The following is a 72,089-nucleotide window of genomic DNA, read 5'->3' on the forward strand; positions in this document are numbered from 1 at the left end:
CTGGAATTGAGGAGCATTTCTGGAGTGAGGGAGAAACCTAGTGCAATAGAAACTTCATGGAATCTATGGGGGTGACAGTAGCGAAGAGACCCAGTAATGGGGGACATGGAGACTGAACTGGCTATCATTTGTAACCAGGCAAGTCCTCAAGTGGAGGGACTGGGACACTACTACAGCAACAAAATCTCCAACCTAGTTTGTCATACCTGGAGAATGTGCTGGGACCAGAGCCTAGAATAATCATTATCAGATAGACCAGAGAGACTTCATTCAGCAAACAGTGGGACCAGATGCAGAGTCCCACAGTCAAATTTTAGGCAGAGCTTGGGGAGTCCTGAGAAGGAGGGTAGAAATGATTGGAGGAGCCAAAGGTATCAAGGATACCACAAGAATCAACTGACAAAGACTCAAGTGGGCTCACAGAGATCAGGAAGCCTGTACAGGGTTGACCTAGGTCCTCTGCATGTATGTTATGCGCGTGTAAGTCTGTGTTCTTATGAGATTCCTAACAGTGGGAGCAGTGGCTGTTTCTGACTCTTTTTCATGCCTTTGGGAGCCATTTCCTCCTATTGGGCTGCCTCATCCAGTCTTGATATGAGAATATGTGTTTGGTCTTAAGTTATGCCATATTTGGTTGATGTCCATGGAAGGCTTGGTCTTTTCTAAGGGGAGGCAAATGGGGTAATTCTGGAAGAAAGAGGAGTTAGGGAGAGAGACGGGGAAGAGGAGAGAAGGAAAACTGCAGTTGGGATGTAATATACGAAAAAGGAATAAATAAACAGTAAAAAAATAAAAACATCATAGGCTTAGTTCTAGGCTAAAGATCAATAACAAAAAAGCATGTAAACAATCATTCAGCATAAATTGTAAATCATATACTGTCTGTATTCTATTGACCATAGAAATTTATCTTGATAAGGATTGTTAAAGGCAACATTGTACCTAAGTATCTGAGCATTATAAAAAGTATTAGGTACATTACCACTTACCTGTGTATATGGAAATGAGATATTCTCTTCTGTAGATAGATAGCATCAGTTTAGAGCTCAATTGGACGATCTTTGATTTATCTGCACTTCAGAGTCATCCATCTTGTTTGGGCTCAAGATAAACCACATGTATTGCTAGGCAGAAATGTAAACAACAATGCCAAAAAACTTGGATACAAGAACTTCCTTGGTATTCACAGGTTCACCATAAATATTCTGGCCATACAAATAGTATCAACTATTTTTAAATGATTCCCTGAATTCATGGCACCTGAAAAATGCATGTTGAGAAGAAAAGCTGGAGGAATAAACATCATTTAAATATGAGACTAGAGATCAGATATTCTATGATCAGGCTCATACCAGCACTCACCCAGAGATGAACAATGATAATCTTAAACGTCTCCTTTAAGGTCCTGGGAGGACTTATTTCTGAGAATTATATCTTGATAAACCAAGTTGAGCCTCATTCTACTTGTCCATTTAGGATCCCCAAGATTATGGCATCATTTCAAGATCCATTTAAATATCTGTGATACTTACAGGTGGCTGTCATCAGAGCTTTGCAAGGGAGTCATATTTTTCTGAGGATGCCTGTGAAATTCTACTCTCAATACAAATTGACGGATACAATGAAAATTTCACGAAACCCAGCTTTTCTTAATTATGATGAACATTAAATATACAGTCTGAGATTTTATAATTTTATATTATAAAATTTTATATTATAAAATTTGATGTATTCACATATTAGATATGAGTATATGAAAACTGCATGACAAAATGTTGCAAAATCATTGGATTAGTCTAGCATTTCTGAAAATATCTAGGTCTTTAAAGATTGATCATGTTCCAACCTCATACTTGCATATAACTTTTACCATATGCATACTAAGAGACTGCATTTATTATTAATCAGAGTAGTGACATAGCAGGGTTCTGTACATCCTAACACACAACTTTAGATGGCTTTCCTTTTCATAATCTCTTGAGACAGGAGAATGATCATGAACATATAGTTTATAGAGTCTCCTAATTACTAGGCACATGATGTAGTGGAGATATCACAGTGTGGACCATCTGCTCATAGATACTACTAGTTAAGTGGGGTCAGTAATATTTTGTCATCATGTATTTTCAATTTTTCTACTATAGTTTCTGATAGTGAACGATTTGAGGGAAAGACTTAGTCATTCAATTGAGATTGAGACCTGATTTTTGCCTATGTATCTGAAAGCAATTTTCTCTCTTATCCCCACACCTCTTATTTTATACATATACAGTTAAAAATGTGTATGTCCCTGACAACTTCAAAAAGGGACACCATCATCATTTATATGTTTGTATGTGTACTAATATCTGATGTCCTGGTACATAAGGCTAACTGGGGAAATAACCTAGATACAAAGTGTTCAATTTGATGATATCATGTGTCTCATTGTGATATATTGACCTGTGTCAGAAACACAACCTGATGCCTGTCAATTCCAACATAACTGTAACATTTGAGGTTCTACTAACAACCTTTTCTGGGCAGTTATCCTTTAAGCTAACTGGAGGGGTAGACATAAAATCATATTAGGAAAAAGCTTGTTCAACACAAGAGACAAACACACTCATTTGCCCGTGGTCTGTATCTAGGGATAGTTCAACTTTGCCTAAATGTAGAAATGTCTTCCAATATGATGACAGTTTGGCAGCATTCATCCTATTTTGGCCTGAAATATGCAAAGAAACTATGATTTCTTTTGGGATTAGTGAGGGGAGCAATAAAAGCAAACTCTAACACAATCAACTTCTCAACATTCACAGATTCAACTCACACTGGACATTTAAATCCTGTTCACCAGTTTGCTAAAGGACTCCATGATTCCAGACCTAAGATTTTTCTATAAACATATGAAACAGATGCCACTTACCTATACACTTGAAGATCAGGTATCTCATGCAGCAATTTATGTTCATAATGACACTCATGCAGATATGAACAATTGTACTATTGAGGATATCCTTTATGTACCCTGACGTCTTATCTTTGAGAAATGTCACTGAGAAAACCTACTCAAAAAGGGCCTTACTCCAGATGTCCATATTAAAGTTTTCTGGACTGTGGCATTATTTCTGGATCTAGCTATCCTCCCTGGATTCTTATCAATTGGCGTTGGCAGGAGCTTGTTGTATCCTTCTTCCACAGTTAATTGAAACCATTCCATCACCCATATAAAAAACATTCTCATATTAAAAATTACACACACTCTGTTGTTGCCTCTACTGTGGCCATTATTACATCGCTCTAGTCTATCCGTCAAGCACAACACAAAATCTGATACTTATTAATAGAAAGATAAGGTATATAAAAAACCATAAATGACAAAATATGGCAGAAACTTGACTCTCCAAGAATGTGTGAAACATGACTGAGAATGTTAATGTCTCCAAGGAATGGGTATGACTTGACTTCATTCTTGTTGCTAGGCAAGGAAGTACATCTATTAACATGACACCTATAATAAAAATGTCAAGACTACTTAGGAACAGCCTTTGCATTGACCTTGCTATTGATGACCCGATAGTCTGCACTATGATATAACTGCTTTATCACTCACCTGGGTCTCAGTAACCATTAATCTTTGAGAACTATCTGTGTTCTCTTCAAAGAATCCTCAGGAAGACACAAGCAGTGGCACAGCTCTGAAATCTCAGTGATTAGAGAAGTTGAAGTAGGATGATAAGTTTGAGGCCAGTCTGGATTACAGAGGGAGTTCAAGGCTAGTATGGCAACATAGTGTATTTAAAATAAAAAAGTCAAATGAAGTCTCAGACTACAGGTCATGTATGTATTGGCCTCAGGCTCATTCCCCAACTCTCTTTTCTGTACAAGATGAAAGGAAAAAAAAAATCAAACATGCTCAGATTTGTTTTAGGACATAATTATTTTGCCAGTACGCCTGTTCATAAAATTGCTTGCCATAATTATTAGGACGTGATCTACCTAGATACTTGAATAAGCTTGAGATATATATCAGGAGAGCCCTATTTTGACTGAGAACCAGCAAAGTGTGTAAGGCTTGTACCTAAGTTCTAGGTCAAGAATGATAAAGAATAGGAAATAATCATTAAACATTAACAGATTCAACATAAACTCTTCCCATCCTATAGTGTAAATTTGTCCTCACTAGGACTATTACAGGCAATATCAGTTCATATATGAATATGTCTACAAACACATGGACTAAAAATATTAGAACTATTATCAATAGCTACCTAAGCATAGGAAAATCAAATATTCTATCTTATGAGTAGGCTAACATCAGAACTTATCTCAATACCAGCAATATTCTATAAATGGTATTTTTTGGGATCATTGTGATTTTTTTTTATGTTTTACTTTTATTTTTGGATTTTTTAAAATTAAATTTTTTGTTTTACTTATTTACACTTTACATCCCACTCACTGCCCTTTCCTGGCCACTCCTCCTACAATCTTTCCCCCCTCACCTCTCCCCTTCTCCTCTAAGTGGATGTGGACCTACTGGGCACTCCCTCCCCTCCAACCCTGGCACTGTAAGTCTCTGTCAGGCTAGGTGCTTCCTCTCCCACTGAGAACAGACAAGGCAGCCCAGATAGTAGATTATATCCCATGTACAGACAACAGCTTTTGTGATAGCCCTCACACCACATGAAGGTCAAGCTGCACATCTCCTACAGAAGGGAGAACTAGGTCTACTCCCATGTATGTTGTTTTGGTTGGTGGTTCGGACTCTGAGAGCCCCAAGGGTCCAAGTTAGTAGACTCTGTTGGTCTCCCCATAGAGTTCCTATCCCATTTGGGGCCCACAATCCTTCCTCTTGTTCTTCCATAAGCTCCATCCACTGTTTGGCTGTGGGTGTCTGTATCTGTCTGAGTCAGTTGCTGGGTAGAGCCTCTCATGGGACAACATGCTCCTGTTTGCAAGCATAACAGAGAGTATTATTAATAGTGTCAGGAATTGATGCTTTCCCATGGGATGAGTCTCAAATTGGGCTGGTTATTGTTTGGCCATTCCCTCAGTCTCTGTTCCCTCCCCTGTACCTGCATTTCTTGTAGATAGGAAAAATTTTGGATTGAAAGTTTTGTGGATGGGTTAGTGTCTCTATCATATCCCCAGTTTAGTGAGTCCTAGCTAAGGCTACCTCCATTGATTCTTGGGCACCTTCCTTATCCTGGATCTCTGTATCCTCCTGGAGATGCCCCCACCTCCTCACCCCCATCAGTTGTAGATTTCCATTCATTGTTATGGTCATCTGGCCATTTCTCCTGTCCTTCCTCACACCTGATCCCCATACCCTCTGCAACCATCTTCCTTCCCAGATCCTTCTGTCTGCCTCTTCCCCTTCTAAATGAGATTCAAACATCCACACTTGGGCCTTCCTTCTTGCTTAGCTTCCTTGGGTCTGTGGAATGTAACATGATGCCTGTATTTTATGGCTAAATATCTACTTATAAGTACATACCATGTGTGTTCTTTTGGGACAGGGTTACCTTATTTAGGATGATACTCTCAAGTTCCATTCATTTGCCTGCATGATGTCTTGGTTTTTAATAGCTGAATAGTATTCCATGGTGTAGATGTATCATTGTGATACCTTGTTCCATCTATAAAAAACATAGCCTGGGAAAACTATCTGGGATATTTCTTATTATACTGTGACAATGGAAAACAACAAAGTAATTTTTAAATCACACCTGTTATTTTTACTACCATAATCTGTGTATACTTCTATGATAGAGTATTCTAACATAATAAAGTACCTCAAGAATATTCAAGAATTCCATGGTAAATGGCTTGGTGGCACTTTCCATGAAAGTTAACAGGATCCTACTTTCTGTGTCTATCTAGAGTAGTTCTCAACTTATGTGTTGTGATCCCTTTGGGAGTTGAAAGACCCTTACACAAGCCAAAGATCATCAGAAAATACAGATATTTACATTACAATTCTTAAAAATAGCAAAATTGCCATTATGAAGTAACAACAAAACCAATTCTATGGCGGGGGATCACCACAACATGATTCGTTATTAAACGATCACATTAGGAGGGTTGAGAATCACTGCTCTATCTCCTACAAACAACAAACACTTATCACCAGTTGGCAAGATATAACAAAACTGATGCTTACCAGTAATAACGAGGGAACTGGTTTGTACTATCTCTGTAGCTGCCAATAATAACAGAGACCTATGTGAGTTTCCAAATAAACTGTTAAAGATACAAAGTTCCTGAAGAGTGAATTGAGCAGCATCTCACACCTGTACATTAGGTAAGACTTTAGGGGGAGGCTACAAAGAAACAGCAAAATAGGTTTATGCAGAGCCTCCTTAATAACCTGGATTGGAAGAGGAGATCATTTGGACTGTGCCTATTACTCATTTCCATTCACTTTCTTGTTAGAATGGTGATGCAAAGAATACATTCAAGATAACCTATGTTTTCATGTGGAATCCTGTAAAGAGAAAAAAACATATAAAAAGTATTTGAGGATACTGTTTGCCCTACTAGTATACTTGCTGATTCCCTTTCCACTTTCATACTTGTGGGACAATTAACGTTATATCAATTCTTACATTATTTGGAATTAACAATGTGGATTAGTGGGAGCATCTTTCTTTTCTTGACTAGAAAATTGCAATACAGCTACTGCTTACTATACCACAGTGGCACTTTCATAGTAATGCTAGCTAATTATACACAATGAACACTTTAACAACACCAATGCATACAGGTAATACTAAATGGATTCTGAAGGTTACATATATATATGTATATATACATATATATATGTGTGTGTGTGTATGTATACACACATATATATTTATGTACTCTAGATTTTATATATATATATATGTATATATATATATCTGTGTGTGTGTGTGTGTGTGTGTGTATGCCATGAATTTGAGAAGAATCAAAGGAGGAGTGTTATAGAAGAATTGGATGGAAGAGACAAAAGGGGAAAATGACAATCTTATTTTAATTTTAAAAACTGCAAAAAATGTTGTTTATCATATAATCGCTAGAATTTCTAATAATTCTATCATTCATTTCCTGAACAGAAGTAATAAAAAGTAAGAAGAAGGATAAGGGACACCTTTATCACTTACTTGTATAAGATAAAATATCCTGTGCTATGATTGAAGCCCACAGCAGGACTGACCTGAAAATAAAAGGTATTGTACATGACAACCTTGTCTCTCTGAGTACTCTGACCTGTTCCAGAAACCCATATTATAAAAATGCTCTGTGGCTTGCTGTGTTACTTCATTAATTCTGAAGATTGCAGAATTCCAAGGTTAAAGGGTAATCTTGTATGAGATGTTGTAATACACGAGGAGGGCTGTGGAACACATATGGCTTGAATGAATGGGGCAGCGGAAGATGTTGGAGCTAAATGTTTAATAGGGAATAGAGATAAGGGGTGGGGAAAAGAAGGAATGGGGAAGGCTAACAAAAACTAAGGAAATATGACAGTCTTAGGAAATATCATTACTTGGTAAGCTAATTAAATTATAACTTCAAAAAAGAAGTTGAAACACAGGTACCCTACATGGGTGGAAAATGCTGCTCCCAGAAGACAAGGGTATAAAATCAAAGTCTCAGTGGCAGGCACAGATTATTTCCCCATCTGTTATTAATAAGGGAGGGCCACATCTGTGCTGCTCTCAAGTGTGATCAGAGGCGATTCTTACTGTAGCGAGTGAATTGTAGTTACTATAGAGACTCCTAACTGTTCAAAGAGCTTAGAATAAGTACTTGTGAATATTCAGAGATGGGGAATTCATATCGGCCCTCCCTGGCAAGGTTGAGGGCAACATTATGAAAGAAGAACCAAAAGCCTAAGGAGTAGAAAAGTGGTATGAAATGTTCTCCTCTGGACATGATGTAGCTTGCATAAGAATCAGCCAGTTAAAAATTCCAGCATAAAAGTAAATAATGCCTTTAAACTCATATCCTCTATCTAGTTTTATAGGTGTCAGACAGTATAGTACTATACCATCCTTCTGAGAATGTAAGACATCTCATAATTTCTTTGGGATACATAGTAGTGACCACTCTTTATCAGAGCTATTATTTTAAATATTTTATTGTGTTATGTGTATGGGTATTTTGTCTACATAAATATGTTTGTGTGTATGTCTGGTACCTGTGGAGGCCAGAAGAAGACACTTATGCATACCCTGGAACTAGAGTCACAGTCAGGCATGCACTGCCATGTGGGTCTCCTCTGGGAGAACAACTAAGTACCCTCATGGCTGAGCCATCTCTCCAGTGCCCAGAGCTGTTTTAAAGATGCTACTCAATTTTTTCTTTTTAGGTGATTATTGTGGGAGGACTATTGATTGGCTGCCTATCCTCTAGTGGCTGGCTCTCCACCCACTTACATATGGGCAGCATTAATTAGGCCCAGTGGGTTATCTAGAATATAGACATCAAGCTGGGAGAGATATATATTGGAGGAGATCCCAGGAGTTGGGGTGGAAATTTTCAAAGAATAAGTAAAATGATTTAAAAAATTATGGCAAGGATTCTATATTTCATATCACTATGGATGCTGGCAATTACAAAACTCTCTTCACTTCTACCATGACATTGAAGTAAGTATTGCCCTTTAACACAACATGTGGTTCCAGAATACCCAGATTTCTCCACTTTCCCCTGCCCTAGCCACAAAGGAGGAAAAATAAAACATTCATGAATGGGTTTCAGGATATAGTTTGTTTACCCAGAAGTTCTGTTCATTCCCTTGGTGGCTACCACTGATCAGGAATGCTTAGCTCCATGTGGATACTAGCATGAATCTGAAGTGCACATATTGTTGGCAAAGTTCATTTACTTCCTTTACTGAGTGCCTGCAAAAATATGGAAGGCTTACATCAAGACCAAAACAATGCCAGAGGACAAACTCACAATTTATACAAGTTCAACAAGAATTTACTCTACTCTATAAAATAAGTGCATTTGTTCTAAGATTGTTAAGAACAGTGTCTGTTTGTGCCTAATTACCCACCTATTGGGTGACAGACTTTTTCTGGGGAGAAAAACTATATATACCTCTACTCACCCCAGAAAGGGAATCTGTAACAGACTAAAATAATGACCACATCAATTTTAAGTAGTGGGTCAGTGATTTTATATTGGGGTCATTAACAGGTCTATGAGTTATGGTAGAAAGCATGACACAAAACCAGCTCTATCTTGGGGAAATCCACTTCAACACAGACAAGCATGAATGCTGCAATACTGGAGCTCCTTCTACATGCCTTACAGGGAGCTTGACAGGTCCAGAGGCTGTTCTCTAGCTAGGTCGTTAAGAGTCTCCTTTGGGGGGAGGGGTTTAAGAATCTTGCAAGTTGTAGTTTTCTCAGACATGTGATCTATTTGTTAACCTCTTGAGTCTCATGAGCCTCCTCCCTCCCTCCCTCCCTCCCTCCCTCCCTTCTGTAGGGAATGTTTCAATTTGGAGGAAACCGCTATACAACATTGCCACAGATGGATGATTCAGGAAAGGGTCAAGAAAATCAGCAACACTTTCCCCAGGCACCAGACACTTATACACCCCATCCCCTAACCAAGCAGACCACGATACTAGCAATGTTCTACTTGATGATCTTTTCTGGATCACTCTTATGTCTTTACTCATCTCTGGAAAAATGTTCCTTTGCAAAAACTATTTGGTACATTTCCCATTCTACTTGGATATTTGCAAATTACAAAGTTACAGCACCAATTCTGCATTTATCTCCAGTTCATTTAGACTTGCATGTATAAAACATTCTAAAAGAATTCATAGAACCTTAAGAGAAAATATGGTAAAATTCCAATAATAAATGCCTTCGTTACATATACTGGGGAAATTATCAGGATCCCTGCGTGTCCTCAAAACCTGTAAATGTTAACCACAAGTTGCCGGTCATCAAGAATATAGTGAAAGTAGTCCCTTTGTACTTGAGACATGTACTATCTGCATAGGTGCCATTTTCATTGGAACACAGAATGGCCTATAAATTATTTGTTAAATATACATCTAAAAATATGAAGGCTTCTGATGGGTGAATTGAGCATTAATTATTTCACATCTATAGCCAAAAGACCATCAGGAGACTGTAAAGCTGTATGGGAACACTGTTGTTCATGGCCTCTTTTGTGACCAGAGTGTGGAGCATGAGAGAGTCTATGCTGTGCTTTGACCACATTATCATTTATCTGCTGCTTAGCAAGGTTTTCTCAGGAATATTTTTTAGGGTGAGTGTTTTCTTGCAGGGAGTCTGTGAAAAAAAACTAGAACAAAACATCCCAAATGTGTTTAAGGATGCAACTTGCTCTTTAGATCATTGTCCACCATCATTGCTAGGAGACGCTTAACTTCTATCTGGATATTTGTGTTTCTTTAAGGTTAATAGGTTCTATGATCAGAAGAGCCGGTTCACTCTTGAGTGTGCACCTGCAATGTTTATTAATGTGCTGGCACTTCTGCAACAATGACAAAAACAAACAAAGCAAAACAAACCCCACAACATACACACAGTCTGTTGACATGAATTTCCTGTACCATGTGAAAAAACTACATTCTTCATCATGAGAAATTATAATTATCCCATCTTTTATGACTTCAATAGTGTTAACAAAAGCACAGTGACAAGAAGCATGGGGGACTCTGACATTACTTTTTGGTGTCTTTGAAGATCAGAGGTCCTGTGCCATGACTAAGATCTTGCACATTAGTAATCTGGACACCAGTAATGCTCTTTGGTCTCTCTGTCAATACTGTCTGTCACACTGTGATGTTTTAATGTACCTCAGAAAGATGCACCATTGAAATCTTATGTGTATATGCCATTCTTAAGGTCATTCTGGCATTTCTTCAAACTTACAGTATTACCAAAGTTCAGTGACAAAAATTACACTTGTGAGAAGCAACTACACAGTCCATATCAGCATGGTGGACATGACAAAGATGACCCAGGTCACGTTTGACACTCCTGCCATTACATATGTATGTGAAGTTAACAATAGTTATAATAAAAAAGAATACAGAATATAAGGATTATTTGGGTTGTCAGGGACACACTTATGTTTTCACCCAGTATGTGTGAACAAGCAGGAGAAAATGAGAAAAAGAACACATGCCATCCATATGCAGATAGAAATGAAGTCTTAATAAATGATATTTACACTCAAAACTGTATAAAACCCTGAGACATTACTAAAAATATTCAAAAAGTATACTGACAAAATGGAAGTCATCTTCTCCTCACTGACTGAATGTCCAAGATCAAATGATTTGCAGTCTGTTGGACCCAGTTTATTATGTACATAGTTAATCTGCAAGTTTGCATTGACAATATGTTCAGAGTAACTCTGCTCTCTTGAAAAGACTGTGAAAACAAAATTCTGGTTGACAGATAGCTATGCTAAGATACACCCTTTTCTATAAGAAATTTTGCCCATTCTTTGTTTACAATATTAGAAGATACTTCAACTTTAATGACTTTGAATTTGCCTGCAGTTTGGGAGTGTCCATTCTTTCTTGGCCTGCAGTCTCGAAAGAAATATACTTAGTACCAAGCTGACATACCAAAAGTAATGTCAGTGAACCCTGGCAAATCAGTCCTTCATTTTTTTATAGATTCTACATTAATTTCCAGGCCTTATTATTTATATCATATAAACAAACCTTTCTTTAATAGATTTACTAATGATACCATGATTTCTTCTTCTCTGAGCACCTATAAGAAACAGATGCAGATAAGAAAAATCAGAGTGGCATTATCACCTGTGGAGAAGATGATCCTGCATCCTGAGTCAGAATCATTCTGGAAATTTCCCAGATATGGAAAATTGTGTTCTTGAAGATCTCTTTGAGACACCTTGAAGTCTTGACCTGTCTCTGAAAATACCCATTATATGTAAGTCTCACACTTACTGTCTTTATTAAAACTCCATAGGTCACTGTATCATTTTGGAATCTGTCTACCCTACATGGATACTTGCAGAAGGCTATGAATACAGCCTTATAGGAGAACTCTTAGGTTACTAAGTGGAACTCTATAAAAATATCACCGTCAATATCAAAGTGATGGGCAAATGGAAAAATTTAATGGAGCACTATTGATATCTTTTCCATGCTAAACATCAAATTCACAATCTCTATACACTACAATTTTGTGCTTGTATATAATATTATTCATATTGGAGTACTAAAAAGGTAGTCATGACAAAAAATATTCAGGAATACTCAGATCCCCTATGAATTAATTATAAATATATGTACATGATGGAGGTCTAAAGGGACTTGCCTGTAAATTACTTAGAATAGTACCTGTGCCTGAAACATGGTCTGGGCTAAGCACACATGCCTCCTCTGAATATGAGAGATCAAGTGGTCTGCTTGAATATTGAAGATCAGACACTATTACTACTTTATAACTTGTGAGGTTAGGAATAATGTCATTATCTTACAGAGATCATTATGTGCTCATTACCTGCCAGAAAGCATAAGCAGCACCTTGCAAGGCAACTTCATCAACTCAGCTGTCTATGAGGCTCGTGTTCACAAACTATGTTTCAAGCCTGCTTGGGCTGCAGGGCCAGTTCAACAGCATCCTGGGTATCCAAGTAAGACACTCACTGAAAAAGAAATGATAATAAGGAAAAGTGTGGGCATAGAGTTTAGAACTACAGCATCTTCAGTACTTGTGCTAGGCTCGTGTTCCATCCCTGCCACTCCCACACACCAAAGAAAACACGAACAAATGTATTTCTGGATATAATTTCCTCACCAGGATGCCTGATATTACCTTGTCCACCTCCATTGTTTAACTCCAACTGGATGTGAATCAATTCAACAGTAATGTATTTTTGGATGGCATGCTTTTTGGACAAGGCACTTAGAAAATATGCTAGGCTTAGTCCTATGTTCAAGATTAATAATGATAGAAAAATGCACAGATTCAGCATAAAATTTCTGTACCATAGAAAGCATGTAAATTTGTCTTCTGTCAGACCATAAAGGACAAAATCATTTCAAACATGACAATCAGCCGCAAATACATGCAACAAAAAGCAGATGACTTTGCCTGTAATTCCGTTAACATCAGCATTTCCCTCAACACTAGCACCATTCCTCCCGATGACCCTTTATGATCACTGCAGTCCTGACTTTCTCTGAAATATATATCCTGACACAACTATTTAGTCAATTTCTTATCTTACCTGTAGAGTTAAAAATGCTCAAATCATTGTATAGTTTCCAAATGTATCTATAGCACCATAGATATTTGTAAGAGCAAGGCATGTGTTCTAGTTTTCTTTCTATTGCTGTGATAAACACCACAATGCAAAACTTGGGAAAGGAAAGGATGAAGATTCCTGGTGAGTTAGTAGAGCACCATGTCATTTCCAGACCTTACTTTGTGGACTTGTTTTGTTTTAAATTATGTTTCAGAGAACTTTCACAACACAGAACTAGGTAGTTTCCCCAGTGATACAGAAGATAAGATAGTCTTACTGTGGTTTGACAACCTCATCATGCAGCTGCTTATTGGTAAGACTTTGTCAAGAATATTTCTGGCTCTACTATGTCCATTTATAGGGAATCTTTAACCAAAGACCAATAATGTATCTGAGTTTACTTTACGAGCACAGTTTTCCCATCACTGTTACAGGACACTTCACTTCATATTTTTGCATCTTAACGGTATCCTTTCCTGAGTGGAAACCTGAAATTTTTGTTTAGTATCATAGTGGCAATTGTGCAAGAATGCCAACTAACCAAGCAAGATTCATCCAGTCCCTTAACATGTATAACATGTACATTACCACCATTTATTTGTGTACAGGAAGTTCAGACACCCTGAGTCTTGAATGAGGCACTCTGCAGCATTGACCTGATTGCTATATACTGCTGTATACATGAATTTTTGTAACCCTCTGACCAGTCTTAAAAACGTATATCATAGAATGGTCTGTGGCACATCTCACTCCCCAATTATGATCATTGAAGATTTTCAGAATTGAAAGGTCAAAACCATGAAGTAAAGATTACTCTTTAGCAAGGAACCAAACAGAGTTAGGTGCATAATCACTATGTATCTATGAAAACAAGTATCAGATGTCCTGTGCAATGATTTAGGATCATACTGAAACTTACCCAGGTATGAACAATGGCATGCTTAAAGATCACTTTGAGGCACTGTGATGTATGTGTGTATGTATGTGTGTGTGTATATATATATATATATATATATATATATATATATATATATATATATCAGAAATACATAGAATAAAATTAAGCGATAACATGTTTCATTCTTTCTCTGCATATAAAATTTCCAAGTATACTTCATCACTTTGGGATCCATATAACTTATATAAATTCTTGTGGATAATTATGGAAAGAAGTTTAATAGGAAACTATTGCTCTCCTGAGTATCACCTGTAAAAATTCCACCATAAATATCAGTTAAGGAAAACTACATAAAACCTCGTTGATTCATTTAATACTATGAACATTTAACATACATAATCTACCAGCAAGCACTTGATGAAATCAGATGTGTACAAGAGAGATAGGACATTATGAGCAACATATATACCAAAAATGCTGCAGAAATTAGTTATCCTTAAGTAGTTATGATCCCATTTAAAATACAAGGCTTTCTAAGAATTATGTATTGTCCCACCTCATACCTGTACATAGCGAACATGCAACAGGGCATCTAAAAAAAAAAAAAGGAACATAAAATCACTGGTCTAAACACACTTTTCTTCTGTACCTGGATATTACTCTTTAGTTGTACTGTGGTATGGCAACTTTCTCATTTGCTGTGTTATGAGAAATGTTTGGGCAACAATCTCTCAGGAATCACGTTGAAAATGTAAGAAAACATGAGCTAATACTGGCACACAGGCCAATGATCACAGCTATTTGTGAGGCTGAGAAGGAAGATAAGAAATCCAAGGACAATCTGGGCTTCCAGGCTAGCCTTTTTCAGAACACAAAGTAGAAAATTGAGAGCTCAGGATATAGCTCAGTGGTAGAGTACTTACCTGCCATATGGAAAGCACTAAATTCAAGCCACATAACTCCTTTCCACAAAAATAAAGAAAAATAAAGCATTCAAATGTATTCTTTGTTTCAAACTACCAAGACCCTGTCTACAACCTTAACTACTACCATTGTTGCAAAACTCTTTGACTCTAGCTAGATATTTGAATGGATTTGAGGTGGATTTTCAGGAGTGTATACCATTTCTTGGTATATAGTACTCAGTTCCTGAAAAATATGCTAGACTTACAAAGTCAATATCAATGTCAAAGAACCAGGCAGCAAACCAATCCCTTAATATCTGCAGGTTTAACTACATTTTCTTTACCCTATAAAATGTGAAAACGTATCCTCATTGGAATTGCTAAGAACAACATACATTTGTGCCAGAGTATCTATCACAAACGAACACTTACAAAAGGTGTCTCAGACACCAACAATACTTAGCCCTGAAAATTAAATGTATCGATATTATTCATCTGGCATTTTCAACATTCCCTTGATGTCAGTAATATGTTATATAAAGATCTAGTTTGGTTATCTCTGAAAAGTACAACATGGAAAATTATACAGCACATTTCTTATCCTTTATGTACAACTGTAAATCCCCATATCTCCAGTCCATTTCAGGATGCACCCATAATACCTAGACATTTACATTCTATTAAAACATTATAACGTAATTAGTCTCTTGAGAGGCTATACCAAAATTCCATGGTGAATATTTCAAGGATATGTGCTAGGAAAGTTACCAAAAATTACTTGTTATCTTTATCAAATGCACATGAATTATCAGCAAGGATATAAAAAAGCAGATACATCCATATAAAATCAGAAAGATGTATTAGGGTCTCTCAATAATGAAGGAGACATGGGGAAATCCCCAAAGCATCAACATTCATTCAAAAGTACAAGTTCTTTGATGAATGAATAGAGTATCTGCTTACTTCTTTAAATTAGCCAGCACCTTAACAGGAGAGTGCAAAGAAACATGGCATCATGGCATTAGGAACCACCTCTACAGTGACATGGATATGCAAGATGAGACTATATTCATTGTATCGTACCAACTTATAAAGCATTATTAGCAAGATTCTACCAGGAAAATTGTTTCTGAGCAAATGAATCTGTATTAAAACATCCAAATGTATGTAAGGACACAGATTTCTCTCCAAGGATACCAGATCATTGTCTTCTCCACTATCCATGTCATGGGATACTTTACCTCTACTTGGAGATTTGAACTCATGGCTAGTTAGCTATAGTAATAATCAGGAGAGTCCATCATTTCTTAAGTGTGCATCTGCAACACATTTAATGCTTGTTACCACACTGGTACTTTTACAACAATGACAGTTAATAATGGCACAGAAAACCCCTCAACAGGTATAATTCCAACAGAACTTTCTCAATTCATACCGGAACAGCAACAGTGCAGCATGGCAACATTAAGAATATGGGGCAACATCACCACTTTAGTGTAACCAGGATAACTAGCAAGACTCTACAGAATAATATTGTCTTTATGACTGTTATCCCTTGACTGCTCTTAAAAAGACACACCTTGAATATTCTGTGTAGTATATGTCAACCTAAATGTCAGTACATCACTCATGATTCTTGGAGACTTGCAGAATTTCAAGGATAAGAGTTCTCCTCATAAGAAATCTTTGGAACTCTTAAAAGGGTACCTGCTAAAATACAATGGCCTATTATCACCATGGTTCATGCTGTTAGCATTATTTGAGTTCCTGTATACACTTCTTCCCTTATGTGGGTAAAAAAAAAATTATCTGCTGGAAAGATATAAGAGCATGAAATTCTGACTGATAGGGTCATGTTCATGTTTTACCCACATATATGTGAATAGGAGATGGAAATGTAAGAGTAATTGAAAAATGCCTCAAGTACATTGGAAAATTAAGCCTTAGTGATTTTTCAAGCACTTGTGTATGCTACCCAAAACCTTACTAGAGCCACCCCCACAAAATGTAGTGACACTAAATCACATACACTTTTTAATTGACCTAGATATAGAAGATCGCATGATCTACAGTGTGGTATGTCTACTTCATTACTTCCCAAATGATGAATAAGGAAGGATATGTCAACAATATATTGTGATCCCTATGTTCTCTTGAAGGAAATATGAACACCAAAGTCATATAAAATATGTAACAGGGAACAGATTGCTGCACCAAATTCCTGCCCATTTTTTTTTTCCTCATCACTTATTATCAAGCAAACTCTACCTGGGTACTTGAATGGCATCTAATTTGACCACAATTCAAAAGCACCAATCTTTTTTTGACCTGAAATCTAAAAGTAAGTTATGATTAGTACTGGCTGGTCAGCAACAATGTCAATGAACCATGATACAATCAATTCTTTCACATTTAGTTTATAAAACTAATATAGAAATCATAGAAATATATTTTATAAGTCATGTAAATTATTTTCACAGATTTGTTAAGTATTCTAATATTCTGACCTCAGCAGCTGCAACAATGTGCACTGAAAAGCTGTGTTTGCTGAGAGTGATGCTAAACACCTGTAGTTCTCGTACTTGGAGAAAAAGAAGGGAGGATCAAGGTTCTCCTGAGTTACATAGCAAGTTCAGCACCAGCCTGGGTTGCATGAGAACCTGCCACAAAGAAACAAATAAACAGAGAAAGAAAAATACAAAACAAAATAGCAAAAGAAAAGAAGAGTTGACTTTGCCATCAGCAACCACTATGTAGATAAACATTAGGTTTCTTAATTCAGGTTACAGGATAATGCTGGCACTTACCAGACAGGAGCAATTATAATTGTGGTAATTCCTTTGATGCACTGTGAGGTCTTGACTTGTCTTGTCTCAGAGAAAAGCATACAAGACAACCAGTTTATAACCTATGTCAGTCTTCCTGTGCAAGTTAAATGTCTCCAAGTTGTGACATGAATTCAAGATCCATCTATTCCACCTGGATACTCGAAAACAGCCATGGACAAATTTGTAGACCTTGTACTCCATCGTGAAGATATCTCCAACAATTCCACCCTCAATGTTGCACAATAAAAATTTCATGGAACCTTGCTAATGTCTCTATCATAGTGAATACTGAGTTCGCATTATCTATCAGTCAGCATATACCAGTGTATGAAAGTATAAATACAAAAAATGAGGCAGTATTATTAGATTTCTTATGAGTATATTAAACATATTTGAAAATATGAAGGTCTCTAAAGACTAAGCATGGCCCCACTGCATACCTGTATACGGTCCAAGAGGGTAAACACTATCTGAAGACATAACAAACTCAGCTTAGGCACACAGTCCTCACCACCTCTCCTGGATACTCATGATCAGGTGACCTGCACTGTTTAAGGCCTCTCATTTATTTACCTCTTTGGAGTGCTAATTTTCATTGTCAAACAAATTGGATTTGAAATCACTTAGGAGACTTATCTCTGGCTGTATCTTTTAGAGAGTTTCTAGAGGTTTAACCTAGAAGGGAAGACCCACCCTGAATGTGACTGGTACCATCTCAAAGGCTGGGGTCCAAGGAAGCAAGAGAAGTAAGTAGCACACTTGGAGAACCTATAAGGAAATCTGGGCTGTGCCTGGTCATGCAGGATTTGAAACCAAGCTATTTTGTAGGCTCAGGTAGGGCTATCACAAGTTCAAGTTCTACTATACTCTCCCCCGCCACAAACTAAGTGAAGAAAAGGAAACTTACAAAAATATATTACAGGGTGTAATTTCTTACCAATATATTATCTAGTACCTTGACTATGGCTGCTGATAAGAAACTTTGAATCCACCTTGCTGTTTTAATGAATTCAAAGTGACTGTATTGTGAAGAAGGGCCCCACATTATTCAGTGAGTACACTCCAATACCACAGAGCTGCAATGAGGCTCAAAGACCCATAGCAATGACAAAGAAACAGGACACAATGCTGCAACATTCAGTTTCAGCATAAAATTTTCCAATCACATAAAATGTAAATGTTATAAACATTAGTATGGTCAACATCATTTCCTACCTGCATATCTACCAGAGATACACAGCTGCAAAAAGCATCACAAAGATTATTAATATTTAACTGTGTATCTGAAAATTACTCACCAATTCTATGAATATGTTAAATTCAGTACTTGATTTAATGTCATGAATGCTTTTCTTGATGAATTATTTAGTGGCTATCTGAGAAAAAACAAATTGTGAAAAGTTGTTAGTGCTGTCTCATTCTATTTGTCCTTTTAATTTGTATTTGTATTTGTATTGTGTCAGGACAATATCTATGTGTATCACCTCAGTAGTTCCTGCAATTCATATGCAGAATCTTGTATAGAACCTTTATGCTATTGGTAGATAATATATTGAAAATGAACAGTCACTACCACTATCATTCAAATATGAAAATTTTTATCTGCAGTGCTCTTATGCCTCTACTATATTGACTTAAGTATGAATTATCAATAATGATGATTATAGTGAAAATCTCATATTGTCAATAATATTAGTGAATGCTTTAATTTCTTACATGCTAATCATGTGGAGAAATATGAGTGTTAGAAATTACATCAAGCTTTCTCCAGCAGCCGAGCAAGATGCCCAAAGGGAAGAAGGCCAAGGGGAAGAAGGTGGCCCCGGCCCCCGCCGTCGTCAAGAAGCAGGAGGCCAAGAAGGTGGTCAACCCTCTGTTCGAGAAGAGGCCCAAGAACTTCGGCATTGGACAGGACATCCAGCCCAAAAGAGATTTAACGCGCTTCGTCAAATGGCCCCGCTACATCAGGCTGCAGCGGCAAAGAGCTATCCTCTACAAGCGGCTCAAAGTCCCTCCTGCCATTAACCAGTTCACCCAGGCCCTGGACAGGCAGACAGCTACTCAGCTGCTTAAGCTTGCCCACAAGTACAGGCCAGAGACAAAGCAAGAGAAGAAGCAAAGGCTACTGGCCCGTGCTGAGAAGAAAGCTGCTGGCAAAGGCGACGTCCCAACTAAGAGACCACCTGTCCTCCGAGCAGGAGTCAATACAGTCACCACCTTGGTGGAGAACAAGAAGGCTCAGCTGGTGGTGATTGCCCATGACGTAGACCCCATTGAGCTGGTGGTTTTCCTACCTGCTCTGTGTCGAAAGATGGGGGTGCCCTACTGCATCATCAAGGGAAAGGCCAGGCTGGGGCACCTGGTCCACAGGAAGACATGCACCACCGTTGCCTTCACACAGGTTAACTCGGAAGACAAGGGTGCTCTGGCTAAGCTGGTGGAAGCTATTAGGACCAATTATAATGACAGATATGACGAGATCCGTCGCCACTGGGGAGGCAACGTCCTGGGTCCTAAGTCTGTGGCTCGCATTGCCAAGCTGGAAAAAGCAAAGGCTAAAGAACTCGCCACTAAATTGGGTTAAATGTACACTGAATTTTCTGTACATAAATATAATTACAAAATTAAAAAAAAAAGAAATTACATCAAATATTTATCTAGAGATAGTAAAGAACAAATGAGTATAGTATCCTCTTATATGCATAGCAGTCAAGATATCAGTAATATATTTGTAAAAACACAAAATCGTGACAAAATAGGATAGATGCACCCTTCTCATTGGAGACTGAAGATCAGATGGCATGCATTGAAATATGAACACTCTTTAACTATCTTGTTATTTGCAATATCCATAGATTTTTCTGGACCACTTTTTCTCTTGAAGCAAATCTGAAATTATAAGCAAAAGTGTGTTTAAGGATACAGCTTATTCTACTGGGACACCATCTCCCTTTCTACCTTTACAATTATTGCTAAGAGATACTCCATTCCACTTCAATCCCAGAATTAATTAGAGTTTAACAATAATACCAGGGACATCCAACCTTTCTTAATTGAATATGGAGGAAACAGGATTTGTATTACTCAGTTGGAAATTCCACAGTTCCAGCAAAAGAGGACACAAGTAAGACCTTAATATTCAGACTTAACATATATTTTCTTTTCTATATTAAAAAAATTAAACCTTTTGCTAGTAAAATTGTTAAAGACTTCATCATCTTTTCCTAACTGATCATGGTTCCAGAAGGGTTAAGGACATCTTTAATGTACACTTAAGTATCTATGAAGATCATGTGTCCCATGCTATGCTTTTGATGTAAATATTCATTTACTTGAATACCATTAAAATTCCTCTTGATATTATTTCCTGGATCATTGTGATGTAGGAATAAATATATTATGGCAAACCTGTTTGATAAGGGCTTCATCCTAGATGAAGACATACATGTCCTAGTTATTGGTTTAGCATTTAAGGATCTAATGGCAACATTTCACTACTAGTAGACCTACACAGACAGCATTCTGTCTTGAAAGGAAATTTGTAAAATTCAGTACCAATATATTGCCAAAAATTCAGTCAATATTATAGTGATGGATACTATAAAAGTTACCCAGACTCTTCTTTATGTATCTATTGTCACAAGTATTAAACTCATATTACTCTCAGAAAAGATACAATAAGAACTAATGCTTACCTGCAATGTTAGGAAGACTTGCATTTTTATTGTCATATAAGCCAGAAACAGGAAGTTATGACTGCCCCATAACATTTGTGAAATATACATTTGTGAAAAGTAATATATCAGTATGATAATCTCATACTAGCTAATACCTTAACAGGATGCCTGCAAAAATATGTTTATATAGAGTTAGGTACAGTCTTATTATCATCCACATGGAAAGGGAAGATCTCTTCCTGCACTGTGCTATGACCACTCTATAACTGACATTATCTAGGGCTATTATCATAGTTCCCGCAATATTCTTCTATAGATTGGAACTTGAAAATCAGAAAAAGTATGTTTCAATATAAGAAATATTCTACCTTGACACCTGCCCATTCTATCTACAAGAATTATTATGGATATTTCTACATTATTTGGAGACTTTAAATGGTTAGACATTAACAGTATTTTTGGTCAATTCCATTCATCCTTTCTCATCTAGGTGCCCCCCCCCCCATCCCATGCTTACTGCTGGGCTAGGGATGCTAATAACAATTACAATTAACATGGACAAAATAATTTCCTGGATCCTCCTAGGTAAAACATCAATTTTCTCTACACCAAGGCAGCTTTATGGTTTCTAGAATGGATAAAGCCATAATTGTTTCCTCCCTAAACTCCAGCTACAAAACTGGTGATTGCAGCATCGTCAAAATAATTTTCTTTTACAAAATGATCAGATACTTTTAGTAGTGATTTAAGCCCATATCAGCATTTACTTTAATACTTGCTTTGTAATTGAATAGCTACTCTGGGTTGACATACCATGTCTTGACAGGAACCTATAAAACATATTATTATGTATGTGTAAAAGGACACAGTTTGCTCCCCTGGGACACCTGCAACTAACTTTAGAACCATCCATCTTTGTGGAGCTCATCAATCTACTCAGATCCTTAGGGGACTTCAAGGTCAAGGCCAAGGGCAAAGAACACATTTCTGTATGGAATACCTGAAATATTTCTGTGGTGATTTGCGTGGCTAGGAACATCTGATCATTATTACTTTGGTATGTATAGTCCACTGGTTATGGGACCTAACTGTAACATTCCCTACCTAAATATCTGTAAAGAAATCATGGGAATGAATGTGAAGGGCATATATATACCACTTTATATCTGGAGATCAAATGGTTTATGTTTTATTTCATAGAAATTAGGATTTACTTGCAAAGTGCAAATATCACATACTTACTAGCAATTTGACATTCGTTCTGGACTTATTACAAGATTCTGAAGAAGATATTATGATATATATAGATATATATATTAGAGATAATTTACTTTATACAAGGTTGTTACAATTACAGGATATGTCCATTCTACCTGGATTTTTGAAATTATCCAAGTTCAACATCCATGTCAGAAAGCCATGTTCTTTTGACTACACACTTGTAAGCCGTTGACAGGCTTGGCAGTCATGGGGAACAAAATCATAAATGCTTGAATATCTTCATGGTCTCAAAATTCGTAGGATTCCACATAAATATTTCCATATATTTCAATCCCATGGATGCCCCAAGTTCCAGAACTTCACCATTTCATAATACCTGAAATTAATAAAAGCAGTAGACACTTTCATTAGTAACCAGGTAGCCGAAGCCTAGATGTAACATGCTATGACTTTGGCCTCGTAACAGTCCTTACTTATATCAGGTTCATTAACTAGACACCTGTGAGAAACCAACAAGACTCTAGAAAAAACCTAGCATGATAAACATCTCACTCTATATACATCTCTTTCTACCTGCATATTTTCAAATTTCCTTGGCCAAATGGATCATTGAAGGACTTGTCAGTACTTCTTGAATACTTGCCGAACTCCAAGGAAAAAGGTCATATAAAAGGATCTTTCACCGTCATAAACTCAGACCTGCAAAGATGATGGGATTACCACTATATTAAGCGATATTGTGCCAGCTAATTTTGTTTCAACTTGACACACAAACTAGAGCTATTTGAAAGGAGGGAATCTTAATTGAGAAAATGCCACCTTGGCTGTAAGGCATTTTCTTAATTAGTGATTGATCAGGGAAGGTCCAGCACGAAGTGGGTGCTTGCATCCCAGTGCTGATGGTACTGGATTCTATAAGAAAACAGGCCAAGCAAGCCAATAAGCAGAACCCCCCTAACCCCATGGCCTCTGCATTAGCTCCTACCTTTGGGTTCCACCCCTGCTTGAGTTACTGTTCTGACTTCACCTGGTGCTGGACTATGATCTGGAGCTATAAGAGGAATGTCCTAGTTAGGGCATTATTGCTGTGAACATAGACCATGACTGCAGAACTCTGGAAGGTCTGGAAGACCTTCTACATCATGATCCACAGACAACAGAAGAAGACTGTCACACTGGGTGTAGCTTGCACTTAAGAGACTTCAAAGCCCACCCGCACAGTGACAAATGTCCTCCAAAAAGTCCATACCTATCCCAAAAAGGCCACACTCCCTAATAGTGCCACTTCCAATGGGACTAGCATCCAAACACATGAGTCTGTGGGGCCCATACCTATTAAAACCACCACACAAAATAAACCCTTTCTTTTCTCCCCACCTTGCTTTTTGGATATGGCATTTTGTTGCATCAATAGAAACTCTAAAATAGATAGCATTATAAATCCTTTAAACACATACTTAATAAACATGAATTATAAATACAATTTCAACATGACAAAAGTTACAGATATACTATTGATGAGAAGGAATATAGTGAGGTCAGAGACTTACTATCAACTCTATGGAGAAATGAGTTTTATTAAAAAAAGATAAGTGCTGTATGTGCCCCCCCAATACTTATGAGAATTTAAAAAATCACTAACTACCTATAAGCAAAAGTGAAATTGTTTCCTACCTGTATAAGCATGGGCACTTTGAAAAGTGATAAGACAACACAAATTCAAGGAAAGCAATCCTTCCTCCCCTGGGAATTGAAGATTAGATTTTCACTATTGCAGAAGACTTCCCCTGTCCAGACATGGTAGGTAACAAATTTCTACTCATGGCCATTGTTGAGTTGCCTGTTTCTTCCGACAGGATTCTGAAAATGAGAAAGAAATGCATTTGGAAAATGTGCTTTAAATACCCGACTTGTTGTAACAGAACATAGGCCAGCAAGGTTCTACATCAATTTTGTAAAATAACAGGTTTATGTAGGTCATTGCTAGAATTCAAGGTCAAAAATGCTATCAAAATATCCATCTCTGGATCTAGAAAAGATTGTATTGAGAGATATAATACAAATTCAGAAAGCCAAATGCTGCATGCTCTTTCTCACATGCATATCCTAGCTACCAATCTTCAGAAATGAGTATACAGTATGGAGTAAGTGCAGAAACTAGGAGAGAATGAAGGAACCATGGTTAGGGAGGGGTTGAGAGGAGAACAGCAGGATACAGGAAATATGCAGAAGGGAAATGGAAAAATAGGGAGGACAACTCCAACAGGGCTGGCTAAGGGAGGTCAGTACAGAAGGAGAGCAAGAACCAAATAGGATCAAGGTTCGATAAAGCTTCAGGGAACCTTGCTATTCTATATTGAACATAATATTAAATTCTATGTATGTATGTATGTATGTATGGATGTATGTATGCATGTATGCATGTATGTATGTATGCATGCATGCAACTACCTACCTCTCTATGTTTTACCACTTGGTCTGGCAATGCTCCCCACAAGAACCACAAACTGACAAAACCCCCAGTAGCAGGCATGAGAAACCTTTTGAATGGTTACTCTCACATAGTTCAAGTGTCTTCCTGGATAATCTAAACTATTGCTGTTGCCTTTGGTTGCCTCTCAAGAGATTGAAGATCATCCCCTACTAATGAAGAAAACACACGCTCTGGACATAGGGCTTGGATTTTTCCAGCCAGACCCAACCTGAAAGCGTCCTTTTTACAGTCTATTTTTCATGGTACCAGAAAATAGAATTCAGGCCACCAAGAGAAGGAATCAGTTAATTGTCCTCCCCACTGCAATGCTTATGAAGCCCAATGCCAGTGTAGCAAGATATCTGTGAAGGTATAGTGAGTAGCACTCATGTATTGGTGGTAACCAGCAACTGTCTAATTAGACTTAAAGTAGTTCCAACAGGAGGCAAATCATGCCAGGTACTAGAAAGCCAGCCAACTTCCAAGGGGCAGTAAGTTCATGGATCTTAAAACAGAATCTACAGTCACCACTTTGTCAGACCAGCATAATTCCTTACTACATTATACATGTTATCCATATACCCACAGATACGTGCAACTATAGCACCCCTCATAAAAAGAAGCTTCTCTTTATAGAAAATGGGGATGATTACAGAAAAACACAACTGGACACAATTCAGAGATTATGGGAGCCCAGCCCCAAGGTACACATCTATACCACAGCTACTTCATCTATACATAGCTCAGGGAACATCACAGATGAGGGGGCAAAAATAGCATAAGCCCAAAATACCAAGAAATCTGCTATCTGATTGCCTCTCTTAAAAGGAGAGGCATATTGGTTAGACATGATTATAGCTCCTGACATTCCTAGGAGATATAATCTCATTGCAACCCCCCAATTCTCTGGCTCTTAAAATCTTTATGCCTCTTCTTCCACAATGATTTCTGAGCTGGAAATGTGGGAGTTGTTATATAGATGTATCCTTTGGGACTGGGCTCCACAACTCTATGCTTATTTATTTATTTACTTATTTATTTATTTATTTATTTTTTGATAATGGTCTCTGTCTATTGCAAAGACAAGTTTTCTCAATAAAGGGTGAGGACTACAATTATCTGTGTATATAATGAGAAATATTTAGAATGTAGTTAGGGAGTGTATAGGTTTTAGTAAAGTGGCAGTTGTAGACGCTCCTTCTGAGATCCATGACCAGGTTCAGGCCATGATTCCCCCTTGTTTTGTGGGCCTTACATCCAAGTAGAGAGTTGTTGGTTAACACAGGGGCATGCATGTCACTATTGCGCCCTTGCAGTTAACATGCTATGTTGGTCTTTGTGGTTCATAGACATCATAACCAGGTTGGATTTGTTGGTTGCTTCCTTCCACTGGTAACTTGCATGGTGTCATCTGGTACCATAAAAGCCAGTCCTCAGGTAGGGGTCTTTGTGCTCAGTCACATCTCAGGAGTCTCTTGAGCTCTGTATCTGAAGTGCATGGTGTCTTCAGCAATAGGAATTTACCTTCCAGCTATAGGGACCAACCGAAGACAATGACAATAGCACATGATGTTTTGAGAGCATCTTGGACAACTATAACCAACAACTCAAAAGAGGGTGTCTCATGCCTAGTGCAGATTTTGTTAGATGCTCTTTGATTTTTTAAAGGAGCATTATCAACCTAGAAGGGCAAATTTCACTCACAATCCATATGGATATTAATATACTGACATATATGTTATAGTTTTAGATAAGAAGTTAGAAGTATGAATCCTTATAATGTTTCAGACTTAGTTATTTGCCTTTCTCCCTCCCTCTTCCTCTAATTAGAACCCACCATTTTCTCCATTTCTTTCATCAGATTGTTTGTACCCTGTTTTCCCCTTTATTGCTCACCCATACCCTTTTTTACAGTAGCCCCCTTTTTTACTTTTCTGTTTTCTGCACAGTTACACAATATCACTTCTGGAGATTTGAAGGCGGGAGCCTCAGATGACAGAGAACATGTAACATTGTCTTTTTGGGTCCGTGTTACTTCACTATAATTCAGGATACTCAGAAGATTGAAACAAGAACAATGGCCTGTCTATGCTACAGACAGGGCTCATCCCTACCCTGGACAACTTGGTGGATATAGTCTCAAAATAAATAGTGGAAAAATCCTGAACTAGAGTTGTAAAGTGGTTGCCTCTTGTGTGCAAGGTATAATCTCCACTCTTTCATTCTCTCTAAAAAGAAGGAAAGAAAGAGAAAACTGACACAAAATGGGTTGTGAATACGTAATGTGCTCATTAGGATCCTGGTTTATTCCCTTGGCAACCATCATTCTTGAAAAATCACTTCAACTACACCTGGATACTTACATGAATCCAAAAATACATATCATCTTCTCCTTTTATTAAAAATAGATTCTTTTCTCATATCCTGTATATCCTGATTGCAGTTTTCCCACCCTCTACACCTCCCAGCTCCTCCCCTCCTCTCCTCCCATCCAGATCTACTCTCTTTCTTCCTCTGATTAGAAAAGAACAGACTGCTAAGAGATAACAACAAAACAGCACAAGTTAAAATATAACAAAACAAAGACTGTCATATCAAAGGTGGACAAGGTAATCCAAAAAAGAGGAAAAGAACCCTAACAGAAGGAATAAGATAAAGCTAAACATATATGTATATGTATCTGCATATATATTATCTGTATATATATCTGTCTGTCTGCATGATGTCTGTCTGTGGATCTATTAAGGAGATTGAGGCAGGAAGACCAGAAGTTCAAAGTTTGCCTAGGCAACAGAAGACAGCTACAGTGTACTTACATATAATAGATAAATCTTTAAAAAATAACTCTGGCACCGCAATCAGATACTTTCTCAGAACAGAAAACAGAAAGAAATGAGGGCTGAAGCTCTAAGTCAATGGTAAATGTTAGTAAAAATGAGACCCTCAATTCAGCCACACCTATTCCCCTTCTTCCAAAATAAGACAAAACTCCCCCAAATGTGTTTCATGATACGATTTGCTTCAAATATATTTCAGAACACTTGTTAATTACATTAATTGCCACCATTGTTAAGGAACAGTGCATGTCTACATGGCTACCTGGACAACTTTGAGGTTGCAGGTATGGCCAAGAGCATCTTGCTTTACCTTGAAAAGCAACATGCAAAATGTTGTAAGTTACAATGAAGCACTAGATTGTGAACATTTCCCAAAAAACTAGAAAATAATGAGCTCCCAAATATTCACAGATTGCTTCTACCTTGTAAAATTTCTAACTTGTATCATTAAGCACAAGATTGTTTTGCACTTTAGTACGTATTACAACGTCATTGATATGAAAAACATATTGAGATCATCAACAATCATCCAGCCATAGGAAGTTAGCTGTCCTGTCTTGTGAGTGAGCCAATACCAGCAAGTTGACAAAAACTACCAGCTGTTTAGTTGTATTATATTTCTCTGTTTCTTGAGACAACTTGACAAAAACTAGAGCCACCTGGGAAGAGGAAACATCTTGAGGAACTGTCCTTATCTTATGGGCCTATGGGCCTACCTGTGGGACATTGTCAAACCCCACATGTACAGGTGCATCATAAATAATCTGTACTACATCAGGAGTACTACTCATGGCCACTGTGATCACTAAGGAGTGAGTCATCTCTTACACCAGCAGAGGTAACAAAAGAGTGTTGTCAAGATGTACAAGAGATACCATTGTCGCTTACTTGTGTCTTTGAAGATGAAATGTATTGGGATGTGACTGAGGCTCACAGCAGGACTAACCTGGAATAGTCTACATGTCTATACTGTCTATCTCACTGTGATGCTTTGTTCTGCTACAGAACTGAACTAAGGGAAATCCTCTGTGGCTCATGTCATTGCTGAAGTCGCTATTGTTTCATGACCTTTGGACATTTGCAGAATTCTAAGAGCCAAAAGTTCTCATAATAAGGAGAGATTTTCAAAAGAGAGGGTACCCGGAAACCATGGTCCATATCAATATAAGGGAACGATGATAATTACCTGGTAAGTTGTTTATATTTCCACCATTATATGTAAAGAATAAGCATCTTAACCTAGATATAGAAACACGAAGATTAGCATGGTTATTAGCTACATAATCATGTTTTAACCGTGTATATGAGAAAAAGAGAAATATAATCATACTGGAAACAGTCCTTACTTGTACTTCAGAGAATAAAGCCCTAATTACATCTATGGCCTCAGTCAAAGATATAAACTACCAGAAATATTACTAGAAATACCCCAAAGACTGAAACAGCACATTAGGCGCCCTCTTCCCTGATCTGAATATCTAATAGCAGATGGTATGCCATGTGGTGCATGTACTTGATCACTAATGTAGGAATTACTCAGGTTCCATCAACAATATGCTCATAGGCACTGTGCTTTCATGAAAGGAATGTGAAAAGAAGTCATGCAGAAACATATCATGATAAAGATAATCTCCTACCCATTTTCTTGCCCATGACAACCATTAAGGGATACTTAAATTCACCCTAGATACTGGATTACTTCTAATTGAATAGTGATTCAAAAATGCTCATACCTTTTGTTTGAAGTCTCAAAATACACTATACTTACTATTAGACTGGCAGGTCAAAGTGCCAATTAACTCTGATATAATCAGCTCCTCAAAATCCACAGGTTTGATCTAGGATTCCTGGCCATAAAAAAAAATCCCATGAAGTCACATTCAATAGATTTGCAATTGTACAAATGAGGGTTGAAATTAAGGTTTAAGATCACTACCATTGCTTACCTATGTGTGTGAGCATCAGCAGCCTTTATAGCTGTAGTGGTGACCCCCTTAGTGCTGGACCAACCCTTTCACTGGGGATACATATCAGATATCCTGCATGTCAGATATTTACATTATGATTCATAACTGGCAAAATTATAGTTATGAAGTAGCAAAAAAAGTTTTATGGTTGTGTGGAACTGTACTAAGAGGTTGCAGCATTAAGGAGGTTGAGAGCCACGACTTTATAGTAATTCAAGATTATAGCAGTGTTCAACTCAATTCAAACATTCGTTCTCTTAATGATCTTTTTGAGGCCCTGTGAGGTATTAATTTATCTATAAGAAACAGTAAGGAAAAACTCATTAAAGACCAGTGTCATTTGGCCTGTGCATATTAAAATCCCCCCAAGTCATGGTATTGTTCCTGGATTCATCCACTCTATCAGGTATTTGCAGATGGCTACAGGCTGAGTTCAGCAAGGGAAGTCTTATTTTTTTGATAGGATGCCTGTAAAAACTCAATAGTCAATATAAAAAAGTAACAGTAAAAATTACATGGAACCCTGCTGGTGTTTCTATGATGATGAAAAATAAATTCACATAGTTTGTCATTAAGCATATAATAAAATTTGATGATTTAATGGAATACTATAAAGATAAGAGCCTATGAAAAGTATACATGACTAGGTCTGGCCCTATATCACACACATACAATATGCAAGAAGGTAATGGATGCCTACAGGCAAAGCATGCCAATACCAGGTTAGGATAACCACCTCAACTCCTGAGATAGTGAAGATCATGTGGTCTATACTACGGTATGACCATCTTACCATTTACATGGTTAAGAACAATCTCCAGCCAATAATCTCTCAGGGATAATATCCTCCTTCAGATAATCCATAAGAAAACACCATCTAGTCCTGGAGGCAAAGGCCTAGAATCACAGAAATACAGGATGCTGAGTGAGAGAAGAGGATCAAGGCCTGCCTAGGCTACAGAGTGATGTTAAGGACAGCATAGCCAACAGAGCAAGTTCCTTTCTCACAATGATATATAAAATAAGAAATGTAAACTGTGGACATATGAGCATGGCACACACCATTAATTCCAGCACCCGGGAGGCAGAGGCAGGTGGATTTCTGTGGGTTCAAGTGTAGGATGAAGAAATATGAATGTTATAGGAAGAGAACCTGCAAAATATTCAAGGCTTACAACTTGGCTCTAAGTCACCATCAGTGACAAACAAATTTATTGATTTACATAGACTTAACATTCATTTTCTCCTGTGTAAATCATATAAACATCTCTTCATGAAGGTTTCTAAGGACCCAAATCATTTGTACCTGAATACTGATCACAAACATGTGGTTATAAAAAGCATTGGAGACATCCTCAACACCCTTGCAGGATCAGGAGAATCTGACTTCCTGTTTTGTGAAGGGGTCACCATCAGCATTTACCTTGAAGCCATCAGCAATTCTCTTGACCACCTCCTTTAGTTCACTTTTATATCTTGTCTGAGGGGGGAGGAGTTCAATTATAGAAAAAAGTAAAAACAAAACAAAACAAAACAAAACAAAACAAAAAACCCCAAAACCCATGTATGTGAAGCCACTTTTCACTATCAGGACTGATTCACATTCCTTTGCCCACAACTATTGTGGAGAGACTACTCCACTGTCCATGGATACTTGAATGACTCTCCATTCGACCTCAATGCAGAACGGTCCATCCTTTCTTGACCTGAAAAGTACAAAGAAGTGATGCTTAACATAGGCTGACAAGTCAATGCAAATGACAATGAACCCTGACACAATCAATCCCACAACACTCACAGGTTCAACATGAATATCATGGGCATATTTTATAAAAATCATGATCACACGATTTGATAAGGACTCTATGACTTCTTATCCAAACACCTGTAGGAAATTCTTGTTCTAAAGATAAGCAGGCTGAAGGGACACTATGACCACTTACCTGTATGGATGACAACCACTGCCATAAGCAGTGATTGCCATTCATAATGTGACTTACATATGTGTGAAAAACTACGCTCTTGTAGATATCTTTGAGGCATTGTGAGGTTTTGACTTGTCATGAGAAACACATCAAGGAAAACATCTTAGATATATGTTCTATTCATTGAGTCACTTTGGGGTCTATTTGTCATACACTCATAGTTGCAAATAGCCAAAGACATGATCAAATATTTATTGTCCTGAGAGAGGATACATCTTAAAAATTTACCATCAATATTACTGTGTTAGACACAATAAATTTATATAGAACTTCAATTGTACCTCTACCACTAAGAATATTAACTTTAGGAGTGCATGAAAAGAATGCATGCCAAAACACTAAAACATCTGATGCTGCTAAAATTTTATGAAGTATATTTGAAAGTATTAAAGTCTCTAAGGACTTTCATACACACATAAGGCAAACAAGGCAGCATAATATTTGCTGCAGAGTTACAACATAACAATTCCAGGTTAGATATACCCTGCTCGCGTATCCCTGAATATTGAATAGCATGTGGTATATATACTGCAATATATTTACATGATCATCTGCCTGTTCAGGATCAATGTCGATGATTTTCCAGCAATTAGTATGTTCTTCTTAACTCTCTCAATGAGTAAGGATGTGTGATACAAGCATATCATCCCAGCTACTGGTATAAGCTTGTCTCATAAAAAGGGGGGAGGAGGAGGAGGAGGAAGAAGGTGAAGAGAAGAAAATGGAAGAAGAGAAGGAGGTGAAGAAGGGATGGGAAAAGATAAGGAGGAGCAGAATGGGTAGGAGGCAAGAAGGAAGAGAGAAGGAGAAGAGAAGGGGAAGGAGAGAAGGAGAAGAAGAGAAAGAGAGGAAGAGAAGGAGGGGATGGGTAAAGGAAGCAAATGAGGAGAGAGAGGAGGAAGGCACCTACTCATTACCTTGACTATTATTGTTAAAGAGCACTCTAATTCTATCTGGATACTTGGATGAATTTGATGTACAAGTATTGTTATGAGAGTCCATCCTTTCTTGACTGTGTACCTATAAAATATGCAAAGATTATAATTAAGTTTAGGGTAAAAATTTTAAAAAGCCATGAGAAAGAACCAGGCACTATAAATCTCTTATTACTTGCATGGCCATCATTATTTTTTGACCATAGAACACAAACTTGTCTTCATAAGAATTTCTAAGGACAACATTACTTTGTACCTGAATACCTGCCACAAATGCACATTTACAAAAAGCATTACAGATATCATCAGTACTCACCCAAGCACAGGAAATGTCTGTTTTATTCTGTAAGTAGGCCAACTTTGGTACTTTGATATTTACAGTATGCAACTTTATGATCTTTCATCTTACTATGACGTAGTTTACTGTCTATGAAAACTACATCCTAACATAGTATTTTGTATATTTCTTATTCTATCTGGAATTGGAAGTCCCTAATTAATGTCACAATCTTTAGAACACATCCATAGAACCCGGACACTTGCAGACTTCCAAGGATAAATCATCAGGACTCCCAAACTATTTGGAGAATATGTGCCACAATTCCATGGCAAGTGTCTCAGTGATGAGACCTTTGAATCCAATGAAAGTTACAGCATCCCTACTTATCTTCTCTTCTTACAAACAGTAAACCCACATGACCAATCAGCAAAGATATAACACAAACTGAGGCTTACTAGTTATATAAAAGAGATGTTAGTGCTATCTGCACAGGTTACAATGACAGGGACACATGTGAGTCTCCAAATTACTTATTGAATACTCACCTGAAAATATGATGACCTTTGATAAGTAACTGAAGCTGCATCACACATCTTTATCCTAGAATGGACCATATAAGGGCAAACTGCCCTTTTCTAGTGGATTCCTGTAATGCCAGCATTTAGAAGCAGTCCCATAGCAGTGACTATTACTGGGCATACACTCAGACTCTCAACACAAACATATGTACATACAGATGCATTATACATTTCTTACTCTAGAGAAAGTATATGTTCATAGTCTTGAGAACTGATAAGCATGACAGTATTTCTTGGTTGAACTGCAACAATAAATCCAAAGAGAGAACAACAAAGGGTACCATACTCACTCACCTGTACATGTAAATCACATGTTCCATTATGCTAGTGGTTCTCAACCTGTAGGTGGCTACAGCTTTAGAAGTCAAATGATCCTTTCACAGATGTCACATATCAAATATCCTGCATATCAGCTATTTACATTACAATTTATAACTAGGAAGATTATACTAATGAAGTAGCAATGAAGACAATTTTATGGTTGGGGGGTCAGCACAACATGAGCAACTGTGTTAAAGGGTTGCAGCATAAGAAAGGTTAAGAACCACTGCCCTATGTGATGAAAGCCCACGGCAGCCCTGACCTGGATACTGGACATGCTCCTTTCTACAACCCTGTGCCACTGTGGTCTTCCGACCTGTGTTACAAATAAACATCATGAAAATACCACAGTCATTCCCAAAGTCTCTGCATCATTTTCAGATCTGTAGAAACTTGCAGAATTCAGAGCATGAAGATCTTCTCATAAGAGATCTCTTTCTTCCTTGAAAGAATATCTGCAAAAAGAACATACTGCATCTCTCTGTGATGACATCTATGAACATAACCTGAAGCTATGAGTCTGTTTCTGCCATTATATGTATAGAAGACATTTGTAGATGACAAGTGTTCAAGGATATGTTAGTAGGGTTGTTAGAAAATATTTGTTATATTTAATATTTAATAATGAATGTTTAAAAAATGGGGAATGTAAGCTTACCAGAAACACTTCTAACATACACATCTAAAAGTAAGGTCTTAATGTCCACTCAACTATGCACTACCTAAAATCATTCCAGAAATACACCAAAAGAAGTGTGATGCCACCACTCTTGGCACTAGTTCTCATATACCTAGGTACTGCAACACTTACCTTAGATATCTAAGATCACATGGTTTGTGCTGTGGTATATACACCATCATTTACTTAAAAATTAGCAAGCTTCCCTCAACACTTTTCAGGGTCACTATACCCTCTTGAAGGGAATGTGAAAGCAAACATCATGTAAAAAAAGCATGGTGACAACAAAAATACTATACACTACCACCACCTCCCCACTACCACACGTAGACCACATATTGCTTAATATGATTTCAGACTCATGAGTACTTCCCTGAATATGAGCAGTGCTTTGTTTCATGGCATTTTCTGGCTTACCACGAGGATCAGAGTTGTCTCTAAAACACACAACGTGGAATACTAACTTGGCAGATGTTTCATTTTGCTAGAAGCACGGCATGATCTCTGAGTCATTTTATTAGTTCAGAACCGTATGCTACCTGGATATGTGTAGACAAAGCCTTGCAGATAATTGTTGCTTATTTCAGAGGATGGCTCAGAAAATCGCAGTTAAATTCACATTGAAGGGTAGGAGGAAAATCCTCTGAAACCTTGAGTATGTCGCTAGCAGGATAAACATTAAATTTATGCTATTGGTCAGTAAGAAGTCAATGAAATCTGAAAGTTCTTAGTAATAGTAGCAACATTTCATTTTTTAACCACCAGGTTTTTAAAACAACAACAACAACAACAACATTTCATGCTTACATTCAGGATGACATGTCCAGAACAATGAAACAGGACACACACATTCTTTTAGCTTCCATGAGTTCTACAAAATAAACTTAACTTTTACAGAGCTAGTAGCACTGATTAGCACACCCTATACATGTACTGGAGTATTGAAGATTGAACAATCTTTGCTGCTCTATGGTTATTTTCTCATTTTCCTCCTTTCTAGCAAGATTCTATCACCCTTTCTGGGTATTTTCCCTTAAAAGGGACCAAAGGAAAAAATATGCTTCAGATACAAGTTATTTTACCTGGATTCCTGTCCACTTTTGTCAATGAACACTGAAAAGAGACACACAAACTCCACCTGAATACATGGAACGATTAAACATTAAAACAGTGACAGAGACCCTACTCCTTCTTGACTAATATGTAGGTTATTCTATCTCATTTTCAGTAATATTGCTAGAATCACATTAGTTTTAACTAGTCTTTGGCAAAATCAAAACATGGTGAAAGGTTAGGGCCATCATTACTTACATATATTAACAAAGATGTATTTTATGCTATGGCTTAGCCCCACTTAATGACACTCCCTCACCCTGATGCTTTGTGCTAGCTCTGAAAAACAAAACACAGTTAAACACCTATTTGGTACATGTCTCATTCTATGTATACACATAGAAATTCAGTAGATCATTGTGTGAGTTTAGGATGTATCTATCTTATCTGAGCCTTGACATTCTCACAGGACAATGGCTTGGTATGGGGCACTTAGTCCTGTAAGGGGATACTTACAAGTATGACATGGTCAACAGTGTTGTGATGAATTGTGCCTGGTGCTACATACCTATAATCCCAGCACTCAGGAGGGAAATCAGGAAGATCAGAAGTTCAAGGTAATCCTCAGCTGTATAGCAAGCTTGAAGCCAGCAGGGGCTGCAGGAGACATTTTATCAAAAGGAATTAAAATTTAAAATACTATAATGATAGACAGAGACTAGACCCTTGTTTATGTCTCTAACCACTATGAGTATGAAATGAACTTTTATTTACAAGGTTAAAGTAAACCTTGATGCCTAGCAGTAATACTAGGGATGCATTCCTGTTTTCATGACATACATACTTAAAAGAGGGGGAAACATAAGAACCTAAAACAATCAAATGTAAATCTCAAAATTCTAATGAGTAAATTTGGCATCAACTCTTACCTATCTATGTACTATTCACAAACCCAGAGAATTCCTGCAAAACACTCATGGAAGCTCAGACCTGGGGACTCTCCTCATTTGCCCTGATACTAAAGATCAGTCTCCAATGTGCCAGCACAACTGTGTCAAACTGTCACAGTTCTAGTCACTTACCTAGCTCTTAGCAAGGTTCCCCCAATAGTCTTTCATGAAATGCTGTATTCCCTTGAATGGAACCTGGAAGAACATGCAAACTAGGTTTCTAAGACATAATGTGCTTCACTAAGACACCCATTCACCACTTTCCCTATGGCCACTTCAATACTGCTTACGTATTTGTATTGCTTTAACGGTGGCATCACTATTAGATGACTCCATTATCTTTTGACTGGTTATTAAAAACATATCTTAAGTTTACTTCTGGGCTGGCTGATATACAATATTGACAATGAAACATGTTACAATCTATCCTTTAAAACTCACAGGTTGACATTAGTCATCTACCATTAAAAAAAACAAAAACAAAAATAAAAATGTACAGCCTAGCCAGGCCCGGTGCACACACCTGTATCTTAGGAGTAAAAGGATCATTGCATGTTCAATGCAATATGGTCTACAAAGCAAGCTCCAGGCTACCCAGAGCAGTGCTTCTCAACCTTTGCATTGCAACCCATTTGGGGTTGAACGACTCTTTTACAGAGGTCACCTAACACCATGAGAAAACATAAATATTGAGAAATATTTGTGTTTTTACAGCATCTATACCAAAAAAGGGAGACATATAAGATTAGCTAATAAGGTTCATAAGATGCACATTGAAAGTAAGAAGATCTCTAAGGAGCAAAGGTACCAACTTCTACTTGTGATCTAGTCAAGTCTTTCACAGGACTACCACAAAAAGAACAGATAAACACCAGGTTAGATATAGTTTCTTTGTATGTATATTGAAGATCAGATATTCTGCAGTATGCTATTATCAATTTACACTCACCAGGCCATTAGTAAAGACCTCATGGTAATATTTTTTTTTTTTGGATAGTGATGTTTTCTTGAAGGGAATCTGAAATAAAAATACAAATTAGGATTGAGAACATAGCTTACTCTGCCAGGGTACCTATTCATTCCCCTGTCCTACCATCATGACTAATGTATATTCCATTCCAAATTTATTGGAAGAGCTAGATTAACTTCAAGAGAGTCTATTCTTTTTGGTTTGGAGATCTGCTAGTTATACTATGGTTATTGATTGATGGCTTGGTGGTTCCTAAAAATGACAATGAACCAGAAAGCAATCAGTGCCTCAAAATTCACGGAGTCAACATGAATCTTCATACAGTATAAAAACGTAAGGTTGTTGTTGGGAGCTCTACCATTTCTCTCCTTCAAAAAAGTTTTTATTGAAATAGATTTACATCACCGCTCCTACCTTTTCCTCCCAGCCCCTTCCCAGCTACCTTTCCTCTATTCACCCGATACCCCCATCCCACTCTCAAGTTGATAGTCTTATTTTATTACTACTATATATATGTGTGTGTGTGTATATATATATTTTTATGCACAAATACTTAGTTATTTATATATGCAGAGTCTGCTTTTGCAGTTGGTGTACATATGGTTTCAAGGCTAACCACTCTGCACTGGACAGCAATTAACGTGTATATTTCTGAGAGACACTAATCCTCCTCAGCAGTTATAAGTTGCCAGTAGGTCATCTTTGTCTAGGGGTACTAGCCCACAAAAATGTCCTCCTTACACATTAGCATGTCCATTGATATTGCCATTGTTCTGGTTTTGTTTATGTAGCCATTACTAGGAGGCACTGTTTTATAGCAGAATTCCTGGTATGCTGACTCTTAAATCTCTCTATGTGCCTCTTCCATGACGTCTTCTGATGCAGGATCTGTGATGTAGATGCATCTATTGGGGTTGAGCTCTCTGCAATTTGTTGATCTCTATACTGTTTCCAGTTGGGGTTCTCTATAATGCTCTTCATTTGCTGTAAAGAGAGGCTTCATTGATAAAGTGTAGTAGCTACATTTGTCTGTGGATATAATGATAAGTTTTAAAATATAGTAAGGCCATTATTACTGTCATACATCTCCTACCCACCCCTTCTCACACCTGATCCCCATCCTTATTGCTTTACTCACCCCTTTTCCAACACAGTTCAGTCCCTCCATTCATCTCTAATGTCTATTTTATTTACCCTTCTGAGTTACAGTCACACACCCTCTCTTGGGCCCTCATTATTTAGTTTCTTTGGGTCTGTGGATTGTAGCATGGTTATACTATACTTTATGGCTAATGTCCACTTATAAGTGAGTACATATCAGGTTTGTCTTTCTGGGTCTGTGTTACCTCACTCAGGATGATATCCTTTAGTTCAATCCATTTGCTTGCAAATCCATGTCTTTGTTTCTAATAGCTGAATATTATTCCTTTGGACAGATATACTATATTTTATTTATCCATTCTTAGTTGAGGGACATCTAGGTTTTTTCCAGTTTTGATCTTCACTGAACCCTAACATCTTTATATCAAACAATATAATTTTTTTCTGAAAATACTTGTTGAAGATATAGCTGAAAAATAAATATGCTTCTAACAAGTAAAAGTGGTATCCTAACATACCTGTATAATAGTTGAAACTCTCCAGGACACCTACCAAAACCAGGCAATATGGGATTACACATAAGTTCATTGTTCCTGGAGAATGAAGTTCAGGAGGTCCACTCTGTGATATGATCCCTGAATTACTTCCCTGGCTCTCAGTAATCTTACCCAACGATATTTTCAGTTACCTTTGAATGCATTTAAAGAGAATATGAAAGACAAAACCCGTGAAAATATGTTTCAAATTAGAGCCCTACAGGACACATGTTCACTTCTTTGCCAGTAAACATTAAGAGACACTCTAACTTCTACATAAAAAATGGATAAATCCAAGCTTTACAATATTCATGAGAAAGCTATGAGGCTTGGAGTTCTACAACAGCAAGCCAGTATATAACCAATCCCCTAACAAGTTCAGTATGAATTTTTTTCTACCATATGAAAAAGTTTGCTGCCACAGTCATTGCAACTGCTGAGAGCTTCATCATTTCTCAAATGAACAGCTGGGGGAAAAAAAGGCATGGATGGCACCAAGAAAGGAACAATACAACACCTACTTTCTACATATATGCAGAGTACTTACCTGGATCTTATCTACCTTCTACTTGGCATTCATTGTCTCACTCTGATGTCTTGACCTGTCTCTGCCAAACATTTTGTAGATCTGTGTTGTGCAAGCTTAACTCTACCTATATACTTGAAAGTTCTGAAGGAAACTGCATCGTTTCAAGATCCATTCATACTATCAGAATATCTTGCTGACCCACTATAGCAAAACCTTGAAATAGAATTCTTAATATCTCAAAAGAGTTCTACCTAGAATTCTACTGTAAAAATTATAGTTACTGGCATTAGAAAATTATTTGTGCAACTGCTTAAGCCAGTACCATTACAAGCACTAAATTTACACAATCTGTTCTTAAAGTTATAAAACTGATACTCAATTAGAAAGATTAATGGAGATATTATTTGAACCACATAGAAAGGGGGGAAATAAAAAGTTTTCCAAAATATTAATCCATGGCACATCTTAAAATAAGAGTGTCAATGAATGAATATGATACTGTCTTATACCTGTTCACTAGTAAAGGCCAAATAGGATACCTATAAAAAATATGGCAACATCAGATTAGTGACACATTCTGATCTAGCAGGATGCTGAAGGAGTGAGGATGTACAATGTGCTATAGTTCCTCCATCACTTACCTGATAATATTTGCTTATTATCAGGATTCTATCAACAATCCTTTCTGCATTAGTCTGTTATGTTGAAAGAGAAAAATAACATGTAAAACTATGTTTTAGAATATAACTGGGACAGCAGGGTATTTGTCTACAAACATTGTTAAGGACGAATTCAAATCTACCTCAATTCTTGGAGTAACTCTACGCCAAGAGCATCATCCAGAGTGAGCATTTGTTTCAACTGGACACCAACAGAATATCTACTGACTGATACTGGGCTAGCAGTGTTATAGTAGTAACAGGCGATGAGTATCAAATCAAATTCACTATTCTCAGTTAAAATTATAAATTCATAGCTACTAGAACTGCTAAGATTGTCAATAGTTTTTGTTTTTTGTCTTTTTTTTTTAACAAAACTATACTGAGGAGAAATGTTAGGGACACCATTATCACTCATTTATCTGTATGGAGATAAGTTTTCCCACATGAGTACTTACCTATATATAAGCAATGTTCTATTTGAATGCCTTTTGTAGCCTACTGAGATGGGTTGGCCTACCTCTGAAAGACATACTGAGGAACATTTACTAAATGCATCCATGTCATTTCTATAAATATTGCACTTGAGATAGTCTATACTGGGCAAGGCTGACTTTCTCACTTACCTTACCTTCAGCATCTTCCTTGTATTGCTGTGTTCTCTTGAATGGGAAATGAAAAAAAATCATATATTGAAAAATTTGTTCTAGGGTATAACTTGTTCTACTAACATACCTGTCCATTCTCTTGACCATGATCATGGCTACAGGACGCTTCCATTCTATTTGAATGTTTGGATTAGTTAAAAGTTAACAGTATTTGCAGGAGAATCCATCCTTTCTTGATTAGACAACTGTAAAATAAAGCTTAGGTTCACTGCTAGCTTGGAGTTCCACAAAATGATAATTAACCCACAATAAAATTACCCAGTCTTCCTAAGTGAAAGAGGTTTTCTTTATACTATGAAAGCATAAGTCCATCATTTCTTGAATTTTTATGGATACAAATGGTTCTCTCCTGAATTCCAGGAGCAAAGGCTTATTAATTGCATGGCCATTTCGGTTACTTTTCCCTATAAAGGACAATCAGATATCTTTTGTCATGATTCAGGCTCACATCAGCACTTAGCTCAATACCTGCTACATAATCTGTTAACTACTATAGGTATGGTAGCCATCATTTCTTGACAGGTACCTGAGAAACAAATTGTAGAAAATACATTTAATGTACTTTTGGTTTAACCAGGACACTGACAGTTTCTTTGTCTTTTGTATCATTTCATGAGATGTAAAAATGAGTTCTGAACCCAGATGTGAAGGCCTAGGAAGAGATATCTTTTTCTCTAGAAGAGAAATTTGCCAAAGTTCTATGGTCAATTCTGTTGTGATAAACAGTAAATTTATTAAACTATTTGAGTATCATTAAGTATACCGGGATTATTATAACCTAAGAATATATAAATTGTATAATCTCATGTTTACTAATATTGTTAATGACAAGCTATGTTCTTAATTGAAGGTCATATATTGAACATAAATCTGACCTAATGGTCTTACAAACATCTCTCCATCATCAGTATTTTAAAGTATATAGAGCCTCTAGTGAGTTAATGTCATCATAAGATTATAATAGGTTAGGAAAGAACTTAATGAAATAGCTGCTGAAAACAAAAAGAGGCAGCATTGTTTTGGGGATCCCACCCAAATCTTACCTACAAATGTAAAGATTCATCAGTCTGTGTTGGAGCAGCTTTCTTAAAATTCCTTGGTAGCAAGATTCCAATCATGAGTACTATTAGGTTTAATATGATCTCATAACTGTCAGATTCTTAGAAATTCCATGTGAGATGTGCATGCAGGACATATCTTCTTTACCAAAAGTAAAAATCAGTTACTTCCATCATCAGGGAACCTTCCAAACTACCTGTATACTATCAAAACTTCAAAGACAAAACTACTGTGATTGATCCCATGCTCTCTTGATCAGAACACATTGTGTCAGCTTGGTGAAAGTTTATATTATTAATTTGTTGTTGTCTGCCACAGCCCCTTTTCACTACTGAGGTATATTACACCATCATCTGCAAAGTCAAATATGTGAAAACAATGTAATGGCAATCATAATTGTGGGCACATCTTTCATAGAACGCCTGAAAATCTTATGGGCATTAACATGATTTAAGTTAGTACTTACAGGGTATCCTCAAAGTTCCACATACACTTCAGATTTACCAGAAGGTCTTCCTTAGAAACATGTAAAATATTTTGGTCAATACAGTGCCTTGTGACAGACAAGTCTTCTCTAATCAGGCCACGTAGAGACACCCATATCTAACAGTTTTAGGCAACATCTTACATGAAGACCTACAAATTACCCAGAAAAATATTGTTTGTGATTCATCTCTTACATTGGTAGTTTAAAATATGTTAATTACTATATACTAATAATTTCTTAGTGGGACAGCTGCCATCTTCATGGTCATCCACTTTTAGTAACATAAGGTCACCACTCTCTCTCCATTGTATAGCTGAAAGATATGTTACGCCTAGAAGTCAAGTGAACAATAATCTTTTTGCCAGATTGCTGAAAATACCATAGTCATTTTTGTGGTTAGGTTCACCATGACCCCCAGAACAAAATGAAATAACATGTTCACAAACAGGGTAAAGTATATCATCAACCATCAACTTCAATTGGACTATTGAGAAATCTTAGACTTAATATTGTAGCTTGGACTACCATGATCACTTACCTGGATATCCACAAAATATCATGCTTGCTTGTATGCTTAGGACAGTTGTTACTTCTTAGTTGGAAGTTTCAATACACATTTAATACCTAAGTAGCAATATTTTACTTATCTAGTTATTTACAGTATTCAGTCAGTATTACCATGGTTAAGGACTCTATCCTCTATTCTTTGGATTGTTTCATAATGTATCAGTCACTACAATAATGAAGACACAATTCTATTTAAACCCAATACCTGTCAAATCCTCTGGTCTCTATATCTTCTAGAGTCATTTAAGGTTCTTTATGTTCTGATGTTGGGGCCCTCAACAGCCTCAGCCAGCCCTTTCCTCTCCTTTCATCTTTGACATGGTGAACATTCTAAACAGTTAGATTCCCTTGAATTCTTGTTCTGTCTCCTGGTTCTAGGAATTAAAGTGATAAAACAAGACTTTACTATCTAATGAGGGCTGAATATTGGTATATCTTGGAAAAAGCTCTGGGTTTAATAACCTTGAAATTGGCCATGATTGGAATAGGTACACTATGGCAGCTGATGAATGCCACACAGGAGAACATTTCTTTTAGGAGAGCTAAGGGCTATGCATTTATCAGAATATGGCAAGTAATATGTGAGGTTATAGAAGTATTTCTAAATAATGACAACTTAATTTTTGTATTTTACATGAATATGATGTAATTATGTGGATGGAAATGTAGCGATTTACTTGATACATGTTTTAAAATATATTATTTTTCAAAATTGTTATGCTTACTAACAATTCTGAGGTTGTAGAGGTGCCTCAGAGGTTGAGAGCTCTTGCGGTTCTCCGAGGACCAGAGTTTGGTTCTCAGCACCCACACCTGGTCACTCACAACCACTGGTATTGTCTCCAGCTCCAGGTACTGTGACAGCATCATCTGGCATCCACAGGCTCCTGCACTCATGTGTACATTTGCTCCCCTGTTCAAAATTGATAACAAGTTATACTATACATTCAGTATATTAGAAGTACTAACAAATTATTTTAGGTTGTAAGTACAGAACTCCTAAGATTAATAATTACTACTTTGTTAACATATAAAAATTGAGATCTCCTGAAACAATAAACAATAAACACAGCAACAAACCTCACAGACACAAGCTACTACTTCACCGTTTATCTTTAAAATGATATGCTATTATTTTCTTAGTTAGTGGTCTATTGCATCATCAGGCAGAAAGAAGAAAGTGAGAAACTGGCCTGACTTGAGCATCTGAGACCTCATCCTCTGACAAATCCACACCTACTCCAACAAGGCCACACCTCCTAATAGTGTCATTTCCTGGTGACCAAACACATGAGTCAATAGAGGCCATTCCTACTCAAACCACCACCATGGCCATGGCAACTCTTATTAAAGAAAGCATTTCATTGAAGTTGGCTTATAGTTTTGGAGGTTTTTGTCCATTATCATCTTGGCAAAAAGCATGGTGGCATACAGGTAGATATGGTGCTGGAGAGATAGTTAAGGGTTCTACATCCTAATCTGCAGATAGCAGGAAGTAAGAAAGCCACTAGGCCTGGTTTGAGCTTTGGATACTATGAAACCCACCTCCAGTGACATGCTTCCTCCAACAAGGCCACACCCACTCCCAACAGGGCCACACCTCATATTATCTCTCAAGTACTTCCACTCCCTAATGACCAAGCACTAAAATGTATGAGCTTATGGGGACCATTCCTATCAAACCACCACAGCTATCACAAATACTACTTCATTAGTTTATTTATAGAAATACTGATAATATAATAATGAATATTTTATCCCTTGTAACCTATGGTTTTATCTTAGACTCTAAACCTATCAAATGTACTTCAGAAACTACTATATAAACTAATTTTTAAAAAGAAAGAGAGGGACATGCCACCAAAATTACCAAGTGTGATGGCATGCATGAATCTCTTCCCTCAAGAAGTGGAGGAAATAAGATTTAGAGTTCAAGTCAATCAGGTTTATCTATATTTTAAGTTTGAGATCAGATTGTACTACATGAAACACTGACCTGCTTGGTATTTTTGTTAACTTGACACAAGTCTAGTATCTGGGAGGAAGGCACAATTGAGAATTCCTTCATAAGACTGGCCTATAGGCAAGTTGATGGGGCACTTACTTTTTTAAATTAGTGGTTGATGGGGAAGCTCCATCCCACTTCGGGTGATACCCTCAAAAGGTAGGTGGCCCTAGGTTCTATAAGAAAGCACATTGAGGTAGCCATAAGTAACAAGACAGAATGCAGCAGTCATCCATAGCTTCTGCTTCAGTTCCTACATCCAGGTTATTCCTAACTTCCTTTGATGCTGGACTTTGATTTGGAAGTACAATCTGAAATAAACCTTTTACTCCCTGAAAAAGGAAAACAACAACAACAATGTATCAGATTTTTCAAAGAAAATGAAGAAAATATTGGTATCTCTGTACACATTTCTTATTTAGCAGATGCTTTAAACAATATTTTTTTAAAAGTCCAAGATTTATTGTCTATTTTTCATGATGGTGGGGTTTTTGTTGTTGTTTTCTGGATTTTGATATTTAAATATAGCTATGTAAATACAGTATTTATTATACTAACTGTTTCTGTAACAAGACACCTAACAATAAAGAAGATGGGATGAGGAATTTCCACTATAATTTAAGGAAAAAAGTCCATCATGGGAAGGTGGGAATGGTGGGAGGAGCATAAGACACTTGGTCACTCTATGTTCACACTTAGGAAGCAGTGATAAATCAATGCTGATACTCAGTTAGCTTTTGCCTTTTTATATAGTCTGCAACACCCCCCCCACATACGCACATACATACATACATACATACATACATATACTTTATGGCATGGTGCTGCCAACATTTAGAGTGGGTCTTTCCACCTCAATTAACCTAATAAAGAAAAACCCTCACAGACATGCCCAGTGGCTTGTCTGGTCAATATTAATTCCATATTCTGTCATGTTGACAATAGGTATTAACCACTATAGGTTGTAAGATCATACTTTTCAAACCCTACTTTAATAAGTATACTTACATGCTTTAACCTCCCTTGTTGCCTACCACTCACCACAGGTAGTGGAAAGGAAAGGTTAATGTGAGCAGGATGTGTACCCGTTTAGAAGTAGTTCTTTGGAGCAAATCCGATCTGCATTGTTGGGATAGCAGCAATTCAGTTCCCACAAATCTGTAGCGGTAGCTCAATGCACTTGCAAACACCCTTCATGAAATTGCAACAGCCAATTCAACCCAGAAGAAATCTCAAGGCTCTGCGAATCGGCTTAAGTGAGTAGAAGTAGCAAGAAGCCGCTGGAACACCACCAGAAGTTTGTTGCTGGGTGTCTCTCTCTAAAGTCACGACAATGACCAGCAAAAAGTGGCAAGGCGTACCAATACCACACACAGCACTGCATACTGTCTGTTGGGTTATATTTCTACCCCTTCAAACATCACAAGTTCTTTCAAGTGTCCTCTCTTTTGTAAAACATCACATGGCCTTTTTCCAGGATGCTTCCAGAAAAAAACCAGATGTCTGTTCTCAACCAATACATCTTCTCATAAGACAGATTCCAGAAAAACATCACATGACACAACTGAGTCTCCAAAGAAACCAGAAATTTCCACTTCAACAGGTACTTTCTGTTCTCTTTCATGTTTCCCCCTTTATATAGAAAATGCTGCCACACATCAACAAAAATGGTTAAAGATGTAGATCTGTGATGAAGACATATATCTCATGCTTTAGAGAGTATAAACTGACTGCTGAAATATCTAGGAAATAATAGTAAAAACAGTGGAAGAGGCAGTGTAAGAGAATCCCGAGGACTAACTAGAGATGTAACAGATCATCCGTGGCTATGAAGTAGATTTAGACAGCTACCTCATCTGCCAACATTGAATCTCTTTATGGATACCTTCAACAGCTAAAAACACTAGAGAAAGTCACTACTCTGTTTATGGCTAGAAAAAAAAGGGGAAGGAGGATTTGAAACTTAAAGCACTGTCAGAAGGCAGCACAGTGGAGGGCCATAGATATTTGGTTAAAGGAATTACCTTCAGGTAGAACTGAATTTTAGACCAAGCAAATAGTAAAGGATTTGCTTTGTGCAGGAGGGGTAGATTCCTAAGACAGAAGTACATTAGTAACAATACAACTTATAATTTCTCAATAAAGTAAGTACCATCACTACCTTTAATTTTCATTCTGAGGAAGAAAAAAGATTATAACTTCAGGTAAGCTATGGTCTCAGTTCAGGAATAATAGTCTCCTAAATGACCATGAAGAAATATATTTAAGACAAATTCTCCAAGCAAAGTTTGGTTTTGTAGGACATCGTAAGGAGGAGGAGGAAACAGCTCCTAAAATTAAATCATAAAATGAACAAACTCAAGCAAAAGAACCTTGGGTACTCATTGATTTGAAGGTGTATAGATGGATCTCACCTAATGTCACAGAAGAGAGATGTCCAGGAGGTTCACAGAAATAGATCTTTTGTGCTTTTGGGGTGGAATCATCTTAATTCTTGGCAGATTAAGTTGAAGGTGACTGCTGTTTGATGTAAACAGCTTCAAGTGGCCTTTTATCCTGTTGGCAGAATTTTAAAGATAGACATAATTTCCTAGCTCCTAGTGATATGCTAGAGTAGCTGAGTCGCTGAACCTAGTAAGATGTTTATTTGCAGGTGGACCCTGTCATAAAGGACTCCAAAGGGGCTGAGGTAGTTTTCAGAGTTGTGAATGATACAAGATCCCCAAAGTACAAGATGTTAAGTCTCTAGATGAGCTTAGGGAGACTTCACCTTTTTACCTTCCCAGAAGATTGAATATGGCAGGTTGCATGGAGTTAATGCCTAATTTTGAGAGCAACATCTACCCCTGGAGTGATGTGATAAGTGAAAGCCAAGACATTATCACACTGTAGGACCAGGGAGGCTAAAGAGGGCAATAAGGTATTTTATAAAGAGAATGATTATCTTGGAAGCACTTTCTCCCTTGAGGAATACCTCTATTTACCCTATGAGTAGATATCTATTAGAACTAGTAGATAGAGATTTAAGATTTCATTTGTATTTATGTGTGTAAATCTTCATGAGTGTGTATCTTTGGGTGAGGTCATAGGAGGGCACTGGATCCCCTGGAGCTGGACTATCAGGCAGGTATGAGTTGCCCAATATGAGTGTTGAGAATCAAACTCAGTTTCTCTGGAAAAGCAGTAGGCGCTTTTATCCACTGAGCCACCTCCAGCCTGACAACTAGCAGTGCTTTATAAGGCATCCCAAGTCACCTGCTCAGGCTCTAAGCGGTAAGCATCTAATTGACACAGAGTAAGGAACTTTGGAATTTTTCTTACTTTCGTCCCTGCATTCTTAGCCTTTTCATCACTACAGTTATTTCTGTCAGTGGAGAATGGGTGTTTTTAAAATGTTCCTCTGGAGATTATTTTATAGGTTATAATTTGGATAAGACATATATTTCAGTTTTTAATGGGAAGGGGAAGAGCAATCTTCAAAGTAACATCCTATTGTCTTCTTAACTGTTTTATTGGACAGGAATAAAGTTGTCTGGCAAGACTGCTATCAGCCATAAGTGGGAAAACATCTGTAAACCCCATCTGCAGGGCAGCAGCTCCAAAGAGCCTTTCATCGTTCTGCCAAGGCCATTTTTAAAATTTTACCTTTGCACTTAATTGGAGTCATGTCCTGTAATTACTATTTTTCTTATGTAAAATGCAGAGTAGAAAGACTATAATTTTGGAAGGGTGATTTTTTTTTAACCCGTGGGACTTGGTGCCTACTGCCCCTAGTATGCAAACAATACTGTTAACAGACCAAATGGAATCTAAAGTCAGGAGTGGGGTTCCCAAGTTTGTTATCATCACACCCTAGAAGAAAACCCAGGATCCAGATTGCTAATCCAGATTAATAAAAGGAAGGAGTACAGTATAGGTCAGAACTAGAAGAGAAATGAACTAAATTTAAATTTTTCTTTTTTTTTAACCTTTCCTGTAGCCATTGTATAACCTACAGAAAAGTTAAAGCACAAACAAAGAAATCTGTGTAGATTTCTCTGTGAGCTAGAGTATCAGATCTAAGTGTTTTTCCGGGAAAGAATAGCTTTCCCTATTGTCAGTATGTGAGCTGTGTTACAACTGTTCAAATATTATTGAATCAGCCATTGATATATTAGCTTTATGGAGTGAGAGTTCAAGACTATAGACCCTTTGGAAAAGGAGTGTGGAGAAAAACATTATATATATATATATATATATATATATATATATATATATATATTACTATAGTTAGTAAAGAGCTGGTCATAGTGGTGATGGCTATGATCCTGAAGTAGGATGATAAAATAAATTTAAGGTCAAGTCTTGAGGAAATTAGTGAGACCTGTCTCAAAATAAGAAAAAAGGAAAGGGAGACTGGATGGCTAGGTATGGTGGTATAAGCCTTTAATCCCCAAAAGCAGGAGATGGAGTAGGCAGATCTCTGTGGATTTCAGGCTAGACAAGTCTTCATATTCAGTTTCAGGTCAGTTAGGGCTAAACAGTAAGATCTTGTCTCAAAAAATATGTGAGAGGTTTTGAAGCTCAGTGACAGATACTTACCCAAGTATATGCAATATTCAAGCTTCAGTGGTTAGCCCTGAAAGAGAAAAAAAGAAAAAGAAAAAGTTAATAAATTAGAAAGACGAGAATGGTAATATATTTATGGTCCTGGTATAGTCTTAGGTATAGACCATAGAGACTAGTTTCTCGGATTATAACAGGGTTCTATCACCTCAACCTTAAAGACATGTTGGTCCAGACATTTTTTTAAAAGAAATTCTTTGGTGTGAAAAACTTCCCTGTGTTTTGCAATATATCCCTGGTTTCTCTTTAAGCATGCAGCAAAGAACCCCTTACCATCATGACAACTATAAATGTCTCTAAACAGAACTAAATGTCCCCAGAGGGAAGGGTGTACCGAGTTGAAATCAGCAAATTCTAGTGTTAGGTAGCTAATCAGTTATTAACTGTAATCCCAGCCCTTGGGAGGCAGAGAAATGGGAATCAATGAAGGTTTGAGGAGAGTCAGGGGTACACACAGTGATCCCTCAAACATTCTATGATATAGAATGAGATCCTATCCCAAAGAAAGGAAGGAAGAAAAGAAAAAGAGAACTTTCTTCCTCTTATCTAGCTTCCTCTTCCCAGAAGCAGCCAAAATGGCCAATGTCCCTAGAACACTGTTTTCTCATACTCTTGAACTTATTTTTGAGTCTGTTTGTCAATTCTTTTGTCCACAAAACTAGGAACTTCCAAAAAGGATACCCCGTTTTCCAATACCAAGAGGAAAAAAAATAAAAATAATGATATTGTGACCAAGCCAGCTCAGTCAGTCAACAGGGTCTCAAGGGAGGGAGTGAGGATTGAAACAGAAGAAAAACAATTAGACAACATTATAACATGACTCAAGCCAGTGCTGAGGTGAAAGCAGCTTTATTCTCCCCCAGTCTGCTTTCATATCATTCTAGGTACATCCAAAAAGACGTGGTCAGTTCTTAGATCAAAGACAAAATAATCAAGCAAAGTAGTAAACAAGGAGATCACACAAGAAAGTAAGCAAGCAGAGTAGCAAGAAAAAGGATCAAACGGAAATAAATAAGTGAAGTAGTAAGCATCCTTTGATCTCCTGATCACATAAGGTTGTAATTCAGCAAAGTAGTAAACAAAGTCCTGTCTTATCTGAGCCTACTTCCTTGTCTGAGCCCAGTGGGAAATGACAAATTCCTAGAAGCAGCACCAAAAGCTCTCAACGTTATTGTTTAGATTTTCTGGACCACCTAAATGCAAGGCTGTAATCGGTGTGGACTAGACTACACGAAACACCTTCTGCAATTTTCACATTTTTGTGTCCAAATACCAGAAACTCGGCCAGAAATATATAGATGGCTATAGAAATAGAAAGAGTTTATTAAGAAATTAAAAAGGCACTGCTAGAGGTAGAGGTATACTAGTGAGCTGGAAAGGCAGACATCCAAATGCCCCATGAGTTTGATCCTTTAGGTATCATTGCATAGCTCCTGTCCCTGTCCTGGAGATCTTTCAGGCTTTTCCCATATATGCTCTGCTCTGTCACAAATAATTCATGATGAGAAGTGTTTCCAATGTTTCTGGCAACAGTCTTCTTTTAAACATTAATTTTGATGTCACTTTTTTCACACCCCTACTTTCCTGCCTCAAGACTGCTAATGGGGATTTAGGAACGAGTCTTAAGAAAGCTAAAACAGGTGCTTACAAGTTACTTCTACCAAAAAGCATTGACTCACTTGACCCATATGACAACTAGAAGCAGTATTAAGCAGTGGAATCTCTACCTTCAGTTTGTGTCTGTCTTCCTCTTTGGCTTTGGCCAAAAGGCAAAGTCATTGCTAACTTGGGATCCAGGAAGCAAAGAAACTCAAGAGGGCAGATTCCTCCGGGTAAGCACAGTTACTTTGCTAATGAGGCTTCACTTGGAGCAGAAACAATCATCTTTTAGAGATAAGATTAATCTTATAGAACTAGAGTGACAAGGTCTTTCAGATCATTTTCAAAATCAGGACAGACAATGTCAACAAAGCCACACCTTTGTGAGTACTACTCACACATACAACTGTGGCCTTTGTTTATACCAAACTTTCTGTCAGTGCTCCAAAGGTCAATGTGCAAACAGTGGACCTCTCTATTTGTCCCATCTTCTAGATGTAGCAATATCAAACAAATCTCTTCCTGCTTTCACCATTGCTCAACTCTTCAGTGGGCATACTGGGATGCATAGCTGGGCCTAGTCTGCTGGACCCTTGGCTTTTATCTTAAAATCTCTGATAAGGTAACTGGCTTAATATAGAAAGACATCATTATATAATTATCTATTTAAATAAAAAGTTGAGATTCTTGACTACTTTCCACTTCTTAGTTCTCTTAGGTGAAGAATTTCAGTAAACGGTTGGTCTCAGTCAGACCCTGTTTCTGATTGGAATGCAAGGAGAGCTAGAAACTCATGAGGTGGAAGTGTAGGTTTACTTCTAAGCCAGCAGATGCATATTCTGCAACAATCTTAGTTAAAGACTTACAGCTAAAGTGCACAGAGTTAGTAAGAACCACACTCTGTCACTGAAAAGACCACTTGAATTTGACAGAGTAGAAGCCAAGTCTGGTTCCAATCATAAAGTCAAATCTCACTGAGAGATCCATCCTCTTAAAATAGATTTAATTTGACCAATAGCTCAGTGACATGCTGACTTTATAGAAAGCTGTTTTGGATGAAAAAGCTGTTTTTTATGAAAAGTCAGTGCTGGCAGTAGGCAACAGGCATGATCTGTATGGGTCACAGGCTCATTACACATGACTTTCAGCACCTGTCTCTGCTTGTACACTGGCCATGCCTGCTGATTAGCTCTGACATGGAAGAACTTAGAGACTTCCATTCTCATTTGTGCAAGAAAAAAGGAGTTGCACAAACTAAAATTTAACTTTTCTAAGGGTCAGAGTATAAACTGCTATACTGAAAATTGGATAGAAATAATCATGTTTAGCAAGAATGTTGTGTGGGTAGTGTCGGAGGTGCAGAACCACCTTTCATCCTTAAAGTGGAGTTAAACATTGTTTGTAAAGTGGAGTCTCTTAAGACAAAGGACAATTTGGAAAACTTCTGTTTTACACAACTTGGAGTAACTTAGGGAGGGGACAGCCTAATCTCCATACATCTAGTGGGAGTCCCGGAAACAAGCCTCTGGTGAGTAACTGCTAAGAACAATCAAATGGGAATTGGTGAATAGCTTAAAACTTCCTGTAGACTAACTGATAGCTTGACTTTTATGGAGGACCACATATTTCTATAGGTTTGTTCCCAGAACTCCCACCAGATATATGGGGAGTAGGCTGTCCCACCTCCCTAAGTTACTCCATGTTGTATAAAACAGAAGTTTTTCAATTGCCCTTTGTCTTAAGAGACTCTACTTTACAAAGATTTCACTCCATTTTAAGGATGAAAGATGGCTCTGTTCCTTTGTGGATAGATACATGAACAGTAGTACCATCAGCCTGACACTACCCACACACTACAGACTAATAACTTATTCTTAAAGCTAGAAAAATTACCACCTTGTAAATTTATTACAATAAGATGGGAGTGTGGAAGCCCATGAGCTTCTTACAATCATACCAGGAAGACAAGGCATGAGGAATTATTTCATAACAAACTGAAAAAAGGCTATAACTCCCTCACCTATAACCCATAAACATGAGGACATCTAACACCACAATAGTAAATATTCTATTAACCTGACATCTGACTATCCAATATATGTGTTAAGGGGTAAACAGGCAGAGAAGTTCTAACTGTCACAGGGGCTTCAGTTTGATTTGGTTCCTGCTATTAACATAGCTATTGAAGTGTTTTCTGTTCATCCATCCTGACCTGCTGTCCACCCTGCTGCTATTTGCCCATCTTGAACCAATCTTTCTATTCAACTCTACAATATCCACAGGCTTGGACAATGCTTGAACAACTGGACTGAATTTTGATGATGAATTTTGATGTCATACTCGTGATCTGACAATACTTCCTCCAAAAGCCAAAGACCCCCCCTCCCTCTTTTGAGATGCTGGTCAGGATTGCCCAAGACTCTCCCCAAACATTACAGAATATTGCTATTGTCCTTCATTGCCCCCAAGAGATCAAAGATAAATCCCCACTGATGAAGACATCATGTACTTCAGACACAGGACACAGAGCATCCTGAGGCGGCAGTGATTTGAAAGACTCCCCCAGGAGGACTAACTTTCATGGTACCAGAAGGTGCATTGCACGCTTACAAAGGAGGGAAGCAACCAATAGTGCTACCCAGCTATGATGCCTCTAAACTACAACAATGACCAGAATGCAAGAATAATCCTAAGGGAGCAGCAGTGGCACACACACACCTTGGTGGTAATTGACAGCTCTCTGATTGGACTGAAGACCCACTCAACAAGAAAGAAATACTGCCTGGCTCTGTAAATGTAGCCAACTACTCAGTGTTAGTAAAGTCATGGATCTTGGAGAACCTATAATTATCACTTAACTAAACCAGCATAATCCCTAACTACATTCTAAATATTTGTCCTTACACCCAAATAAGTGTAGTCCTCACTTCTCATTAAAAAGCTTCCCCCTGCAACAGATGGAAACCATTAGAGAAAACTACAACCAATCAAAATGCAGAGTTGTAGAGTTCAGTCTACAAAACTCCTGTAACTAAGGTTTTAAGGACATTGCAGAAAAAGGGGTGGAAAGATGGTAAGAGCCACAGGATCTGAGAATTTGCTGATTTCATTTCCTATTAATGTCAGAAGCTACCCCCATTATGTCTCATAAACATGACTCCCTAACATTAGCTGAACAAGGATAACAAAAAGATACAGACTAATATGGACCAGTTGGGGGAGAACAACCCAAGAGGCCTCAAACCTAAACAAAGAACTATAGGCAATAAGAAATGCTGGGAGACAAGATACAATTGGCAAAACACATGAAACTCAAGAAGAAGTAAGACCAAAGTGTGGATACTTCAGTCCTTCTTAGAAGGGGAACAAAATACCCATGGAAGGAGTTACAGAGACAAAGTTTGGAGCTGAGAATGAAGGAATGACCATCCAGAGACTGCCCGACCTGGGGATCCATCCCATAAACAACCACCAAACCCAGACACTATTGTGGATGCCAACAAGAGCTTGCTGACAGGAGTCTGATATAGCTGTCACCTGAGAGGCTCTGCTAGTGCCTGACAAATACAGAAGTGGGTGCTTGCAGCCATCCATTGGACAGAGCACAGGGTCCCCAATGAAGGAGCTAGAGAAAATACTCAAGGAGCTGAAGGGGTTTTCAGCCCCATAGGAGGAACAACAATATGAACTAACCAGTACCCCCAGACCCCCCAGGGACTAAACCACCAATCAAAGAAAACATATGGTGGGACTAATGGCTCTAACTGCATGTGTAGCAGAGGATGGCCTAGTCAGTTATCAATGGGAGAAGAGGCCCTTGGTCCAGGGAAGGCTCTATGCCCCAGTATAGGGGACTAGCAGGGCCAGGAAGTCAGATTGGGTGGGTTGGTGAGCCAGGGGAGAGGAGAAGGTGTAGGGGGTTTTCCAAGGGGAAACTAGGAAAGGGGATAACATTTAAAATGTAAATAAATAAAATATCCAATAAAGAAAGGAAATGCTGGGAGAGGAAGAAATGTTCTTCCCAAGAGAAGAGCACAGCACTTGGTTATCTAGTACCAAATGGTTAGCCCTGAAAACATACATGCAAGTAACATTATACAGAATGACCAGATAAGATGACTGATTGTACGTAGGAACACACATGCATACACATAAATTTATACACATACATATAATGAATAAAGAGGTCATGAATTTGAAAAAGAGTAAGGAAGAAGTATATGAGAGGATTTGGAGGGAGGCATGATATAACCTCAAAATAAAAGAAATAATTAAAAATAAAGAAGAGATACACAGTATCATACCATCATGTCCTGTTTCCAACAGGAAGGTATTATGGACACATATAGCCTCAATAGCATTGAGAATACTTGCTTGAAATTTTGTGCTGAATTATTTTCATGATAATTCTCCTCAGTTATGAGTGGAATGAATTTTCTAAATCTTGGCACACTAAAACTTGCACCAATATACTTTTATATTTGAATGAGAGTTTAATGGGCCATAAGAATCTAAGTTCAAAATCCTGTCCTCCCATGTGCTTAAATTTAATCACTTCACTAATTTCCAACTACAGTATCGCTGTATCTTAGAGCTGAAGAGTTTTCCTTTGTCAATTATTGAATTTTAGTCACTGAAGAAAAATTGGTTTTCTTTTAAACTTTTGCTATTAAAATGCAAAAACATATTTTGGGAACTGATATATGCCAACTTTAAGATAAACTTTAACTTGGGAGAACACAGGAAATGTTCTTTTGTAACCCTTCCCTCTATTCTTGGTTGCCTGATGTTCTATAATGGTTAGAATTTGTGGCAAAAGAACTACAAAAGTGCTGTTTTTGACCTTGCTAGTGTAACCCATCAGAAAGCACAGCACATAACGCTGGTGTTGACACACAGGTGCTTTTACTACAACATGTCAAGCACCAGCCTCTTCAGCTTCACCTCCACTGTGCTGTTGTTTCTAAATTTCCTTTCTCAGATGACACTATCATTATCTACCCAGACCCTCCACCGCAGGCATCTCTAACTTCTCCTCCTTCTTGCATTCTTTAAAGATGTCCTACTGAGAATCATCTCAGAAGCAGCTCCTAAATCAGGCATTTCCTCTCTATTTCAGTAATTCAACAGCCTTCAAAGAAACCTGTGCTCTTAGGGTATCATCTCTCCTCTAGGTCATTTTCTATGCTCTGCCTAGATTTCACACACACACACACACACACACACACACACACACACACACACACCTAAATCTGATGGAATCATTCATTACCCTAATCAACATTTGTCATGTATCCATTCATCTTGATTTCTATATAGAAGATAAGCATCCAGAATCTATTACAATATCATGAAAGAAATCTCTGTGATGTGACCCTGATCCATTTATTCTCTAGTCCTCCCCGCTTTTCCTCTAAATTCATGCCATAATGAGTTAGCTGTCCCTCAAATATTTAAATGTCACTGTCAACTTTACACACTCATTCCTGTCACTTCATTAATTTGGGATTTCCCTTTTGACTTACCCCAGTCACATTCACATTCATCCTTTCTAGACTTGTATGAATTACAATAAAGAGTTTCCTGATTCCTTCTTCACCACAATGAGTTGCCCTGCGCTCATGCCTGTATACTGCCCAGTTTTCATGGCATTCCTCTTCAATGTTGTGTCCCTAGCTGCTAGTTTGTGCTGAAATAAATTAACAAAGAATAAATAGGAGGATAGTGTACACATTTATGACCATGAAAAAGAGCAAAAGTTATTCATCCACTGAACATTACCTACAAACTTATCCAGCACATTTTCTATGGCAAAAGGGAAAAGAAGGGGATAGAGACAATTTTGAAGATGTAGAAATGGTTATTAGAAGAATGGATGGAACTGGAAACACTCTCTGGTAGTGTAATGCGCCCAAGGGACAGCCATTACCTTGTAATAGAAGATGGACATCCACTCAGTTCCCCAATCGTTCAATCTTCTAAGCTAGGTAATGGGACTTGGGAGCGAGCTGGATGACAATTACGTTCCCTTGGCAGCTTTACAGTCTGGTCTTAAAGCAGATGAGGAGGAATTTTGGGGTGTGGGAGGGCAAAAGAAATTTTATTTCTTCTAGGTAAGAGTAGCAAGACGGCTTTCAATTCATTTCCCTTGTCTTTAGATTAAGCTGCTCACCATGTTAACAAAGCAAACAAAAATTTCACTATAATTCAGAGTCATTTTTTCCTCTAAGCCCCCAAATAGTATGTGTGTATGGGATGAGTAAGTGAAAAATAATGCAGCTAACAGTAGGCCTCTACAGTTTTCTCAAGAAATAGGACACTGACATAAAGCTTTGCAAATCACTGTTTGATGGATATATTTTTGTCACACAAACTGCAGCAATACATGGAGCCTCAGCTTCATGACATTCTCTATTTCTAAAATTGTTTAATTCCTAATTAGTAGATTTAAGAACATGAAGTAAATTCAAGAAGAGTCAAGTGGTTTTCCTCTTCACATGCATACATACTTGCTATAGAATAGAGCACATTTGGATTGGCCTCTTGGTTTCATAGTGATCAGCACAGATAAGACTCAGAAGAATGGGACAATGTATTACCTGCAGCAGGTAAAGAGCAATGTAGACAAGGTAACTTAAAGTGCCATTCTCCTGCAGTAACAATGACAAAGAGGCTTCTATTAGGGAAATTTGCACATGTTCATCTAAGAAAGGCTGATCATCAAGTGAAATAACACACTCAGTTCAAGGTGATACATCTCACGTCAAAAAGATGCAAACTGAAGACCTCAGGATGAAGAATTTAATGCTACAATGGACAACATTACCCTAAAAGAATGAATCTATGGCCCAAGATTTGTGCTAATCCTTATGGCCTTTCAAGAGACCTCTGCTGAAACAAACCACTACAAAATCATGTAATAATTACAAAGGGCAATGCTTTCTCATGAATATAGGAGGATGTCCCTAAAAATGCCTGCCTAGCAAATAACAGTTGGCTAAACAAGTTCACCTTAAGGTTAAGAATCAGTTGTTTTTCAGTACTTTTCCCTTGGCAGTAGATGTTTGTTCTTAAAGTATATAAATCATGCAAAGTTGGACAAAATTTAGTTCCTTTCCTGAGCAAAATATACAAATTTATCCAGAAAGGTAAAAGAACAATATCTACCTTCCAAGAGCTAACTATAGGAAGATACTGATTAAATTCAATGAATAAAGGACTTCTGAAAACAAAGTATAATTATATCTTATTTTAATGAAGAAAGAGGGAGAGAGACAGAGAGAGAGACAGAGAGAGAGAGAACACATGTGTTCTGTAGATTGAAGTCAGAGTCAGAGGACACATTTTTGAAATCCAGTTTTTTCTTACCATATCAGCCTCAAGAACTGAACTCAAGTTGGGAGATTGACAGCAGCAGATGCCTTCGCCTGCTGAGACATCTCATTAGCCCCAATTTGTAACAATTTGTAATTATAAAATAGCATATACATGTGACTTACTTTTTAAAAAAACCTCCTTTATTCAGTGTTGGTTATATGATGATGTACTTTGACTACACTTGAACTTGGCTAGAGAGATGGCTCAGCTGCTAAGAACACTTACTGCTCTTCCAGAGGACTCAAGTTCCAAGCTCAGTTTCATATAGCCATGCAGAATGGCTCAAAACTTCAGTTCCAGGGGATCCAATGTCCACTACTGGCTTCCATGATAAATCAATTATAGTTTTCCCTGTTTCTTTGGGTCCTCATTTCTGAAGGCTCCCATGTCATGTAACACATAATAAATAAATGTGCATACTTATCTCCTAGTATTCTTTTTTTTTATCATGTATTAGCAGTATTATAAAATCTACCCAGTCAAACTGTGGTTCAGAGTCAAGTAGCATTAATATCACTTGTTGGCAATTCAATTTGAGAGCTTTACTTCAGATTTATGGTTTAAGATTGTACATTTCAACGTCACTGATGGGAAATGTGTGTAGTGTATATGTTAATTCTAAAAAGTACTATTTTGAAATATTTTCTATGTTCCAGACCTAACATCTTAGGAACTGAGTATTTCAGAATAACTAAAACCCATAAATTAAAGCCTCTCTCTCTCTCTCTCTCTCTCTCTCTCTTAACAGCTGTCAGCTCCTGGAGTGAGTTGATTTAGGACTACATTGATGGAGTGCTTTGTATGCACAAAATGAACCCCTAAAGACAGGATCTAGAGGAAAACATAAAATTAAGAAAATGATTAAAAATCTTTGTGTATGTAAAGAGCAAGCTGTGTTCTTCCCCCAAGCAGAGAACAGTCTGTGCTTTGCCCCCAAATGACTCCATTTTACAAACTGGCAGTTTATCCTCAGCTACTCCATTTTAAGTACAAATGCCAAGGTAGAATCACTTGGTACTTTATTTGGGCAAGAAGATGTCACAGATGCTGGCCACATACAACCTATTGCAAAGAAAAACACTCCACTGTACACTGTATTGTCTGGCAGTAAGTCATAAACTGATCAATAACTTGCCCTTTTCTTACATTTATATTTATATTTATGTTTATTTTATTTATTTGTGTGTGTGTGTGTGTGTGTGTGTGTGTGTGTGTGTGTGTGTGCCAGAAGTATGCTCATATTACATCATGAAAGTGGAGGTCAGCAGTCAGTTCATCATGTGGGTTCAGGGAATTGAACTCAGGTCCACAGGCTTGGCAGATAGAGCAGTTTCCCACTGAGCTGTCTCACTGGCCTCCTAAGTAATTTATTCTTGTTAGAAAAAAAAACACCTGTGAATTTATCTAATTAAGTTAGAAATAAATGGACACTTGAACTTTTCAAAACCAAATCAGAGAAGCCAGGATATGAATATGTCACCCACTTGCCTGAGAGACACTTTAAGACTGACTTAGTTGTACACACTGACAGGTCATCTTAGCTAAGTTTTGGGTGTACATGCCAGATATCAAACTTCTCACTCTGTCTTTGGGCTTTAGATTGGCATGATTACCCTGTCTGAGGTGGCCCAATTTCAGACTACAAGCTGTCAAGACCCTGCCATTGACAGCTCTGTGCCTAGAAAGCTCCTTGTCTCTATGTGGAGTTTGCTAGTCCCTATCTGACACTTGTTCTGGCTTCCCATTTGTGCAGCTCTTTACATTTGCTCTGGGTCAGGCCTCTTTAAAAGAATGTGGCTATTGCCCCACAGTCCTTTTTGTTTGTTTCTGGCTGTCTGCAGATCCTCATGTGCCATGGAATGTGGGACCTGAGATTCCGGCTGGAGTGAAGCCCACAGACGACTGCAGCTTTCAACATCTTATCAGAGAAGCTTTGTGGACAGCACTTAACACAGAAACTACCAGATGGTCAAAGTTCAGAGAAGATGTGTCTGCCAAGTGTTCAGCTATGAAGGAGACATCTATATCACATGCATTCCCCAAGGCAAATCAAGGATGAAGGCACAGAAAGGCTGTAAGAGCCAAACATTGGGGAGAACTGGGCTAAAACAAGTGTTTTCTGTATGTGCTAAGGCTGCTGTCCTCATCGATTCAAGCAATTTCATGTTGTCTGTACAAGAACAAGCCAGTCAACAGCATGGCTAGGGGATGGGCACGTGACCCCTGACCGCTGGCTGAGGAGCTTATGACAGTTGGTAGCTGTTAAGGGAGAATCTGTTTAATTTATGGGTGTAGTCCGCGGTTGGTTGCCAATGCTTCAGCAGGTTGTCCAACACACATATGTAAATGGTGCAGCACTAGTTGAACTCAGTGGATTATGAAAGGAGGAGCAGCAATCTGGAGGGAAATGGGAGGATCCAGGAGGAGGAGTTGGGGCATTGAATATTATTGAAATACATTGTATGCACATATGATATCAGATAGTACCTGAAACCAATAGCGGTTTCAGCATTTGTTCTACCCCAACCATGTGTGGGTCTCAGTAATTACCTATCTATTCCCCACTTTGCACCAGAGTCTCATGTATCCCATGTTGGTCTCTAGTCTCAAAATCACTGTGTATCCAAGGCTGACCGGCAACTTCAGATCCTCCTTCCTCATCTTTCTGAGTGATTACAAGCCTTTATCACCATGCTTGGTTGTATGTGATGATCTACAGTTTTTTTAGTCTCATAATTGCCCCTCTTTAAAATTTAAAATACTCACAGAAGAGAATTAGGCATTGTGGGTCAATGGGCTATGCATAGACAGCCTGGTCTCCAGTCGAGTTGAGGTCTTGAACCCCGGTGGGACCCGGTGGGTGATAATTTCCACCTACATGGGATGGAAAGCATTAGATCATGTCTCCTGAACCCCTGGAACCTATCAAAGTTACTGCCCCCACAGCCCCCACAGGAGAGGCATGTGACTATCAGTCATGTAGACAATGTCCCAAGCTTCTGGCATTCTGGCTAGACTCCTCCCCACAGTTACCTAGCAACAGCAAGATAGCTAAGCCCACTATAAGAGGGACTGCTTGGCCCCACCTCTCTCTCTCTAAGCTTTTACCTCTCTTACTCTCTAGCCTCCCTTCTCTCTCTCTCTCCCTCCTTCTCTCGGCGTAGCCATGGCCAGCCTCTTCTTCTCTCTCTCTACCTTCTCTCTTTCCCCTGCCTTTCTACAATAAAGCTCTAAAACCATAGACTGTGTCTGATCTTGAAAGCCCACCATGCTTGGACAATGGGATAGGCTTTCTCCTAACGAGCTGAGCCATGTCTAACCTCCCTTCAGAATGCCTTCCTACACTGCAGCCACAGACCAGACTAAGGACTCTCACCTGCATAGGAGCCACCCAGTGCCCCCCTTTCCCCCTGCTCTCTCCAGCCTTCCTCCCTGGGGGCCAAGTGCCGCACCGGGGCCCCTATTCTGTTTTCAGCTACTCCGAAGTATCTAGCATGGGATGCCGGAGGCTGAGAACCTGGTACCTGGGACTGCCCCTTGTCCAACACCCGCCGTGTGTGGTCAGTGGCCTAACACAGCCAGATGCCCACCGTGGGGCCTCGTGGAAAGTGTCTGGCAGTCCTCTCCTGTCTGCCCGCCCAGAGCACCGGAACTCTGGCAGGATGAGAATTCTCTCCCACTCCCCACTTCCCCTAACACCCACGGCCCTGCAAGGCATTGTTATTGGTGATCTTCTGATTCAGCCATACCTTATTGGTGCTTGGTGCCTTTTCAGGGGTTTTGACACTCATTTACCAACATACACTAGAGAGCCCCAACATACACTAGAGAGCCCCATTATAGGAATTCTCTCCCTGCCAGAACATCTTCTCTGCCATTGGTGCCTGATGTGATAGGAAAGAAATGGCTCAATTCCCAGAGCTTCATCTTTAACCATTAGATTCTTGGAATTAATCACTGGGGTATGAATGGGAATAAGAATGACATCTTTTTCCTCCTCCACCTTAACCATGGAGTTGCAAGAGAAGATAAAATCATACTTATTAAAATCTGCCTTCTCAGTTTCTAGACTCTCTGAAAAATAAACCAGGGCCCCACTTTGAGGTCTGTCAAGCAAAACTCTGCCCTTCCTAATCAGAGAGCTAAGGGTTCCAGAACACAACTCCTCCGTGTATCCATCAAGATCCCAACAATCCCTACAGGTAGGTATGTAAGTGTGTGTGTGTATGCATGTGTGTGTGTGTGTTTATGTATATATGCACCCCAGTTATATATATATATATATATATATATATATATATATATATATATATATATATATATATATATATAAAACATATATTTGTGTGTGCATGTGCACCTCTATCATACATTCAGGCATACATAACACAGAATCCACCCACTGCTTCACCTTCACATGTGTGTATTTACTGCTTCAGGTTTTATACTTGTTAAATGTAGATAAAACACACATTCTATATTGCTATGAAGAAGAAACAGAATGAAATAATACAAAAGGAAAGTATATAATGATTTAAAATACTATATTAAAGGGGTGAAATAGCAGAGGTAAACTATGATTATTTTTATAGATATATGAGATTTATGCCTGAGTGTTCTATTGCTGTGAAGGGACACCATTACCATGGCAACTCTTATAAAGGAAAACATTTCATTGGGGCTGGCTTACAGTTTCATAGATTGAGTCCATTATCATCATGGTGGGTAGCATGGCAGCATGCAGGCAGATATGGTGCTGGAGAAGGAGCTGACAGTTTTTCATCTGTATCCAAAAGCAACAGGAAAAGAGAGACACTGGGCCTGGTTTGGGCTTTTGAAACCTCAAAAGCCCACCTCAAATATCACATTTCCTTCAATAAGGCCACACCTACAGGGCCATATCTCCTAACCCCTCACAAGTACTACCTCTCCCTGATGACCAATCATTCAAATATATACGCCCAAGGGGACCACTCTTAGTCACACCACCACAATATATTTGCTGTTTTTTCTTCTTAATGTTTTAATCTATAGTGTTACATGAGATTGGAATGCGTGTCTCACCTCTGCCCCAGGGAGAGATATGAATTTCTGAAGTATCAAAAAGAGTTCAAGATTACTGCCTAGAGGGCTTTCTGGTAAAGAACACAAAGTGCTTTCCTCTTCTTTTAAGGTTAATCCATTTGGTCCATCACCTGGACAGGAAAGAAAATAATATAAAGGTTCCCTAAACACTCAGGCCCACAGGTTTAGATCTCCTTGTCTATTTCTACTCTCACGCTGTGAGTGTTTTCCTCCACAGTGCCCATTTGGTCACTGTCCATTCTTCAAAGTGGCTCATGTTAGCCTGTAACAAGATCTGCCTGTCTTCTACTTTATGCTCTATCTCATCTGAATTCAACAGGTACTCTGAGAGTTCTGGAGAGCCACAGGGAGAGTGCAGTGTAATTTTAATAACAATATTAAGTCACAAGGGAGTTAAGAGGCGTATGTGCCTGACAGAAAACAAGAAAAGCATTCTTGTTTGTGATATTCTCAGAACATTTATACCTGGGGAAGAAGTAAAGCTAAAATCAAAGGTCATACGCACCTTGGTTCCTTGTTATTTTAACATTTTCTCGTGTGTGTGTGTGTGTGTGTGTGTAAACTAGAGAACAACCTTGGCTATTGTTCTATCTACTCAGTCTCCTATTTTAATATTCTTGTGTAAATGCAAACATATCCTTCACCACAGACAGTTTCTTTTTTAGCCAGATATTACTGACCAAGGCCCAGGAACAGTGATTCTGGTTGTCCTGGAAGACGTTGCACTGTAGGAATGGTTATATGGAACTTTATCATTTCTGGAAAAAAGAGCTATTGGTCAAGGCATTTGCCCAATATATTGGTGGGGATCACAGGTAGATAAGCTCTAGAAAAGGTGGAAAACTGCAGAGGGTGCCAGAGGCTATCGGATGACATTCTTTGCTTTTGGGTGGGTGGAAACTAATGGTCTACTGAGAATTACATTTTAAATGTCAGTGGTTCTCAACTTTTGAAATGTTGTAACCCTTTAGTTCCTCATGTTGTGGTGACCCACAGTCATAAAAATTACTTTGTTGCCACTTCATAACTGTAATTTTGCTAGTTATGAATCATAATGTAAATATCTTATATGCAGGATATCTTGATATGTAACATCCTCTTAGAAGGGTTGTGACCCATAGGTTGAGAAACACTGGTTTAGATAGTTATAAGGGTGTTAGGTTAGTTACATGATTAATTATCTTTAATGGGACTAAAAATAGTCCATGATAATTTGGTTCTGATTTGCAGCATTTTAGCCCTCTGTAATCTTGAAGTTCAGTCATCTGGCCTTGTGCACAGGGGCAACTTGCCTTCTTTTCTGGGCATTTTGTTTATACTATTTGGAATATCTCTATTAAAATGGATGCTATCTTATTTCTTATTTACATATTCTTTTTTTTTCTTTTTCTAACCTGCAGGTCCTCTGCATACATATTTTTTTATGGTCAAGAACAAAGTCTTAATGTAACAGTGAGGGAGAACACAACCGGAGACATCTGGGCAATGATTCACACTGAACAGGGACATAAAAGGAGAGAAAGAGAGAGTGGTTAAAGCGAGAGATGAAGGTTAGAGTCAGAGAGAAGGAAAGAGGGCAAATGGACCAAGAGGTCCAGGAGCAGAGTCCAGAACAGAACTATTGTATGAAATATTTAATCTCAATTGGGGTTCCTACCCTGCTTTTGATTATCCAGTTCCCAGATAAAAGGCGCAGAACCTTTATATTTGTAAGACTTTACTACACCAGAAATGGACACATATTTACCCTCTAAGCTATTATGTCTACTTCCTTTTTAATAACCCTGAGTTATAACTTGCCATGTTCCATCTGGGCTGGTCTTAACTTCAATTGGCCAGCCCTCATGGCCATGTTTTCATGATTTACTTAACTCATGGCATCTTCCCTCCCTCTACCTACCAACTTTCTTGGTCTCTTCTCAGAGCCCCAGGCAAGGGAACTCAAACCTTACCTACCCTCTCTTCTACCCAGTCATAGGCTGTAGGCATCTTTATTCACTATTCAGGGATAACTTGGGGGCCAGGGTGGATGGGGGGGACAAGGTTATGGAGCATCACTTGTGTAAGTGCAGATTCCCTCATCTCCTGGGGAAACCAGGCCTTGGGAGCCAGTATTTAGCATAACAACATGACAGAGTCATGGTATACCATCTAGAAACATTGATTTGTACCTTGGCTATTAAGAAATGCTTCGTTATGAAATAATTGCTTCTGCTCATTGCTGAAATGTGTGTGCATTTATGCGCATAGGAAGCCACTCAGGTGGAGGCGATTTAATGTGATTGTAATTGCATGACTAAGCCGAGGGTGGGGAATCACAAGACTCAGGAAAGACTGGCTTGTGTAGGAGTGGACTAGTGTAATTAAACTGAGGAAGTAGCTACCTAGACCTAAGAACAATCTGTCCAACACGTTGTGGGTAGAAGTAGAAGCAGATTTTTTTTTTCCGTCAGAAGGGTCTAGCAAAGCATGGCAAATATATCAAGCCAATGGAGTGAGGGAAAGGGAACAACTGATTTTTTTCTTTGCATCATGAGTAGGAGACCTATCAGATTTCTAAAACTGGAAGATGTGTAAGATGGAGCAAGACAGGAAATCTCATGGCTTGTATAGAAATAAAAGAATAGGAGTCTAACAGTCATCTTGTTTCTTCTTGGAGTGTCATTTCCTGCGGCCTTCTTATTAAAAGATGCCTTGGCATGAGGTGAGTTAAGGAGTACACCTTTTCTGAAAGATAAAGCACACAATGGTAGCATCTGCCATCACTCTCCTTTAACAAAGTGATTGTCAGAGGACACCAACCTGATATTCTTTGCTCCTTTCCCCACTTTTCTTGGCTGCGCTAAATGAGTAAAATCCATCAAACCTCATTAAGAAGTAGCACCTTTACATCCATACAGCCATCACAAACATAATGGGAGCTTGTTGGGGAAAGATATATTTCAAGGCTGGGAACATTATTCAGTTAGAGCCCATACCGCAAATTCTAGCTCTTGAGAGGGAGGAGCAAGAGGCCAGAAGTTCAAGTTGATCCTCAGTCTCCATACCAAGTTGGAACCAAACCTGGGCCACATGAAACTCTGTCTTAAAAATACAATAGAAAAGTTATACTCTGGAACATAAATTTTTAACTCACCATAAAAAAATAAAATGAGTCCACCTGGATTAAGCAGTTTTTACTACTTCTAGAAGTTATTTTCTAAAGAATTAATCAATGGATGAAATATATTCTCAAGAAAATTATCCCCCAGACTCTATGGAAGAAAAGAGAGTGTCTATTTCTACATTAACTAAAATTCAAATGGTGAAAACTGTGAAGATTATATGCTCACAAAACTCTGGGGGGGGTTGTTTGTTCATTTGTTTGTAGCTCTTGTTTACTTGTTTGTGTGTGTGTTTGTATGTATGTATGTATGTATGCATGTAGATTTGTTTTGTTTTCCTGAGACCGAGTCTCACTATGTAGCTCTGGCTGGCCTGGAACTCACTATGTAGACCAGGCTGACTTTGACCTCATAGATCTGCCTGCCTTTGCCTACCAAGTGCTGGGATTTAAAGGTGTGTGCCACCATGCAAGGATTTGATTTCCTTCCTTCCTTCCTTCCTTCCTTCCTTCCTTCCTTCCTTCCTTCCTTCCTTCCCTCTCCTCCTCCTCCTCCTCCTCCTCCTCATCCCCCCCTCTTCCTCCCCCTCCTCCTCCCCCTCCTCCTCCTCCTCCTCCTTTTTGGCTTTTTGAGACAGGGTTTCTCTGTATAGCCCTGGCTGTCCTGGAACTCACTCTGTAGACCAGGCTGGTCTCAAACTCAGAAATCCACCTGCCTCTGTCTCCCAAGTGCTTTGATTAAAGGCATTCACCAACACTGCCTAGCTTTTATTCTTCCTTTATCTCTTTGACAGAGTCTTATTAAGTAACCTCACTCCCTGGAACTTACTAGGTAGTCCAGGCTGTACTTTAACTTGTATTATGTAGTACAGACTAGACCCTAAACTGCTTCTCTCTTCCAAATGCTGGGATCATAGGCATATTGCCACCATGCCGTGCTACAAGTCTCTTGAGATGATAGGACTGCCTAGGACCACCACGCCAAGAGTGGCACCACCCACAGTGTGCTGGGCCCTCCCACATCAATCATCAATCAGGAAAATGCACCATAGGCTTGTTCATAGACCTATATGGTGGAGATATTTTCTCAATTAAGATTCCCTCTTCCAAAATGCCTGGGCATTGTGTCAAGCTGACATAAATCTAGCCACTACAGTAACCCTGTTTCATTTATCTCTCACTTCTTTACTTCTTTAATTATTACTAAACTTTGTCCTTCTATCTCTTGTATTGATGCTGGAGAGGGAAAATGTGAGGCAGAGAGAGAAAGAAGAAGGGTGGAGAAAGGGATAGAGAGAAAAGGAGAGAGAATGTGCATGGGGATCTGGATCACTTGACAAATATTAAGTGAAATATTTGTTAATCTAATTGATGGTGCCAAGCTAGCACTTAAGCAATATCTGCATTGGCATGATACAGAAGTCACGTGTATTAGTCAGAGGAGGATAAGATATGCAGAGTAACAGTGACAACTGTTTGTGGCTTCCTTGTTAAAGGTTTACTTCTTTTAAGTATTATGCCCTTTTGAAATACAAAGACACAGAAACACAGAAATGCAAAAAGTTAGAGTCTGATTTTATATATATATATATATATATATATATATATATATATATATAGTGTGTGTGTGTGTGTGAACTTGGGCTAGAATTTATACTTTTCCAATTTGCCATCAACCTGTGATCATTTTACCAATTTTGTTCAAGCCACTCACCTAGCAATCTGTCACTCAGAAAGGAAAAGTAAGATCTCTTCAGAATACAGCATTTAGTAGACATACTTTAAAAAAAAATCTTTGTTTCTGTTCTACTTAAACCCAGAGGAATAGGAACGAATGGGAAATAATTGTAGAGATGGCATTTCATTTAACAAGGGGAAATGAAAACTCTTGATTTCCAGGGTTTTGAATTCATTTCCTTGCCAGCTGTGAACAATTAAATACTTTATTTCTGTATTCAATGTTTCTGTAAGACACATTTGCTGGTCCTGTGTTGGTGACACATTAGAAGTAAATTATTACAGTTACATAAACGGTAGCTTTATAACAAAGTCCGTACGCATTTATAAATGTTAGAATAAAAACATATTGTAAGATATAAGTGAATAATTATTTAATAACTTAGAGAAGGAATAGAATTTCTTTAAAGGTGGAGATTTGTAGTGTATTTTAGTATTAATATGAAATGTTCCCATAGGACTCGCATTGAGTGATTGATTGGCCCTCATTTTCTGACACAATTTTGTGAGATGATACAAATTTTAAGAGGTACAAGTGAGGTGAATCTATGTCATTAGGGTATTAGCTATCTTTGTGTCACCATGACCAAATATTTGGCAGAAACCAATCAGGAGTTGATGTGTTTTACTTTGGAACGTGGTTTCAGAAAAGGTTTACCTCAGACAGGTTCACTTCTTATACTATGTGTGCAGGTAGGGTAGTGGGCTGACAAGGCAGCTACCATCTTAGATATGGCCAGTAGCCATGGCAGAAGGGGAAAATGTCTGTGGAACCTTGGAGTTGCAATTAACTACTTAGCCTGAAAATGGCACCAGATCGTTCACCTCCATCTCATTGTCCAAAATGGAATATGGGTCGCCCAAACACAAGGTCTAACATGATCCCTGGATGTGGAAGACTAGAAATAGCTGCTGAACAGTCCTGTGAATACTATAGCCATTTATGCAATCTTTAGTCTTGGGCTTCTTTCTCTAAATAAGGAAGCTAGCAACATTGCAGAAAATGTTAGATGAGGTACTTACTAGGATCCCTGACAATAGCTCCTCATCAGTGACTGGTACTAATATTCAATAGTATACCATAGGAAAAGGGACACTGACATGAAGAAGACATACAAGTTGTTAGCTGCCCCATCCCCCTTTGCCCCACCCTTTTTGTCCCACCCCCTTTTTTACAATGATGTGTAGGATGAGCTAAGTATAATACAGACAATTGAATGGTTCTTCCTTTGGGACTGCATTTCATTTGTACATAATTCCACAGCTTTTGTTTCTAGGTCTTCTGCTACATTTGAAAGACCTTGAGGCTTGAACCCGGATAGTATGGGGGATGTAAGTTGTAATAATGAGGACATTAAAAACAGTAAGTCTTTTTTTCCCACATCCTCACCAGCATGTGTTGGCACCTGAGTTTTTGATCTTAGTCATTTGATTGGTGTGAGGTGAAATCTCAGGGTTGTTTTGATTTGTATTTCTCTCAAGACTAAGAACTTTGAATATTTTGTTAAGTGCTTCTTGGCCATTTGAGATTCTTCTGTTGTGGATTCTCTGTTTATCTTTGTATCCCCTTTTAAAATTGTGTTATTTGGTTTTTTTGAGGTTAACTTCTTGAGTTCTTTATATATTTTAGATATTAGACCTCTGTCAGATGTAGGGTTAATGAAGTTTTTTCCCCAATCTGTACATTGTCAATTTGTCCTATTAATGGTGGTTTTTGCCTTACAGAAGCTTTTCAGCTTTATGAGTTCCCACCCAACCATTGAACCGAAATTGGAGACCCCTATGGTTGAATTAGTGGAAGGGCTGAAGAAGCTGAAGAGGAGAGCGACCCCATAGGAAGACCAGCAGTCTCAACTTACTCAGATCCCTGGGAGCTCCCAGAGACTGATCTACCAACCAGGAGCATACACTGGCCACTCTGAGGCCCCTGGCACAAATATAGCAGAGGTCTGCCTGGTCAGGCCTTAATGGGAGAAGATGTTCTTAGAGACTTGAGAGACTTCAGGCCTCAGGGAAGTGGGAGGCCCCGTTGCTTCTGAGAGCATGAACACGTTCGTTAGAATTTCAATAGTTTGTTTAATGCTTGACTCCAAGGTCGGAACTTTTGTTACGTAATGCCTCCTGTATCTCAGGCTGGCCTTGAACTCTCTATGGTACTAAGAATGGCCCCGAGGTTCTGACATTTCTGCAATCACTTCCAGAGTGCTGAGATGACTGGTGTGCTTGACCAGACGCTGAGCATGAAGGGCTAGAGACTGAACCTATGGCTTCATGCATACTAACCCCACACAATACCAACTGAGATACTCTCCGAGAGTCTCTTTGTAGAGTTGATTTTTTTTTTTCATTTAAAAATGCTTTATTGAGAGGCCCATTGGACTTGCAAACTTTATATGCCCCAGTACAGGGGAATGCCAGGGCCAAAAAGTGGGAGTGGGTGGGTAGGGGAGTGGGGGGGGGTATGGGGGACTTTTGGGATAGCATTGGAAATGTAAATGAGGAAAATACCTAATAAAAATATTTTAAAATGCTTTATTATAAGTTTTTGAGATCATAACATAATTATATCACTTCCTGCTTCCTTTTTTCCTTCAGTCTCTTCCATTTATACTCTTTTCCCCTCCTTCACATTCATGACTCAGTTTTCTTTTATTTGTGTTTTGCACAAACACACACACACACACACACACACCAGAAGGACAGAAAGACAGAGAGACAGACAGATTAACAGAGAGACAGGGAGACATACACAGACAGACATCCTTTCAAGATTTACCATAGGGCATTGGATAACCTAACTAGTGTGTCCTTGCTTGGGGAAGAGCAGTTCTCCTGCTTTCAGGAATCCTTAGCTGACTGTAGAAGGGTATAAACTCATAAGAATCTCCCCTTCCAAGTTAGGATGCTCGTTGGTGTTATCCTTGCTTGTTTGGATTTTGAGACAGGGTGCTACGATGGCTTTCAACTCACAGCAATCCTCTTGCTTTAGGTTCCACAAATATAAGCCACCACATCCAGCTAGAAATGGGTGCATCAATGTATTGAAAGTCATCCTAGGCCCTTGCTGGCTTCCCAGTACTGACTTGCAGACCCCACAGTTATACGACCTGACTGCTACTTTGATTATTTTCAAAGAAAACCATTGTGAATGATCCGTG

General features: G+C 38.2%; 4 long non-coding RNA genes and 1 pseudogene across 20 annotated transcripts; 1 reads left to right on the forward strand and 4 right to left on the reverse strand.

Moving 5' to 3' along the window:
• Positions 1-5,425: 5,425 nt before the first annotated feature.
• Gm36867 lies at positions 5,426-6,466 on the reverse strand. Its single transcript, XR_387111.2, has 3 exons — positions 6,356-6,466; positions 6,149-6,187; positions 5,426-5,624 (listed from the first exon to the last, which is right to left on the reverse strand). It is a non-coding gene; the product is annotated as a predicted gene, 36867 (long non-coding RNA).
• Positions 6,467-7,116: 650 nt separating this feature from the next.
• Positions 7,117-17,951, reverse strand: Gm36918. The gene is made up of 6 exons (XR_387112.2): positions 17,568-17,951; positions 14,719-14,747; positions 12,510-12,654; positions 11,801-11,914; positions 8,750-8,876; positions 7,117-7,183 (listed from the first exon to the last, which is right to left on the reverse strand). It is a non-coding gene; the product is annotated as a predicted gene, 36918 (long non-coding RNA).
• On the forward strand, positions 19,651-20,514 carry Rpl7a-ps11 (ribosomal protein L7A, pseudogene 11; annotated as a pseudogene).
• Positions 22,739-34,241, reverse strand: Gm15230. 14 transcript variants are annotated; one of them, XR_387125.2, is made up of 11 exons: positions 32,966-34,241; positions 31,487-31,769; positions 31,126-31,165; positions 30,857-30,960; positions 30,043-30,135; positions 29,865-29,943; positions 29,283-29,335; positions 24,461-24,646; positions 23,772-23,837; positions 23,360-23,485; positions 22,739-23,162 (listed from the first exon to the last, which is right to left on the reverse strand). It is a non-coding gene; the product is annotated as a predicted gene 15230 (long non-coding RNA). The 14 variants fall into 14 exon arrangements; XR_387122.2 differs by having other exon boundaries at positions 31,370-31,769; XR_878301.1 differs by having other exon boundaries at positions 30,857-31,769; positions 32,966-33,068; positions 33,809-34,241.
• Positions 34,242-34,318: 77 nt separating this feature from the next.
• Positions 34,319-50,043, reverse strand: Gm30354. Of its 4 annotated transcripts, none has more exons than XR_878308.1 (12): positions 50,007-50,043; positions 46,434-47,981; positions 45,525-45,601; positions 44,150-44,333; positions 42,833-43,002; positions 42,351-42,719; positions 39,434-41,492; positions 38,556-38,798; positions 37,794-37,862; positions 36,977-37,039; positions 36,463-36,551; positions 34,319-36,233 (listed from the first exon to the last, which is right to left on the reverse strand). It is a non-coding gene; the product is annotated as a predicted gene, 30354 (long non-coding RNA). The 4 variants fall into 4 exon arrangements; XR_878309.1 differs by having other exon boundaries at positions 34,319-35,300; positions 35,381-36,551; XR_878307.1 differs by having other exon boundaries at positions 34,319-36,551; positions 40,622-41,492.
• Between the last annotated feature and the right edge of the window lie 22,046 nt (positions 50,044-72,089).

Source organism: Mus musculus, chromosome X (assembly GCF_000001635.26).
Source record: "Mus musculus strain C57BL/6J chromosome X, GRCm38.p6 C57BL/6J".
NCBI lineage: Eukaryota > Metazoa > Chordata > Mammalia > Rodentia > Muridae > Mus > Mus musculus.